We start from the raw sequence: 72,089 nt of genomic DNA on the forward strand, positions 1-72,089 counted from the left end.
TGCATGAAACGAGGACTAGCGGCCGCGTTGCACGGGAGTATGTGAAAAGTGTTCATATGTAGTAAAAACCTGAGAAATCCGTCCATTTTCGTCATTTGTTATCGAATCGACTTAAAGCCAGATCGTCACATTGGCCGCTCTTCTCTCTGAAACGGTTGTACTTATCGTCTGCAAAACTATGTCGCGTGCTGCGGTATGCGGACACACTAAAAGCACCATAGTAGAACCCAGATGAAGCTTCTAAGTTGATGTAATAGCCAGTAAGAAGTAGTACAATTGAAGTTTTAGGTATCAGTTAATGACTTTTTACCCTTTTTTGGTGCCTTGGATACGTTCTAGGAAATTAAGATTATGCATGAAGGAGGACTATCAGCCGAGTTGCACGGGAGAATGTGAAAAGTGTTCATATGTAGTAAAAACCTGAGACATCCGTCCGTTTTCGTCATTTGTTATCGAATCGACTTAAAGCCAGATCGTCAAATTGGCCGCTCTTCTCTCTGAAACGCTTGTACTTATCGTCTGCAATGCTATGTCGCGTGCTGCGGTATGCGGAGGCACTAAAAGCACCATAGTAGAACACAGATGAAGCTTCTAAGTTGATGTATTAGCCAGTAAGAAGTAGTACAATTCAAGTTTTAGGTATTGATTATTGACTTTTTAGCTGGCTTTGGTGCCTTGGACATGAGCTAGGACCTTAAGATTCTGCATGAAAGGAGGACTAGCAGCCGAGTTGCACGGGAGAATGTGAAAAGTGTTCATATGTAGTAAAAACCTAAGAAATTCGTCCGTTTTCGTCATTTGTTATCCAATCGACTTAAAGCCAGATCGTCACATTGGCCACTCTTCTCTCTGAAACGGTTGTACTTATCCTCTACAAAGCTATGTCGCGAGCTGCGATATGCGGAGACACTAAAAGCACCATAGTAGAACACAGATGAAGCTTCTAAGTTGATGTAATAGCCAGTAAGAAGCAGTACAATTAAAGTTTTAGGTATCAGTTAATGACTTTTTACCCTTCTTTGGTGCCTTGGACACGTTCTAGGATATTAAGATTTTGCATGAAGGAGGACTATCAGCCGAGTTGCACGGGAGAATGTGAAAAGTGTTCATATGTAGTAAAAACCCGAGAAATCCGTCCGTTTTCGTCATTTGTTATCGAATTGTCTTATAGCCAGATCGTCACATTAGCCGCTCTTCACTCTGAAACGGTTGTACTTATCGATTGCAAAGCTATGTCGCGTGCTGCGGTATGCGGAGACACTAAAAGCACCATAGTAGAACACAGATGAAGCTTCTAAGTTGATGTAATAGCCAGTAAGAAGTAGTAGAATTCAAGTTTTAGGTATCGATTATTGACATTTAGCTAGTTTTTGTGCCTTGGACATGAGCTAGGACCTTATGATTCTGCATGAAAGGAGGACTAGTAGCCGAGTTGCACGGGAGAATGTGAAAAGTGTTCATATGTAGTAAAAACCTGAGAAAACCGTCCGTTTTCGTCATTTGTTATCGAATCTACTTAAAGCAAGATCGTCACATTGGCCGCTCTTCTCTCTGAAACGGATGTACTTATCCTCTACAAAGCTGTGTCGCGAGCTGCGATATGCGGAGACACTAAAAACACCATAGTAGAACACAGATGAAGCTTCTAAGTTGATGTAATAGCCAGTAAGAAGTAGTACAATTAAAGTTTTAGGTATCGGTTATTGACTTTTTACCCTTCTTTGGTGCCTTGGACACGAGCTAGGAACTTAAGATTTTGCATGAGGGAGGACTAGCAGCCGAGTTGCACGGGAGAATGTGAAAAGTGTTCATATGTAGTAAAAACCTGAGAAATCGGTCCGTTTTCGTCATTTGTTATCGAATCGACTTAAAGCCAGATCGTCACAATGGCCGCTCTTCTCTCTGAAACGGTTGTACTTATCGTCTGCAAAACTATGTCGCGTGCTGCGGTATGCGGAGAAACTAAAAGCACCGTAGTAGAACACAGATGTAGCTTCTACGTTGACGTAATAGCCAGGGAGAAGTAGTACAATTCAAGTTTTAGGTATTGATTATTGACTTTTTAGCTGGCTTTGGTGCCTTGGACATGAGCTAGGACCTTAAGATTCTGCATGAAAGGAGGACTAGCAGGCGAGTTGCAAGGGAGAATGTGAAAAGTGTTCATATGTAGTAAAAACCTGAGAAATCGGTCCGTTTTCGTCATTTGTTATCGAATCGACTTAAAGCCAGATCGTCACATTGGCCGCTCTTCTCTCTGAAACACTTGTACTTATCGTCTGCAAAGCTATGTCGCGTGCTGCGGTATGCGGAAACACTAAAATCACCATAGTAGAACACAGATGAACCTTCTAAGTTGCTGTAATAGCCAGTAAGAAGTAGTACAATTAAAGTTTTAGGTATCGGTTATTGACTTTTTACCCTTCTTTGGTGCCTTGGACACGAGCTAGGAACTTAAGATTTTGCATGAGGGAGGACTATCAGCCGAGTTGCACGGGAGAATGTGAAAAGTGTTCATATGTAGTAAAAACCCGAGAAATCCGTCCGTTTTCGTCATTTGTTATCGAATTGTCTTATAGCCGGATCGTCACATTAACCGCTCTTCACTCTGAAACGGTTGTACTTATCGATTGCAAAGCTATGTCGCGTGCTGCGGTATGCGGAGACACTAAAAGCACCATAGTAGAACACAGATGAAGCTTCTAAGTTGATGTAATAGCCAGTAAGAAGTAGTAGAATTCAAGTTTTAGGTATCGATTATTGACATTTAGCTAGTTTTGGTGCCTTGGACATGAGCTAGGACCTTATGATTCTGCATGAAAGGAGGAGTAGTAGCCGAGTTGCACGGAGAATGTGAAAAGTGTTCATATGTAGTAAAAACCTGAGAAATCCGTCCGTTTTCGTCATTTGTTATCGAATCTACTTAAAGCAAGATCGTCACATTGGCCGCTCTTCTCTCTGAAACGGTTGTACTTATCCTCTACAAAGCTATGTCGCGAGCTGCGATATGCGGAGACACTAAAAGCACCATAGTAGAACACAGATGAAGCTTCTAAGTTGATGTAATAGCCAGTACGAAGTAGTACAATTAAAGTTTTAGGTATCGGTTATTGACTTTTTACCCTTCTTTGGTGCCTTGGACACGAGCTAGGAACTTAAGATTTTGCATGAGGGAGGACCTGCAGCCGAGTTGCACGGGAGAATGTGAAAAGTGTTCATATGTAGTAAAAACCTGAGAAATCCGTCCGTTTTCGTCATTTGTTATCGAATCGACTTAAAGCCAGATCGTCACAATGGCCGCTCTTCTCTCTGAAACGGTCGTACTTATCGTCTGCAAAACTATGTCGCGTGCTGCGGTATGCGGAGAAACTAAAAGCACCGTAGTAGAACACAGATGTAGCTTCTACGTTGACGTAATAGCCAGGAAGAAGTAGTACAATTCAAGTTTTAGGTATTGATTATTGACTTTTTAGCTGGCTTTGGTGCCTTGGACATGAGCTAGGACCTTAAGATTCTGCATAGTAGAACACAAATGATGCTTCTAAGTTGATGTAATAGCCAGTAAGAAGTAGTCCAATTCAAGATTTAGGTATCGATTATTGACTTTTTAGCTGGCTTTGGTGCCTTGGACATGAGCTAGGACCTTATGATTCTGCATGAAACGAGGACTAGCGGCCGCGTTGCACGGGAGTATGTGAAAAGTGTTCATATGTAGTAAAAACCTGAGAAATCCGTCCATTTTCGTCATTTGTTATCGAATCGACTTAAAGCCAGATCGTCACATTGGCCGCTCTTCTCTCTGAAACGGTTGTACTTATCGTCTGCAAAACTATGTCGCGTGCTGCGGTATGCGGAGACACTAAAAGCACCATAGTAGAACCCAGATGAAGCTTCTAAGTTGATGTAATAGCCAGTAAGAAGTAGTCCAATTCAAGATTTAGGTATCGATTATTGACTTTTTAGCTGGCTTTGGTGTCTTGGACATGAGCTTATGATTCTGCATGAAGCGAGGACTAGCGGCCGCGTTGCACGGGAGTATTTGAAAAGTGTTCATATGTAGTAAAAACCTGAGAAATCCGTCCATTTTCGTCATTTGTTATCGAATCGACTTAAAGCCAGATCGTCACATGGGCCGCTCTTCTCTCTGAAACGGTTGTACTTATCGTCTGCAAAACTATGTCGCGTGCCGCGGTATGCGGAGAAACTAAAAGCACCGTAGTAGAACACAGATGAAGCTTCTAAGTTGATGTAATAGCCAGTAAGAAGTAGTACAATTAAAGTTTTAGGTATCGGTTATTGACTTTTTACCCGTCTTTGGTGCCTTGGACACGAGCTAGGAACTTAAGATTTGTCATGAGGGAGGACTAGCAGCCGAGTTGCACGGGAGAATGTGAAAAGTGTTCATATGTAGTAAAAACCTGAGAAATCCGTCCGTTTTCGTCATTTGTTATCGAATCGACTTAAAGCCAGATCGTCACATTGGCCGCTCTTCTCTCTGAAACGGTTGTACTTATCGTCAACAAAGCTATGTCGCGTGCTGCGATATGCGGAGACATTAAAAGCACCATAGTAGAACACAAATGATGCTTCTAAGTTGATGTAATAGCCAGTAAGAAGTAGTCCAATTCAAGATTTAGGTATCGATTATTGACTTTTTAGCTGGCTTTGGTGCCTTGGACATGAGCTAGGACCTTATGATTCTGCATGAAACGAGGACTAGCGGCCGCGTTGCACGGGAGTATGTGAAAAGTGTTCATATGTAGTAAAAACCTGAGAAATCCGTCCATTTTCGTCATTTGTTATCGAATCGACTTAAAGCCAGATCGTCACATTGGCCGCTCTTCTCTCTGAAACGGTTGTACTTATCGTCTGCAAAACTATGTCGCGTGCTGCGGTATGCGGAGACACTAAAAGCACCATAGTAGAACCCAGATGAAGCTTCTAAGTTGATGTAATAGCCAGTAAGAAGTAGTACAATTAAAGTTTTAGGTATCAGTTAATGACTTTTTACCCTTCGTTGGTGCCTTGGACACGTTCTAGGAAATTAAGATTTTGCATGAAGGAAAACTATCAGCCGAGTTGCACGGGATAATGTGAAAAGTGTTCATATGTAGTAAAAACCTGAGACATCCGTCCGTTTTCGTCATTTGTTATCGAATCGACTTAGAGCCAGATCGCCAAATTGGCCGCTCTTCTCTCTGAAACGCTTGTACATATCGTCTGCAATGCTATGTCGCGTGCTGCGGTATGCGGAGGCACTAAAAGCAATATAGTAGAACACAGATGAAACTTCTAAGTTGATGAAATAGCCAGTAAGAAGTAGTACAATTCAAGTTTTAGGTATTGATTATTGACTTTTTAGCTGGCTTTGGTGCCTTGGACATGAGCTAGGACCTTAAGATTCTGCATGAAAGGAGGACTAGCAGCCGAGTTGCACGGGAGAATGTGAAAAGTGTTCATATGTAGTAAAAACCTAAGAAATTCGTCCGTTTTCGTCATTTGTTATCCAATCGACTTAAAGCCAGATTGTCACATTGGCCGCTCTTCTCTCTGAAACGGTTGTACATATCGATTGCAAAGCTATGTCGCGTGCTGCGGTATGCGGAGACACTAAAAGCACCATAGTAGAACACAGATGAAGCTTCTAAGTTGATGTAATAGCCAGTAAGAAGTAGTGCAATTCAAGTTTTAGGTATCGATTATTGACATTTAGCTAGTTTTGGTGCCTTGGACATGAGCTAGGACCTTATGATTCTGCATGAAAGGAGGACTAGCAGCCGAGTTGCACGGGAGAATGTGAAAAGTGTTCATATGTAGTAAAAACCTGAGAAATCCGTCCATTTTCGTCATTTGTTATCGAATCGACTTAAAGCCAGATCGTCACATTGGCCGCTCTTCTCTCTGAAACGGTTGTACTTATCGTCTGCAAAACTATGTCGCGTGCTGCGGTATGCGGAGACACTAAAAGCACCATAGTAGAACCCAGATGAAGCTTCTAAGTTGATGTAATAGCCAGTAAGAAGTAGTCCAATTCAAGATTTAGGTATCGATTATTGACTTTTTAGCTGGCTTTGGTGTCTTGGACATGAGCTTATGATTCTGCATGAAGCGAGGACTAGCGGCCGCGTTGCACGGGAGTATGTGAAAAGTGTTCATATGTAGTAAAAACCTGAGAAATCCGTCCATTTTCGTCATTTGTTATCGAATCGACTTAAAGCCAGATCGTCACATTGGCCGCTCTTCTCTCTGAAACGGTTGTACTTATCGTCTGCAAAACTATGTCGCGTGCCGCGGTATGCGGAGAAACTAAAAGCACCGTAGTAGAACACAGATGAAGCTTCTAAGTTGATGTAATAGCCAGTAAGAAGTAGTACAATTAAAGTTTTAGGTATCGGTTATTGACTTTTTACCCGTCTTTGGTGCCTTGGACACGAGCTAGGAACTTAAGATTTGTCATGAGGGAGGACTAGCAGCCGAGTTGCACGAGAGAATGTGAAAAGTGTTCATATGTAGTAAAAACCTGAGAAATCCGTCCGTTTTCGTCATTTGTTATCGAATCGACTTAAAGCCAGATCGTCACATTGGCCGCTCTTCTCTCTGAAACGGTTGTACTTATCGTCAACAAAGCTATGTCGCGTGCTGCGATATGCGGAGACATTAAAAGCACCATAGTAGAACACAAATGATGCTTCTAAGTTGATGTAATAGCCAGTAAGAAGTAGTCCAATTCAAGATTTAGGTATCGATTATTGACTTTTTAGCTGGCTTTGGTGCCTTGGACATGAGCTAGGACCTTATGATTCTGCATGAAACGAGGACTAGCGGCCGCGTTGCACGGGAGTATGTGAAAAGTGTTCATATGTAGTAAAAACCTGAGAAATCCGTCCATTTTCGTCATTTGTTATCGAATCGACTTAAAGCCAGATCGTCACATTGGCCGCTCTTCTCTCTGAAACGGTTGTACTTATCGTCTGCAAAACTATGTCGCGTGCTGCGGTATGCGGAGACACTAAAAGCACCATAGTAGAACCCAGATGAAGCTTCTAAGTTGATGTAATAGCCAGTAAGAAGTAGTACAATTAAAGTTTTAGGTATCAGTTAATGACTTTTTACCCTTCGTTGGTGCCTTGGACACGTTCTAGGAAATTAAGATTTTGCATGAAGGAAAACTATCAGCCGAGTTGCACGGGATAATGTGAAAAGTGTTCATATGTAGTAAAAACCTGAGACATCCGTCCGTTTTCGTCATTTGTTATCGAATCGACTTAGAGCCAGATCGCCAAATTGGCCGCTCTTCTCTCTGAAACGCTTGTACATATCGTCTGCAATGCTATGTCGCGTGCTGCGGTATGCGGAGGCACTAAAAGCACCATAGTAGAACACAGATGAAACTTCTAAGTTGATGAAATAGCCAGTAAGAAGTAGTACAATTCAAGTTTTAGGTATTGATTATTGACTTTTTAGCTGGCTTTGGTGCCTTGGACATGAGCTAGGACCTTAAGATTCTGCATGAAAGGAGGACTAGCAGCCGAGTTGCACGGGAGAATGTGAAAAGTGTTCATATGTAGTAAAAACCTAAGAAATTCGTCCGTTTTCGTCATTTGTTATCCAATCGACTTAAAGCCAGATTGTCACATTGGCCGCTCTTCTCTCTGAAACGGTTGTACATATCGATTGCAAAGCTATGTCGCGTGCTGCGGTATGCGGAGACACTAAAAGCACCATAGTAGAACACAGATGAAGCTTCTAAGTTGATGTAATAGCCAGTAAGAAGTAGTACAATTCAAGTTTTAGGTATCGATTATTGACATTTAGCTAGTTTTGGTGCCTTGGACATGAGCTAGGACCTTATGATTCTGCATGAAAGGAGGACTAGCAGCCGAGTTGCACGGGAGAATGTGAAAAGTGTTCATATGTAGTAAAAACCTGAGAAATCCGTCCGTTTTCGTCATTTGTTATCGAATCTCCTTAAAGCAAGATCGTCACATTGACCGCTCTTCTCTCTGAAACGGTTGTACTTATCCTCTACAAAGCTATGTCGCGAGGTGCGATATGCGGAGACACTAAAAGCACCATAGTAGAACACAGATGAAGCTTCTAAGTTGATGTAATAGCCAGTAAGAAGTAGTACAATTAAAGTTTTAGGTATCAGTTAATGACTTTTTACCCTTCTTTGGTGCCTTGGACACGTTCTAGGAAATTAAGATTTTGCATGAAGGAGGACTATCAGCCGAGTTGCACGGGAGAATGTGAAAAGTGTTCATATGTAGTAAAAACCTGAGAAATCCGTCCGTTTTCGTCATTTGTTATCGAATCGACTTAATGCCAGATCGTAACAATGGCCGCTTTTCTCTCTGAAACGATTGTACTTATCGTCTGCAAAACTATGTCGCGTGCTGCGGTATGCGGAGAAACTAAAAGCACCGCAGTAGAATACAGATGTAGCTTCTACGTTGACGTAATAGCCAGGAAGAAGTAGTACAATTCAAGTTTTAGGTATTGATTATTGACTTTTTAGCTGGCTTTGGTGCCTTGGACATGAGCTAGGACCTTAAGATTCTGCATGAAAGGAGGACTAGCAGCCTAGTTGCACGGGAGAATGTGAAAAGTGTTCATATGTATTAAATACCTGAGACATCCGTCCGTTTTCGTCATTTGTTATCGAATCGACTTAAAGCCAGATCGTCACATTGGCCGCTCTTCTCTCTGAAACGGTTGTACTTATCGTCTGCAAAGCTATGTCACGTGCTGCGGTATGCGGAGACACTAAAAGCACCATAGTAGAACACAGATGAAGCTTCTATGTTGATGTAATAGCCAGTAAGAGGTAGTAGAATTCAAGTTTTAGGTATCGATTATTGACATTTAGCTAGTTTTGGTGCCTTGGACATGAGCTAGGACCTTATGATTCTGCATGAAAGGAGGACTAGCAGCCGAGTTGCACGGGAGAATGTGAAAAGTGTTCATATGTAGTAAAAACCTGAGAAATCCGTTCGTTTTCGTCATTTGTTATCGAATTGTCTTATAGCCAGATCGTCACATTAGCCGCTCTTCACTCTGAAACGGTTGTACTTATCGATTGCAAAGCTATGTCGCGTGCTGCGGTATGCGGAGACACTAAAAGCACCATAGTAGAACACAGATGAAGCTTCTAAGTTGATGTAATAGCCAGTAAGAAGTAGTAGAATTCAAGTTTTAGGTATCGATTATTGACATCTAGCTAGTTTTGGTGCCTTGGACATGAGCTAGGACGTTATGATTCTGCATGAAAGGAGGACTAGCAGCCGAGTTGCACGGGAGAATGTGAAAAGTGTTCATATGTAGTAAAAACCTGAGACATCCGTCCGTTTTCGTCATTTGTTATCGAATCGTGCCGAGTTGCACGGGAGAATGTGAAAAGTGTTCATATGTAGTAAAAACCTGAGAAATCCGTTCGTATTCGTCATTTGTTATCGAATTGTCTTATAGCCAGATCGTCACATTAGCCGCTCTTCACTCTGAAACGGTTGTACTTATCGATTGCAAAGCTATGTCGCGTGCTGCGGTATGCGGAGACACTAAAAGCACCATAGTAGAACACAGATGAAGCTTCTAAGTTGATGTAATAGCCAGTAAGAAGTAGTAGAATTCAAGTTTTAGGTATCGATTATTGACATTTAGCTAGTTTTGGTGCCTTGGACATGAGCTAGGACCTTATGATTCTGCATGAAAGGAGGACTAGCAGCCGAGTTGCACGGGAGAATGTGAAAAGTGTTCATATGTAGTAAAAACCTGAGAAATCCGTTCGTTTTCGTCATTTGTTATCGAATCTACTTAAAGCAAGGTCGTCACATTGGCCGCTCTTCTCTCTGAAACGGTTGTACTTATCCTCTACAAAGCTATGTCGCGAGCTGCGATATGCGGAGACACTAAAAGCACCATAGTAGAACACAGATGAAGCTTCTAAGTTGATGTAATAGCCAGTAAGAAGTAGTACAATTAAAGTTTCAGGTATCGGTTATTGACTTTTTACCCTTCTTTGGTGCCTTGGACACGAGCTAGGAACTTAAGATTTTGCATGAGGGAGGACTAGCAGCTGAGTTGCACGGGAGAATGTGAAAAGTGTTCATATGTAGTAAAAACCTGAGAAATCCGTCCGTTTTCGTCATTTGTTATCGAATCGACTTAAAGCCAGATCGTCACAATGGCCGCTCTTCTCTCTGAAACGGTTGTACTTATCGTCTACAAAGCTATGTCGCGTGCTGCGATATGCGGAGACATTAAAAGCACCATAGTAGAACACAAATGATGCTTCTAAGTTGATGTAATAGCCAGTAAGAAGTAGTCCAATTCAAGATTTTGGTATCGATTATTGACTTTTTAGCTGGCTTTGGTGCCTTGGACATGAGCTAGGACCTTATGATTCTGCATGAAACGAGGACTAGCGGCCGCGTTGCACGGGAGTATGTGAAAAGTATTCATATGTAGTAAAAACCTGAGAAATCCGTCCATTTTCGTCATTTGTTATCGAATCGACTTAAAGCCAGATCGTCACATTGGCCGCTCTTCTCTCTGAAACGGTTGTACTTATCGTCTGCAAAACTATGTCGCGTGCTGCGGTATGCGGAGACACTAAAAGCACCATAGTAGAACCCAGATGAAGCTTCTAAGTTGATGTAATAGCCAGTAAGAAGTAGTACAATTAAAGTTTTAGGTATCAGTTAATGACTTTTTACCCTTCTTTGGTTCCTTGGACACGTTCTAGGAAATTAAGATTTTGCATGAAGGAGGACTATCAGCTGAGTTGCACGGGAGAATGTGAAAAGTGTTCATATGTAGTAAAAACCTGAGACATCCGTCCGTTTTCGTCATTTGTTATCGAATCGACTTAAAGCCAGATCGTCAAATTGGCCGCTCTTCTCTCTGAAACGCTTGTACTTATCGTCTGCAATGCTATGTCGCGTGCTGCGGTATGCGGAGGCACTAAAAGCACCATAGTAGAACACAGATGAAGCTTCTAAGTTGATGTAATAGCCAGTAAGAAGTAGTACAATTCAAGTTTTAGGTATTGATTATTGACTTTTTAGCTGGCTTTGGTGCCTTGGACATGAGCTAGGACCTTAAGATTCTGCATGAAAGGAGGACTAGCAGCCGAGTTGCACGGGAGAATGTGAAAAGTGTTCATATGTAGTAAAAACGTAAGAAATTCGTCCGTTTTCGTCATTTGTTATCCAATCGACTTAAAGCCAGATCGTCACATTGGCCGCTCTTCTCTCTGAAACGGTTGTACTTATCCTCTACAAAGCTATGTCGCGAGCTGCGATATGCGGAGACACTAAAAGCACCATAGTAGAACACAGATGAAGCTTCTAAGTTGATGTAATAGCCAGTAAGAAGTAGTACAATTAAAGTTTAAGTACCAGTTAATGACTTTTTACTCTTCTTTGGTGCCTTGGACACGTTCTAGGAAATTAAGATTTTGCATGAAGGAGGACTAACAGCCGAGTTGCACGGGAGAATGTGAAAAGTGTTCAGATGTAGTAAAAACCCGAGAAATCCGTCCGTTTTCGTCATTTGTTATCGAATTGTCTTATAGCCAGATCGTCACATTAGCCGCTCTTCACTCTGAAACGGTTGTACTTATCGATTGCAAAGCTATGTCGCGTGCTGCGGTATGCGGAGACACTAAAAGCACCATAGTAGAACACAGATGAAGCTTCTAAGTTGATGTAATAGCCAGTAAGAAGTAGTAGAATTCAAGTTTTAGGTATCGATTATTGACATTTAGCTAGTTTTGGTGCATTGGACATGAGCTAGGACCTTATGATTCTGCATGAAAGGAGGACTAGCAGCCGAGTTGCACGGGAGAATGTGAAAAGTGTTCATATGTAGTAAAAACCTGAGAAATCCGTTCGTTTTCGTCATTTGTTATCGAATCTACATAAAGCAAGATCGTCACATTGGCCGCTCTTCTCTCTGAAACGGTTGTACTTATCCTCTACAAAGCTATGTCGCGAGCTGCGATATGCGGAGACACTAAAAGCACCATAGTAGAACACAGATGAAGCTTCTAAGTTGATGTAATACCCAGTAAGAAGTAGTAGAATTCAAGTTTTAGGTATCGATTATTGACATTTAGCTAGTTTTGGTGCCTTGGACATGAGCTAGGACCTTATGATTCTGCATGAAAGGAGGACTAGCAGCCGAGTTGCACGGGAGAATGTGAAAAGTGTTCATATGTAGTAAAAACCTGAGAAATCCGTCCGTTTTCGTCATTTGTTATCGAATCTACTTATAGCAAGGTCGTCACATTGGCCGCTCTTCTCTCTGAAACGGTTGTACTTATCCTCTACAAAGCTATGTCGCGAGCTGCGATATGCGGAGACACTAAAAGCACCATAGTAGAACACAGATGAAGCTTCTAAGTTGATGTAATAGCCAGTAAGAAGTAGTACAATTAAAGTTTCAGGTATCGGTTATTGACTTTTTACCCTTCTTTGGTGCCTTGGACACGAGCTAGGAACTTAAGATTTTGCATGAGGGAGGACTAGCAGCCGAGTTGCACGGGAGAATGTGAAAAGTGTTCATATGTAGTAAAAACCTGAGAAATCCGTCCGTTTTCGTCATTTGTTATCGAATCGACTTAAAGCCAGATCGTCACAATGGCCGCTCTTCTCTCTGAAACGGTTGTACTTATCGTCTACAAAGCTATGTCGCGTGCTGCGATATGCGGAGACATTAAAAGCACCATAGTAGAACACAAATGATGCTTCTAAGTTGATGTAATAGCCAGTAAGAAGTAGTCCAATTCAAGATTTTGGTATCGATTATTGACTTTTTAGCTGGCTTTGGTGCCTTGGACATGAGCTAGGACCTTATGATTCTGCATGAAACGAGGACTAGCGGCCGCGTTGCACGGGAGTATGTGAAAAGTATTCATATGTAGTAAAAACCTGAGAAATCCGTCCATTTTCGTCATTTGTTATCGAATCGACTTAAAGCCAGATCGTCACATTGGCCGCTCTTCTCTCTGAAACGGTTGTACTTATCGTCTGCAAAACTATGTCGCGTGCTGCGGTATGCGGAGACACTAAAAGCACCATAGTAGAACCCAGATGAAGCTTCTAAGTTGATGTAATAGCCAGTAAGAAGTAGTACAATTAAAGTTTTAGGTATCAGTTAATGACTTTTTACCCTTCTTTGGTGCCTTGGACACGTTCTAGGAAATTAAGATTTTGCATGAAGGAGGACTATCAGCTGAGTTGCACGGGAGAATGTGAAAAGTGTTCATATGTAGTAAAAACCTGAGACATCCGTCCGTTTTCGTCATTTGTTATCGAATCGACTTAAAGCCAGATCGTCAAATTGGCCGCTCTTCTCTCTGAAACGCTTGTACTTATCGTCTGCAATGCTATGTCGCGTGCTGCGGTATGCGGAGGCACTAAAAGCACCATAGTAGAACACAGATGAAGCTTCTAAGTTGATGTAATAGCCAGTAAGAAGTAGTACAATTCAAGTTTTTGGTATTGATTATTGACTTTTTAGCTGGCTTTGGTGCCTTGGACATGAGCTAGGACCTTAAGATTCTGCATGAAAGGAGGACTAGCAGCCGAGTTGCACGGGAGAATGTGAAAAGTGTTCATATGTAGTAAAAACGTAAGAAATTCGTCTGTTTTCGTCATTTGTTATCCAATCGACTTAAAGCCAGATCGTCACATTGGCCGCTCTTCTCTCTGAAACGGTTGTACTTATCCTCTACAAAGCTATGTCGCGAGCTGCGATATGCGGAGACACTAAAAGCACCATAGTAGAACACAGATGAAGCTTCTAAGTTGATGTAATAGCCAGTAAGAAGTAGTACAATTAAAGTTTAAGTATCAGTTAATGACTTTTTACTCTTCTTTGGTGCCTTGGACACGTTCTAGGAAATTAAGATTTTGCATGAAGGAGGACTATCAGCCGAGTTGCACGGGAGAATGTGAAAAGTGTTCAGATGCAGTAAAAACCCGAGAAATCCGTCCGTTTTCGTCATTTGTTATCGAATTGTCTTATAGCCAGATCGTCACATTAGCCGCTCTTCACTCTGAAACGGTTGTACTTATCGATTGCAAAGCTATGTCGCGTGCTGCGGTATGCGGAGACACTAAAAGCACCATAGTAGAACACAGATGAAGCTTCTAAGTTGATGTAATAGCCAGTAAGAAGTAGTAGAATTCAAGTTTTAGGTATCGATTATTGACATTTAGCTAGTTTTGGTGCATTGGACATGAGCTAGGACCTTATGATTCTGCATGAAAGGAGGACTAGCAGCCGAGTTGCACGGGAGAATGTGAAAAGTCTTCATATGTAGTAAAAACCTGAGAAATCCGTTCGTTTTCGTCATTTGTTATCGAATCTACATAAAGCAAGATCGTCACATTGGCCGCTCTTCTCTCTGAAACGGTTGTACTTATCCTCTACAAAGCTATGTCGCGAGCTGCGATATGCGGAGACACTAAAAGCACCATAGTAGAACACAGATGAAGCTTCTAAGTTGATGTAATACCCAGTAAGAAGTAGTAGAATTCAAGTTTTAGGTATCGATTATTGACATTTAGCTAGTTTTGGTGCCTTGGACATGAGCTAGGACCTTATGATTCTGCATGAAAGGAGGACTAGCAGCCGAGTTGCACGGGAGAATGTGAAAAGTGTTCATATGTAGTAAAAACCTGAGAAATCCGTCCGTTTTCGTCATTTGTTATCGAATCTACTTATAGCAAGGTCGTCACATTGGCCGCTCTTCTCTCTGAAACGGTTGTACTTATCCTCTACAAAGCTATGTCGCGAGCTGCGATATGCGGAGACACTAAAAGCACCATAGTAGAACACAGATGAAGCTTCTAAGTTGATGTAATAGCCAGTAAGAAGTAGTACAATTAAAGTTTTAGGTATCGGTTATTGACTTTTTACCCTTCTTTGGTGCCTTGGACACGAGCTAGGAACTTAAGATTTTGCATGAGGGAGGACTAGCAGCCGAGTTGCATGGGAGAATGTGAAAAGTGTTCATATGTAGTAAAAACCTGAGAAATCGGTCCGTTTTCGTCATTTGTTATCGAATCGACTTAAAGCCAGATCGTCACATTGGCCGCTCTTCTCTCTGAAACGGTTGTACTTATCGTCTACAAAGCTATGTCGCGTGCTGCGATATGCGGAGACACTAAAAGCACCATAGTAGAACACAGATGAAGCTTCTAAGTTGATGAAATAGCCAGTAAGAAGTAGTACAGTTAAAGTTTATGTATCAGTTAATGACTTTTTACCCTTCTTTGGTGCCTTGGACACGTTCTAGGAAATTAAGATTTTGCATGAAGGAGGACTATCAGCCGAGTTGCACGGGAGAATGTGAAAAGTGTTCATATGTAGTAGAAACCTGAGACATCCGTATGTTTTCGTCATTTGTTATCGAATCGACTTAAAGCCAGATCGTCACATTGGCCGCTCTTCTCTCTGAAACGCTTGTATTTATCGTCTGCAAAGCTATGTCGCGAGCTGCGGTATGCGGAGACACTAAAATTACCATAGTAGGAAACAGATGAAGCATCTAAGTTGATGTAATAGCCAGTAAGAAGTAATCCAATTCAAGTTTTCGGTATCGATTATTGACTTTTTAGCTGGCTTTGGTGCCTTGGACATGAGCTAGGACCTTAAGATTCAGCATGAAAGGAGGACTAGCAGCCGAGTTGCACAGGAGAATGTGAAAAGTGTTCATATGTAATAAAAACCTGAGAAATCCGTCCGTTTTCGTCATTTGTTATCGAATCGACTTAAAGCCAGATCATCACATTGGCCGCTCTTCTCTCTGAAACGGTTGTACTTATCGTCTGCAAAGCTATGTCGCGTACTGCGGTATGTGGAGACACTAAAAGCACCATAGTAGAACACTGATGAACCTTCTAAGTTGATGTAACAGCCAGTAAGAAATAGTACAATTCAAGTTTTAGGTATCGATTATTGACTTTTTAGCTGGCTTTGGTGCCTTGGACATGAGCTAGGACCTTAAGATTCTGCATGAAAGGAGGACTAGCAGCCGAGTTGCACGGGAGAATGTGAAAAGTGTTCATATGTAGTAAAAACCTGAGAAATCCGTCCGTTTTCGTCATTTGTTATCGAATCGACTTAAAGCCAGATCGTCACATTCTCCGCTCTTCTCTCTGAAACGGGTGTACTTATCGTCCGCAAAGCTATGTCGCGTGCTGCGGTATGTGGAGACACTAAAATTACCATAGTAGAACACAGGTGAAGCATCTAAGTTGATGTAATAGCCAGTAAGAAGTAATCCAATTCAAGTTTTGGTTATCGATTATTGACGTTTTAGCTGGCTTTGGTGCCTTGGACATGAGCTAGGACCTTAAGATTCTGCATGAAAGGAGGACTAGCAGCCGAGTTGCACGGGAGAATGTGAAAAGTGTTCATATGTAATAAAAACCTGAGAAATCCGTCCGTTTTCGTCATTTGTTATCGAATCGACTTAAATCCAGATCGTCACATTGGCCACTCTTCTCTCTGAAACGGTTGTACTTATCGTCTGCAAAGCTATGTCGCGTACTGCGGTATTCAGAGACACTAAAATCACCATAGTAGAACACAGATGAAGCATCTAAGTTGATGTAATAGCCAGTAAGAAGTAATCCAATTCAAGTTTTAGGTATCGATTATAGACTTTTTAGCTAGCTTTGGTGCCTTGGACATGAGCTAGGACCTTAAGATTCTGCATGAAAGGAGGACTAGCAGCCGAGTAGCACGGGAGAATGTGAAAAGTTTTAATATGTAGTAAAAACCTGAGAAATTCGTCCGTTTTCGTCATTTGTTATCGAATCGACTTAAAGCCAGATCGTCATATTGGCCGCTCTTCTCTCTGAAACGCTTGTATTTATCGTCTGCAAGGCTATGTCGCGAGCTGCGGTATGCGGAGACACTAAAATCACCATAGTAGGAAACAGATGAAGCATCTAAGTTGATGTAATAGCCAGTAAGAAGTAATCCAATTCAAGTTTTGTTTATCGATTATTGACTTTTTAGCTGGCTTTGGTGCCTTGGACATGAGCTAGGACCTTACGATTCTGCATGAAAGGAGGACTAGCAGCCGAGTTGCAAGGGAGAATGTGAAAAGTGTTCATATGTAATAAAAACCTGAGAAATCCGTCCGTTTTCGTCATTTGTTATCGAATCGACTTAAAGCCAGATCGTCACATTGGCCGCTCTGCTCTCGGAAACGGTTGTACTTATCGTGTACAAAGCAATGTCGCGTGCTGCGGTATGCGGAGACACTAAAAGCACCATAGTAGAACACAGTTGAAGCTTCTAAGTTAATGTAATAGCCAGTAAGAAGTAGTACAATTCAAGTTTTAGGTATCGATTATTGACTTTTTAGCTGGCTTTGGTGCCTTGGACATTAGCTAGGACCTTACGATTCTGCATGAAAGGAGGATTAGCAGCCGAGTTGCACGGGAGAATGTGAAAAGTCTTCATATGTAGTAAAAACCTGAGAAATCCGTCCGTTTTCGTCATTTGTTATCGAATCGACTTAAAGCCAGATCATCACATTGGCCGCTCTTCTCTCTGAAACGGTTGTACTTATCGTCTGCAAAGCTATGTCACGTACTGCGGTATGTGGAGACACTAAAAGCACCATAGTAGAACACAGATGAACCTTCTAAGTTGATGTAATAGCCAGTAAGAAATAGTACAATTCAAGTTTTAGGTATAGATTATTGACTTTTTAGCTGGCTTTGGTGCCTTGGACATGAGATAGGACCTTAAGATTCTGCATGAAAGGAGGACTAGCAGCCGAGTTGCACGGGAGAATGTGAAAAGTGTTCATATGTAGTAAAAACCTGAGAAATCCGTTCGTTTTCGTCGTTTGTTATCGAATCTACTTAAAGCAAGGTCGTCACATTGGCCGCTCTTCTCTCTGAAACGGTTGTACTTATCCTCTACAAAGCTATGTCGCGAGCTGCGATATGCGGAGACACTAAAAGCACCATAGTAGAACACAGATGAAGCTTCTAAGTTGATGTAATAGCCAGTAAGAAGTAGTACAATTCAAGATTTTGGTATCGATTATTGACTTTTTAGCTGGCTTTGGTGCCTTGGACATGAGCTAGGACCTTATGATTCTGCATGACACGAGGACTAGCGGCCGCGTTGCACGGGAGTATGTGAAAAGTGTTCATATGTAGTAAAAACCTGAGAAATCCGTCCATTTTCGTCATTTGTTATCGAATTGTCTTATAGCCAGATCGTCACATTAGCCGCTCTTCACTCTGAAACGGTTGTACTTATCGATTGCAAAGCTATGTCGCGTGCTGCGGTATGCGGAGACACTAAAAGCACCATAGTAGAACACAGATGAAGCTTCTAAGTTGATGTAATAGCCAGTAAGAAGTAGTAGAATTCAAGTTTTAGGTATCGATTATTGACATTTAGCTAGTTTTGGTGCCTTGGACATGAGCTAGGACCTTATGATTCTGCATGAAAGGAGGACTAGCAGCCGAGTTGCACGGGAGAATGTGAAAAGTGTTCATATGTAGTAAAAACCTGAGAAATCCGTTCGTTTTCGTCATTTGTTATCGAATCTACTTAAAGCAAGATCGTCAGATTGGCCGCTCTTCTCTCTGAAACGGTTGTACTTATCCTCTACAAAGCTATGTCGCGAGCTGCGATATGCGGAGACACTAAAAGCACCATAGTAGAACACAGATGAAGCTTCTAAGTTGATGTAATACCCAGTAAGAAGTAGTAGAATTCAAGTTTTAGGTATCGATTATTGACATTTAGCTAGTTTTGGTGCCTTGGACATGAGCTAGGACCTTATGATTCTGCATGAAAGGAGGACTAGCAGCCGAGTTGCACGGGAGAATGTGAAAAGTGTTCATATGTAGTAAAAACCTGAGAAATCCGTTCGTTTTCGTCATTTGTTATCGAATTGTCTTATAGCCAGATCGTCACATTAGCCGCTCTTCACTCTGAAACGGTTGTACTTATCGATTGCAAAGCTATGTCGCGTGCTGCGGTATGCGGAGACACTAAAAGCACCATAGTAGAACACAGATGAAGCTTCTAAGTTGATGTAATAGCCAGTAAGAAGTAGTAGAATTCAAGTTTTAGGTATCGATTATTGGCATTTAGCTAGTTTTGGTGCCTTGGACATGAGCTAGGACTTTATGATTCTGCATGAAAGGAGGACTAGCAGCCGAGTTGCACGGGAGAATGTGAAAAGTGTTCATATGTAGTAAAAACCTGAGAAATCCGTTCGTTTTCGTCGTTTGTTATCGAATCTACTTAAAGCAAGGTCGTCACATTGGCCGCTCTTCTCTCTGAAACGGTTGTACTTATCCTCTACAAAGCTATGTCGCGAGCTGCGATATGCGGAGACACTAAAAGCACCATAGTAGAACACAGATGAAGCTTCTAAGTTGATGTAATAGCCAGTAAGAAGTAGTACAATTAAAGTTTCAGGTATCGGTTATTGACTTTTTACCCTTCTTTGGTGCCTTGGACACGAGCTTGGAACTTAAGATTTTGCATGAGGGAGGACTAGCAGCCGAGTTGCACGGGAGAATGTGAAAAGTGTTCATATGTAGTAAAAACCTGAGAAATCCGTCCGTTTTCGTCATTTGTTATCGAATCGACTTAAAGCCAGATCGTCACAATGGCCGCTCTTCTCTCTGAAACGGTTGTACTTATCGTCTACAAAGCTATGTCGCGTGCTGCGATATGCGGAGACATTAAAAGCACCATAGTAGAACACAAATGATGCTTCTAAGTTGATGTAATAGCCAGTAAGAAGTAGTCCAATTCAAGATTTTGGTATCGATTATTGACTTTTTAGCTGGCTTTGGTGCCTTGGACATGAGCTAGGACCTTATGATTCTGCATGACACGAGGACTAGCGGCCGCGTTGCACGGGAGTATGTGAAAAGTGTTCATATGTAGTAAAAACCTGAGAAATCCGTCCATTTTCGTCATTTGTTATCGAATCGACTTAAAGCCAGATCGTCATATTGGCCGCTCTTCTCTCTGAAACGGTTGTACTTATCGTCTGCAAAACTATGTCGCGTGCTGCGGTATGCGGAGACACTAAAAGCACCATAGTAGAACCCAGATGAAGCTTCTAAGTTGATGTAATAGCCAGTAAGAAGTAGTACAATTAAAGTTTTAGGTATCAGTTAATGACTTTTTACCCTTCTTTGGTGCCTTGGACACGTTCTAGGATATTAAGATTTTGCATGAAGGAGGACTATCAGCTGAGTTGCACGGGAGAATGTGAAAAGTGTTCATATGTAGTAAAAACCTGAGACATCCGTCCGTTTTCGTCATTTGTTATCGAATCGACTTAAAGCCAGATCGTCACATTGGCCGCTCTTCTCTCTGAAACGGTTGTACTTATCCTCTACAAAGCTATGTCGCGAGCTGCGATATGCGGAGACACTAAAAGCACCATAGTAGAACACAGATGAAGCTTCTAAGTTGATGTAATAGCCAGTAAGAAGTAGTACAATTAAAGTTTAAGTATCAGTTAATGACTTTTTACCCTTCTTTGGTGCCTTGGACACGTTCTAGGAAATTAAGATTTTGCATGAAGGAGGACTATCAGCCGAGTTGCACGGGAGAATGTGAAAAGTGTTCATATGTAGTAAAAACCCGAGAAATCCGTCCGTTTTCGTCATTTGTTATCGAATTGTCTTATAGCCAGATCGTCACATTAGCCGCTCTTCACTCTGAAACGGTTGTACTTATCGTTTGCAAAGCTATGTCGCGTGCTGCGGTATGCGGAGACACTAAAAGCACCATAGTAGAACACAGATGAACCTTCTAAGTTGATGTAATAGCCAGTAAGAAGTAGTAGAATTCAAGTTTTAGGTATCGATTATTGACATTTAGCTAGTTTTGGTGCATTGGACATGAGCTAGGACCTTATGATTCTGCATGAAAGGAGGACTAGCAGCCGAGTTGCACGGGAGAATGTGAAAAGTGTTCATATGTAGTAAAAACCTGAGAAATCCGTTCGCTTTCGTCATTTGTTATCGAATCTACATAAAGCAAGATCGTCACATTGGCCGCTCTTCTCTCTGAAACGGTTGTACTTATCCTCTACAAAGCTATGTCGCGAGCTGCGATATGCGGAGACACTAAAAGCACCATAGTAGAACACAGATGAAGCTTCTAAGTTGATGTAATACCCAGTAAGAAGTAGTAGAATTCAAGTTTTAGGTATCGATTATTGACATTTAGCTAGTTTTGGTGCCTTGGACATGAGCTAGGACCTTATGATTCTGCATGAAAGGAGGACTAGCAGCCGAGTTGCAAGGGAGAATGTGAAAAGTGTTCATATGTAGTAAAAACCTGAGAAATCCGTCCGTTTTCGTCATTTGTTATCGAATCTACTTAAAGCAAGGTCGTCACATTGGCCGCTCTTCTCTCTGAAACGGTTGTACTTATCCTCTACAAAGCTATGTCGCGAGCTGCGATATGCGGAGACACTAAAAGCACCATAGTAGAACACAGATGAAGCTTCTAAGTTATTGTAATAGCCAGTAAGAAGTAGTACAATTAAATTTTAGGTATCGGTTATTGACTTTTTACCCTTCTTTGGTGCCTTGGACACGAGCTAGGAACTTAAGATTTTGCATGAGGGAGGACTAGCAGCCGAGTTGCATGGGAGAATTTGAAAAGTGTTCATATGTAGTAAAAACCTGAGAAATCCGTCCGTTTTCGTCATTTGTTATCGAATCGACTTAAAGCCAGATCGTCACAATGGCCGCACTTCTCTCTGAAACGGTTGTACTTATCGTCTGCAAAACTATGTTGCGTGCTGCGGTATGCGGAGAAACTAAAAGCACCGTAGTAGAACACAGATGTAGCTTCTACGTTGACGTAATAGCCAGGAAGAAGTAGTACAATTCAAGTTTTGGGTATTGATTATTGACTTTTTAGCTGGCTTTGGTGCCTTGGACATGAGCTAGGACCTTAAGATTCCGCATGAAAGGAGGACTAGCAGCCTAGTTGCAAGGGAGAATGTGAAAAGTGTTCATATGTAGTAAAAACCTGAGAAATCCGTCCGTTTTCGTCATTTGTTATCGAATCTACTTAAAGCAAGGTCGTCACATTGGCCGCTATTCTCTCTGAAACGGTTGTACTTATCCTCTACAAAGCTATGTCGCGAGCTGCGATATGCGGAGACACTAAAAGCACCATAGTAGAACACAGATGAAGCTTCTAAGTTGATGAAATAGAACGTAAGAAGTAGTACAATTAAAGTTTATGTATCAGTTAATGACTTTTTACCCTTCTTTGGTGCCTTGGACACGTTCTAGGAAATTAAGATTTTGCATGAAGGAGGACTATCAGCCGAGTTGCACGGGAGAATGTGAAAAGTGTTCATATGTAGTAAAAACCTGAGACATCCGTCCGTTTTCGTCATTTGTTATCGAATCGACTTAAAGCCAGATCGTCACATTGCCGCTCTTCTCTCTGAAACGGTTGTACTTATCGTCTGCAAAGCTATGTCGCATGCTGCGGTATGTGGACACACTAAAAGCAACATAGTAGAACACAGATGAAGCCTTTAAGTTGATGTAATAGCCAGTAAGAAGTAGTAGAATTCAAGTTTTAGATATCGATTATTGACTTTTTAGCTGGCTTTGGTGCCTTGGACATGAGCTAGGACCTTAAGATTCTGCATGAAAGGATGACTAGCAGCCGAGTTGCACGGGAGAATGTGAAAAGTGTTCATATGTAGTAAAAACCTGAGAAATCCGTCCGTTTTCGTCATTTGTTATCGAATCGACTTAAAGCCAGATCGTCACATTGGCCGCTCTTCTCTCTGAAACGGTTGTACTTATCGTCTACAAAGCAATGTCGCGTGCTGCGGTATGCGGAGACACTAAAATCACCATAGTAGAACACAGATGAAGCTTCTAAGTTGATGTAATAGCCAGTAAGAAGTAGTACAATTCAAGTTTTAGGTATCGATTATTGACTTTTTAGCTAGCTTTGATGCCTTGGACATGAGCTAGGACCTTAAGATTCTGCATGAAAGGAGGACTAGCAGCCGAGTTGCACGGGAGAATGTGAAAAGTGTTCATATGTAGTAAAATCCTAAGAAATTCGTCCGTTTTCGTCATTTGTTATCCAATCGACTTAAAGCCAGATCGTCACATTGGCCGCTCTTCTCTCTGAAACGGTTGTACTTATCCTCTACAAAGCTATGTCGCGAGCTGCGATATGCGGAGACACTAAAAGCACCATAGTATAACACAGATGAAGTTTCTAAGTTGATGTAATAGCCAGTAAGAAGTAGTACAATTAAAGTTTAAGTATCAGTTAATGACTTTTTACCCTTCTTTGGTGCCTTGGACACGTTCTAGGAAATTAAGATTTTGCATGAAGGAGGACTATCAGCCGAGTTGCACGGGAGAATGTGAAAAGTGTTCATATGTAGTAAAAACCCGAGAAATCCGTCCGTTTTCGTCATTTGTTATCGAATTGTCTTACAGCCAGATCGTCACATTAGCCGCTCTTCACTCTGAAACGGTTGTACTTATCGATTGCAAAGCTATGTCGCGTGCTGCGGTATGCGGAGACACTAAAAGCACCATAGTAGAACACAGATGAAGCTTCTAAGTTGATGTAATAGCCAGTAAGAAGTAGTACAATTAAAGTTTTAGGTATCAGTTAATGACTTTTTACCCTTCTTTGGTGCCTTGGACACGCTCTAGGAAATTAAGATTTTGCATGAAGGAGGACTATCAGCCGAGTTGCACGGGAGAATGTGAAAAGTGTTCATATGTAGTAAAAACCTGAGACATCCGTCCGTTTTCGTCATTTGTTATCGAATCGACTTAAAGCCAGATCGTCACATTGGCCGCTCTTCTCTCTGAAACGGTTGTACTTATTGTCTACTAAGCTATGTCGCGTGCTGCGGTATGCGGAGACACTAAAAGCACCATAGTAGAACACAGATGAAGCTTCTAAGTTAATGTAATAGCCAGTAAGAAGTAGTACAATTCAAGTTTTAGGTATCGATTATTGACTTCTTAGCTGGCTTTGGTGCCTTGGACATGAGCTAGGACCTTACGATTCTGCATGAAAGGAGGACTAGCAGCCGAGTTGCACGGGAGAATGTGAAAGTCTTCATATGTAGTAAAAACCTGAGAAATCCGTCCGTTTTCGTCATTTGTTATCGAATCGTCTTAAAGCCAGATCATCACATTGGCCGCTCTTCTCTCTGAAACGGTTGTACTTATCGTGTGCAAAGCTATGTCGCGTACTGCGGTATGTGGAGACACTAAAAGCACCATAGTAGAACACAGATGAACCTTCTAAGTTGATGTAATAGCCAGTAAGAAATAGTACAATTCAAATTTTAGATATCGATTATTGACTTTTTAGCTGGCTTTGGTGCCTTGGACATGACCTAGGACCTTAAGATTCTGCATGAAAGGAGGACTAGCAGCCGAGTTGCACGTGAGAATGTGAAAAGTGTTCATATGTAGTAAAAACCTGAGAAATCCGTCGGTTTTCGTCATTTGTTATCGAATCGACTTAAAGCCAGATCGTCACATTGGCCGCTCTTCTCTCTGAAACGCTTGTACTTATCGTCTGCAAAGCTATGTCGCATGATGCGGTATTCTGAGACACTACAAGCAGCATAGTAGAACACAGATGAGGCTTCTAAGTTGATGTAATAGCCAGTAAGAAGTAGTACAATTCAAGTTTTAGTTATCGATTATTGACTTTTTAGCTAGCTTTGGTGTCGTGGACATGTGCTAGGACCTTAAGATTCTGCATGAAAGGAGGACTAGCAGCCGAGTAGCACGGGAGAATGTGAAAAGTGTTAATATGTAGTAAAAACCTGAGAAATTCGTCCGTTTTCGTCATTTGTTATCGAATCGACTTAAAGCCAGATCGTCACATTGGCCGCTCTTCTCTCTGAAACGCTTGTATTTATCGTCTGCAAGGCTATGTCGCGAGCTGTGGTATGCGGAGACACTAAAATCACCATAGTAGGAAACAGATGAAGCATCTAAGTTGATGTAATAGCCAGTAAGAAGTAATCCAATTCAAGTTTTGTTTATCGATTATTGACTTTTTAGCTGGCTTTGGTGCCTTGGACATGAGCTAGGACCTTAAGATTCAGCATGAAAGGAGGACTAGCAGCCGAGTTGCAAGGGAGAATGTGAAAAGTGTTCATATGTAATAAAAACCTGAGAAATCCGTCCGTTTTCGTCATTTGTTATCGAATTGAATTAAAGCCAGATCGTCACATTGGCCGCTCTGCTCTCGGAAACGGTTGTACTTATCGTCTACAAAGCAATGTCGCGTGCTGCGGTATGCGGAGACACTAAAAGCACCATAGTAGAACACAGTTGAAGCTTCTAAGTTAATGTAATAGCCAGTAAGAAGTAGTACAATTCAAGTTTTAGGTATCGATTATTGACTTTTTAGCTGGCTTTGGTGCCTTGGACATTAGCTAGGACCTTACGATTCTGCATGAAAGGAGGATTAGCAGCCGAGTTGCACGGGACAATGTGAAAAGTCTTCATATGTAGTAAAAACCTGAGAAATCCGTCCGTTTTCGTCATTTGTTATCGAATCGACTTAAAGCCAGATCATCACATTGGCCGCTCTTCTCTCTGAAACGGTTGTACTTATCGTCTGCAAAGCTATGTCGCGTACTGCGGTATGTGGAGACACTAAAAGCACCATAGTAGAACACAGATGAACCTTCTAAGTTGATGTAATAGCCAGTAAGAAATAGTACAATTCAAGTTTTAGGTATCGATTATTGACTTTTTAGCTGGCTTTGGTGCCTTGGACATGAGCTAGGACCTTAAGATTCTGCATGAAAAGAGGACTAGCAGCCGAGTTGCACGGGAGAATGTGAAAAGTGTTCATATGTAGTAAAAACCTGAGAAATCCGTCCGTTTTCGTCATTTGTTATCGAATCGACTTAAAGCCAGATCGTCACATTGGCCGCTCTTCTCTCTGAAACGGGTGTACCTATCGTCTGCAAAGCTATGTCGCGTGCTGCGGTATGTGGAGACACTAAAATTACCATAGTAGAACACAGATGAAGCATCTAAGTTGATGTAATAGCCAGTAAGAAGTAATCCAATTCAAGTTTTGGGTATCGATTAATGACATTTTAGCTGGCTTTGGTGCCTTGGACATGAGCTAGGACCTTAAGATTCTGCATGAAAGGAGGACTAGCAGCCGAGTTGCAAGGGAGAATGTGAAAAGTGTTCATATGTAATAAAAACCTGAGAAATCCGTCCGTTTTCGTCATTTGTTATCGAATTGACTTAAAGCCAGATCGTCACATTGGCCGCTCTGCTCTCGGAAACGGTTGTACTTATCGTCTACAAAGCAATGTCGCGTGCTGCGGTATGCGGAGACACTAAAAGCACCATAGTAGAACACAGTTGAAGCTTCTAAGTTAATGTAATAGCCAGTAAGAAGTAGTACAATTCAAGTTTTAGGTATCGATTATTGACTTTTTAGCTGGCTTTGGTGCCTTGGACATTAGCTAGGACCTTACGATTCTGCATGAAAGGAGGATTAGCAGCCGAGTTGCACGGGACAATGTGAAAAGTCTTCATATGTAGTAAAAACCTGAGAAATCCGTCCGTTTTCGTCATTTGTTATCGAATCGACTTAAAGCCAGATCATCACATTGGCCGCTCTTCTCTCTGAAACGGTTGTACTTATCGTCTGCAAAGCTATGTCGCGTACTGCGGTATGTGGAGACACTAAAAGCACCATAGTAGAACACAGATGAACCTTCTAAGTTGATGTAATAGCCAGTAAGAAGTAGTCCAATTCAAGTTTTAGGTATCGGTTATTGACTTTTTAGCTGGCTTTGGTGCCTTGGACATGAGCTAGGACCTTAAGATTCTGCATGAAAGGAGGACTAGCAGCCGAGTTGCACGGGAGAATGTGAAAAGTGTTCATATGTAATAAAAACCTGAGAAATCCATCCGTTTTCGTCATTTGTTATCGAATCGACTTAAAGCCAGATAGTCACATTGGCCGCTCTTCTCTCCGAAACGCTTGTACTTATCGTCCGCAAAGCTATGTCGCGTGCTGCGGTATGCGGAGACACTAAAATAACCATAGTAGAACACAGACCAAGCTTCTAAGTTGATGTAATAGCCAGTAAGAAGTAGTACAATTCAAGTTTTAGGTATCTATTATTGACTTTTTAGCTGGCTTTGGTGCCTTGGACATGAGCTAGGACCTTAAGATTCTGCATGAAAGGAGGACTAGCAGCCGAGTTGCAGGGGAGAATGTGAAAAGTGTTCATATGTAGTAAAAACCTGAGAAATCCGTCCGTTTTCGTAATTTGTTATCGAATCGACTTAAAGCCAGATCGTCACATTGGCCGCTCTTCTCTCTGAAACGCTTGTATTTATCGTCTGCAAGGCTATGTCGCGAGCTGCGGTATGCGGAGACACTAAAATCACCATAGTCGGAAACAGATGAAGCATCTAAGTTGATGTAATAGCCAGTAAGAAGTAATCCAATTCAAGTTTTGTTTATCGATTATTGACTTTTTAGCTGGCTTTGGTGCCTTGGACATGAGCTAGGACCTTAAGATTCAGCATGAAAGGAGGACTAGCAGCCGAGTTGCACGGGAGAATGTGAAAAGTGTTCATATGTAATAAAAACCTGAGAAATCCGTCCGTTTTCGTCATTTGTTATCGAATCGACTTAAAGCCAGATCGTCACATTGGCCGCTCTGCTCTCGGAAACGGTTGTACTTATCGTCTACAAAGCAATGTCGCGTGCTGCGGTATGCGGAGACACTAAAAGCACCATAGTAGAACACAGATGAAGCTTCTAAGTTAATGTAATAGCCAGTAAGAAGTAGTACACTTCAAGTTTTAGGTATCGATTATTGACTTTTTAGCTGGCTTTGGTGCCTTGGACATTAGCTAGGACCTTACGATTCTGCATGAAAGGAGGATTAGCAGCCGAGTTGCACGGGAGAATGTGAAAAGTCTTCATAAGTAGTAAAAACCTGAGAAATCCGTCCGTTTTCGTCATTTGTTATCGAATCGACTTAAAGCCAGATCATCACATTGGCCGCTCTTCTCTCTGAAACGGTTGTACTTATCGTCTGCAAAGCTATGTCGCGTACTGCGGTATGTGGAGACACTAAAAGCACCATAGTAGAACACAGATGAACCTTCTAAGTTGATGTAATAGCCAGTAAGAAATAGTACAATTCAAGTTTTAGGTATCGATTATTGACTTTTTAGCTGGCTTTGGTGCCTTGGACATGAGCTAGGACCTTAAGATTCTGCATGAAAGGAGGACTAGCAGCCGAGTTGCACGGGAGAATGTGAAAAGTGTTCATATGTAGTAAAAACCTGAGAAATCCGTCCGTTTTCGTCATTTGTTATCGAATCGACTTAAAGTCAGATCGTCACATTGGCCGCTGTTCTCTCTGAAACGGGTGTACCTATCGTCTGCAAAGCTATGTCGCGTGCTGCGGTATGTGGAGACACTAATATTACCATAGTAGAACACAGATGAAGCATCTAAGTTGATGTAATAGCCAGTAAGAAGTAATCCAATTCAAGTTTTGGGTATCGATTAATGACTTTTTAGCTGGCTTTGGTGCCTTGGACATGAGCTAGGACCTTAAGATTCTGCATGAAAGGAGGACTAGCAGCCGAGTTGCACGGGAGAATGTGAAAAGTGTTCATATGTAATAAAAACCTGAGAAATCCGTCCGTTTTCGTCATTTGTTATCGAATCGACTTAAAGCCAGATCGTCACATTGGCCGCTCTTCTCTCTGAAACGGTTGTACTTATCGTCTACTAAGCTATGTCGCGTGCTGCGGTATGCGGAGACACTAAAAGCACCATAGTAGAAAACAGATGAAGCTTCTAAGTTGATGTAATAGCCAGTAAGAAGTAGTACAATTAAAGTTTTAGGTATAGATTATTGACTTTTTAGCTGGCTTTGGTGCCTTGGACATGAGCTAGGACCTTAAGATTATGCATGAAAGGAGGACTAGCAGCCGAGTTGCACGGGAGAATGTGAAAAGTGTTCATATGTAGTAAAAACCTGAGAAATCCGTCCGTTTTCGTCATTTGTTATCGAATCCACTTAAAGCCAGATCGTCACATTGGCCGCTCTGCTCTCGGAAATGGTTGTACTTATCGTCTGCAAAGCTATGTCGCGTGTTGCCGTAGGCGGAAACAGGAAAAGCACCATAGTAGAACACAGATGAATCTTCTAAGTTGATGTAATAGCCAGTAAGAAGTAGTCCAATTCAAGTTTTAGGTATTGATTATTGACTTTTTAGCTGGCTTTGGTGCCTTGGACATGAGCTAGGACCTTAAGATTCTGCATGAAAGGAGGACTAACAGCCGAGTTGCACGAGAGAATGTGAAAAGTGTTCATATGTAGTAAAAACCTGAGAAATCCGTCCGTTTTCGTCATTTGTTATCGAATCGACTTAAAGCCAGATCGTCACATTCTCCGCTCTTCTCTCTGAAACGCTTGTACTTATCGTCTGCAAAGCTATGTCACGTGCTGCGGTATGCGGAGACACTAAAATCACCACAGTAGAACACAGATGAAGCTTCTAAGTTGATGCAATATCCAGTAAGAAGTAGTACAATTCGCGTTTCAGGTATCGATTATTGACTTTTTAGCTGGCTTTGGTGTTTTGGACATGAGCTAGGACCTTAAGATTCAGCATGAAAGGAGGACTAGCAGCGGAGTTGCACGGGAGAATGTGAAAAGTGTTCATATGTAAATAAATACCTGAGAAATCCGTCCGTTTACGTCATTTGTTATCGAATCGACTTAAAGCCAGATCGTCACATTGGTCGCTCTTCTCTCTGAAACGGTTGTACTTATCGTCTGCAAAGCTATGTCGCATGCTGCGGTATGCTGAGACACTACAAGCAGCATAGTAGAACACAGATGAAGCTTCTAAGTTGATGTAATAGCCAGTAAGAAGTAGTACAATTCAAGTTTTAGGTATCGATTATTGACTTTTTAGCTAGCTTTGGTGCCTTGGACATGATCTAGGACCTTAAGATTCAGCATGAAAGGAGGACTAGCAGCCGAGTAGCACGGGAGAATGTGAAAAGTGTTCATATGTAGTAAAAACCTGAGAAATTCGTCCGTTTTCGTCATTTGTTATCGAATCGACTTAAAGCCAGATCGTCACATTGGCCGCTCTTCTCTCTGAAACGGTTGTACTTATCGTCTGCAAAGCTATGTCGCGTGCTGCGGTATGCGGAAACACTAAAAGCACCATAGTAGAACACAGATGAAGCTTCTAAGTTGACGTAATAGCCAGGAAGAAGTAGTACAATTCAAGTTTTAGGTGTCGGTTATTGACTTTTAGCTGGCTTTGGTGCCTTGGACAAAAGCTAGGACCTTAACATTCTGTATGAAAGGAGGACTAGCAGCCGATTTGCATGGGAGAATGTGAAAAGTGTTCATATGTAGTAAAAACCCGAGAAATCCGTCCGTTTGTCATTTGTTATCGAATCGACTTAAAGCCAGATCGTCACATTGGTCGCTCTTCTCTCTGAAACGGTTGTACTTATCGTCTACTAAGCTATGTCGCGTGCTGCGGTATGCGGAGACACTAAAAGCACCATAGTAGAAAACAGATGAAGCTTCTAAGTTGATGTAATAGCCAGTAAGAAGTAGTACAATTAAAGTTTTAGGTATAGATTATTGACTTTTTAGCTGGCTTTGGTGCCTTGGACATGAGCTAGGACCTTAAGATTATGCATGAAAGGAGGACTAGCAGCCGAGTTGCACGGGAGAATGTGAAAAGTGTTCATATGTAGTAAAAACCTGAGAAATCCGTCCGTTTTCGTCATTTGTTATCGAATCCACTTAAAGCCAGATCGTCACATTGGCCGCTCTGCTCTCGGAAATGGTTGTACTTATCGTCTGCAAAGCTATGTCGCGTGTTGCCGTAGGCGGAAACAGGAAAAGCACCATAGTAGAACACAGATGAAGCTTCTAAGTTGATGTAATAGCCAGTAAGAAGTAGTCCAATTCAAGTTTTAGGTATTGATTATTGACTTTTTAGCTGGCTTTGGTGCCTTGGACATGAGCTAGGACCTTAAGATTCTGCATGAAAGGAGGACTAACAGCCGAGTTGCACGGGAGAATGTGAAAAGTGTTCATATGTAGTAAAAACCTGAGAAATCCGTCCGTTTTCGTCATTTGTTATCGAATCGACTTAAAGCCAGATCGTCACATTCCCCGCTCTTCTCTCTGAAACGCTTGTACTTATCGTCTGCAAAGCTATGTCACGTGCTGCGGTATGCGGAGACACTAAAATCACCACAGTAGAACACAGGTGAAGCTTCTAAGTTGATGCAATATCCAGTAGGAAGTAGTACAATTCGCGTTTCAGGTATCGATTATTGACTTTTTAGCTGGCTTTGATGTTTTGGACATGAGCTAGGACCTTAAGATTCAGCATGAAAGGAGGACTAGCAGCGGAGTTGCACGGGAGAATGTGAAAAGTGTTCATATGTAAATAAATACCTGAGAAATCCGTCCGTTTACGTCATTTGTTATCGAATCGACTTAAAGCCAGATCGTCACATTGGTCGCTCTTCTCTCTGAAACGGTTGTACTTATCGTCTGCAAAGCTATATCGCATGCTGCGGTATGCTGAGACACTACAAGCAGCATAGTAGAACACAGATGAAGCTTCTAAGTTGATGTAATAGCCAGTAAGAAGTAGTACAATTCAAGTTTTAGGTATCGATTATTGACTTTTTAGCTAGCTTTGGTGCCTTGGACATGATCTAGGACCTTAAGATTCAGCATGAAAGGAGGACTAGCAGCCGAGTAGCACGGGAGAATGTGAAAAGTGTTCATATGTAGTAAAAACCTGAGAAATTCGTCCGTTTTCGTCATTTGTTATCGAATCGACTTAAAGCCAGATCGTCACATTGGCCGCTCTTCTCTCTGAAACGGTTGTACTTATCGTCTGCAAAGCTATGTCGCGTGCTGCGGTATGCGGAAACACTAAAAGCACCATAGTAGAACACAGATGAAGCTTCTAAGTTGACGTAATAGCCAGGAAGAAGTAGTACAATTCAAGTTTTAGGTGTCGGTTATTGACTTTTAGCTGGCTTTGGTGCCTTGGACAAAAGCTAGGACCTTAACATTCTGTATGAAAGGAGGACTAGCAGCCGATTTGCATGGGAGAATGTGAAAAGTGTTCATATGTAGTAAAAACCCGAGATCCGTCCGTTTGTCATTTGTTATCGAATCGACTTAAAGCCAGATCGTCAAATTAGCTGCTCTTCTCTCTGAAACGCTTGTACTTATCGATTGCAAAGCTATGTCGCGTGCTGCGGTATGCGGACTCACTAAAAGCACCATAGTAGAACACAGATGAAGCTTCTAAGTTGATGTAATAGCCAGTAAGAAGTAGTACAATTAAAGTTTTAGGTATCGGTTAATGACTTTTACCCTTCTTTGGTGCCTTGGACACGAGTTAGGAAATTAAGATTTTGCATGAAGGAGGACTACATCCATCCATCCACATCCATACTCCGCAAGCCACCTGACGGTGTGTGGCGGAGGGTACCCTGAGTACCTCCATCGGTTCTCCCTTCTATTCCAGTCTCGTATTGTACGTGGAAAGAAGGATTGTCGTTATGCTTCTGTGGGGGCTCTAATCTCTCTGATTTTATCCTCATGGTCTCTTCGCGAGATATACGTAGGAGGGAGCAATATACTGCTTGACTCTTCGTTGAAGGTATGTTCTCGAAACTTTAACAAAAGCCCGTACCGAGCTACTGAGCGTCTCTCCTGCAGAGTCTTCCACTGGAGTTTATCTATCATCTCCGTAACGCTTTCGCAATTACTAAATGATCCTGTAACGAAGTGCGCTGTTCTCCGTTGGATCTTCTCTATCTCTTCTATCAACCCTACCTGGTGCGGATCCCACACTGCTGAGCAGTATTCAAGCATTGGGCGAACAAGCGTACTGTAACCTACTTCCTTTGTTGTCGGATTGCATTTCCTTAAGATTCTTCCAATGAATCTCAGTCTGGCATCTGCTTTACCGACGATCAACTTCATATGATCATTCAATTTTAAATCACTCCTAATGAGTACTCCCAGATAATTTATGGAATTAACTACTTCCAGTTGCTGACCTGCTATTTTGTAGCTAAATGATAAGGGACCTATCTTTCTATGTATTCGCATCACATTACACTTGTCTACATTGAGATTCAACTGCCATTCCGTGCACCATGCGTCAATTCGCTGCAGATCCTCCTGCATTTCAGTACAATTTTCCATTGTTGCAACCTCTCAATACACCACAGCATCATCTGCAAAAAGCCTCAGTGAACTTCCGATGTCATCCACCAGGTCATTTATGTATATTGTGAATAGCAACGGTCCTATGACACTCCCCTGCGGCACACCTGAAATCACTCTTACTTCGGAAGACTTCTCTCCATTGAGAATGACATGCTGCGTTCTGTTATCTAGGAACTCCTCAATCCAATCACACAATTTATCTGATAGTCCGTATGCTCTTACTTTGTTCATTAAACGACTGTGGGGAACTGTGTCAAACGCCTTGCGGAAGTCAAGAAACACGGCATCTACCTGTGAACCCGTGTCTAAGGCCCTCTGAGTCTCGTGGACGAATAGCGAGAGCTGGGTTTCACACGACCGTCTTTTTCGAAACCCATGCTGATTCCTACAGAGTAGATTTCTAGTCTCCAGAAAAGACATTATACTCGAACATAATACGTGTTCCGAAATTCTACAACTGATCGACGTTAGAGATATAGGTCTATAGTTCTGCACATCTGTTTGACGTCCCTTCTTGAAAACGGGGATGACCGGTGCCCTTTTCCAATCCTTTGGAACGCTTCGCTCTTCTAGAGACCTACGGTACACCGCTGCAAGAAGGGGGGCAAGTTCCTTCGCGTACTCTGTGTAAAATCGAACTGGTATTCCATCAGGACCAGCGGCCTTTCCTCTTTTGAGCGATTTTAATTGTTTCTCTATCCCTCTGTCGTCTATTTCGATATCTACCATTTTGTCAACTGTGCGACAATCTAGAGAAGGAACTACAGTGCAGTCTTCCTCTGTGAAGCAGCTTTGGAAGAAGACATTTAGTAATTCGGCCTTTAGTCTGTCATCCTCTGTTTCAGTACCATTTTGGTCACAGAGTGTCTGGACATTTCGTTTTGATCCACCTACCGCTTTGACATAGGACCAAAATTTCTTAGGATTTTCTGCCAAGTCAGTACATAGAACTTTACTTTCGAATTCATTGAAAACCTCTCGCATAGCCCTCCTCACACTGCATTTCGCTTCGCGTAATTTTTGTTTGTCTGCAAGGCTTTGGCTATGTTTATGTTTGCTGTGAAGTTCCCTTTGCTTCCGCAGCAGTTTTCTAACTCGGTTGTTGTACCACGGTGGCTCTTTCCCATCTCTTACGATCCTGCTTGGCACATACTCATCTAACGCATATTGTACCATGGTTTTGAAATTTGTCCACTGATCCTCAACACTGTCTGTACTTGAGACAAAACTTTTGTGTTGAGCCACCAAGTACTCTGAAATCTGCTTTTTGTCACTTTTGCTAAACAGAAAAATCTTCCTACCTTTTTTAATATTTCTATTTACGGCTGAAATCATCGATGCAGTAACCGCTTTATGATCGCTGATTCCCTGTTCTGCATTAACTGATTCAAATAGTTCGGGTCTGTTTGTCACCAGAAGGTCTAATATGTTATCGCCACGAGTCGGTTTTCTGTTTAACTGCTCAAGGTAGTTTTCAGATAAAGCACTTAAAAATATTTCACTAGATTCTTTAACCCTGCCACCCGTTATGAACGTCTGAGTCTCCCAGTCTATATCCGGCAAATTAAAATCTCCACCCAGAACTATAACATGGTGGGGAAATCTACTCGAAATATTTTCCAAATTATTCTTCAGGTGCTGAGCCACAACAGCTGCTGAGCCCGGGGGCCTATAGAGACATCCAATTACCATGTCTGAGCCTGCTTTAACCGTGACCTTCACCCAAATCATTTCACAAATCGAATCTCCGTCAATTTCCTTCGATACTATTGCACTTCTTATCGCTATAAACACGCCTCCCCCTTCACTGTCCAGCCTATCTCTGCGGTATACATTCCAATCCGAGTTTAGCATTTCATTACTGTTTACGTCTGGTTTCAGCCAACTTTCTGTTCCTAGTACTATATGGGCGTTGTGACCGTTTATTAATGAGAGCAGTTCTGGGACCTTTCTATAGACGTTCCTGCAGTTTACTATAAGCACATTAATATTGTTATTCCTTGTTGCATTTTGCCTACTGCCTTGCCGCGTCTCAGGAGGCGTCTTGTCGGGCCTAGGGAGGGAATTCTCTAACCTAAAAAAACCCCATGTGCACTTCACACGTACTCCGCTACCCTCGTAGCCGCTTCCGGCGTGTAGTGCACGCCTGACCTATTCAGGGGGACCCTACATTTCTCCACCCGATAGCGGAGGTCGAGAAATTTCCACCCCAGCTCTCCGCAGAATCGTCTGAGCCTCTGGTTTAAGCCTTCCACTCGGCTCCAAACCAGAGGACCGCGATCGGTTCTGGGAACGATACTACAAATAATTAGCTCTGATTCCACCCCGCGAGCGAGGCTTTCCGCCTTCACCAACTCCGCCAGCCGCCTGTACGAACTGAGGATGACCTCTGAACCCAGACGGCAGGAGTCATTGGTGCCGACATGAGCAACAATTTGCAGTCGGGTGCACCCAGTGCTCTCTATCGCCGCCGGCAGGGCCTCCTCCACATCTCGGATGAGACCCCCCGGCAAGCAGACAGAGTGAACACTGGCCTTCTTCCCCGACCTTTCCGCTATTTCCCTAAGGGGCTCCATCACCCGCCTTACGTTGGAGCTCCCAATAACTAATAAACCCCTCCCCCCATGTGCCTGCTCGGACCTTGCTGAAGGAGCAGCCACATGTCCACTCACAGGCAGAGCGGGCGATGCCACACGGCCAGCCTCCACATTGACCCTCCGCCTCGTGCGCCGCGAGTTGCACGGGAGAATGTGAAAAGTGTTCATATGTAGTAAAAACCTTAGAAATCCGTCCGTTTTCGTCATTTGTTATCGAATCGACTTAAAGCCAGATCGTCACATTGGCCGCTCTTCTCTCTGAAACGGTTGTACTTATCGTCTGTAAAACTATGTCGCGTGCTGCGGTATGCGGAGAAACTAAAATCACCGTAGTAGAACACAGATGAAGCTTCTAAGTTGATGTAATAGCCAGGGAGAAGTAGTACAGTTCAAGTTTTAGGTATCGATTATTGACTTTTTAGCTGGCTTTGGTGCCTTGGACATGAGCTAGGACCTTATGATTCTGCATGAAAGGAGGACTAGCAGCCGAGTTGCACGGGAGAATGTGAAAAGTGTTCATATGTAGTAAAAACCTGAGAAATCCGTCCGTTTTCGTCATTTGTTATCGAATCGACTAAAAAGCCAGATCGTCACATTGGCCGCTCTTCTCTCTGAAACGGTTGTACTAATCGTCTGCAAAGCTATGTCGCTTGCTGCGGTATGCGGAGACACTAAAATCACCATAGTAGAACACAGATGAAGCATCTAAGTTGATGTAATAGCCAGTAAGAAGTAGTCCAATTCAAGTTTTAGGTATCGATTATTGACTTTTTAGCTGGCTTTGGTGCCTTGGACATGAGCTACGGCCTTAAGATTCTGCATGAAAGGAGGACTAGCAGCCGAGTTGCACGGGAGAATGTGAAAAGTGTTCATATGTAAAAAAATACTTGAGAAATCCGTCCGTTTTCGTCATTTGTTATCGAATCGACTTAAAGCCAGATCGTCACATTGGTCGCTCTTCTCTCTGAAAAGGTTGTACTTATCGTCTACAAAGCTACGTCGCGTGCTGCGGTATGCGGAGACACTAAAATCACCATAGTAGAACACAGATGAGGCTTCTAAGCTGATGTAATAGCCAGTAAGAAGTAGTACAATTCAAGTTTTAGGTATTGAATATTGAATATTTAGCTGGCTTTGGTGCCTTGGACATGAGCTAGGACTTTAAGATTCTGCATGAAAGGAGGACTAGCAGCCCAGTTGCACGGGAGAATGTGAAAAGTGTTCATATGTATTAAAAACCTGAGAAATCCGTCCGTTTTCGTCATTTGTTATCGAATCGACTTAAAGCCATATCGTCACATTGGCCGCTCTTCTCTCTGAAACGCTTGTACTTATCGTCTGCAAAGCTATGTCGCGTGCTGCGGTATGCGGAGACACTAAAAGCACCATAGTAGAACACAGATGAAGCTTCTAAGTTGATGTAATAGCCAGTAAGAAGTAGTACAATTAAAGTTTTAGGTATCGGTTAATGACTTTTTGCCCTTCTTTGGTGCCTTGGACACGAGCTAGGAAATTAAGATTTTGCATGAAGGAGGACTAGCGGCCGAGTTGCACGGGAGAATGTGAAAAGTGTTCATATGTAGTAAAAACCCGAGAAATCCGTCCGTTTTCGTCATTTGTTATCGAATCGACTTAAAGCCAGATCGTCACATTGGCCGCTCTTCTCTCTGAAACGCTTGTACTTATCGTCTGCAAAGCTATGTCGCGTGCTGCGGTATGCGGAGACACTAAAAGCACCATAGTAGAACACAGATGAAACTTCTAAGTTGATGTAATACCCAGTAAGAATTAGTACAATTCAAGTTTTAGGTATTGATTATTGACTTTTTAGCTGGCTTTGGTGCCTTGGACATGAGCTACGGCCTTAAGATTCTGCATGAAAGGAGGACTAGCAGCCGAGTTGCACGGGAGAATGTGAAAAGTGTTCATATGTAAAAAAATACTTGACAAATCCGTCCGTTTTCGTCATTTGTTATCGAATCGACTTAAAGCCAGATCGTCACATTGGTCGCTCTTCTCTCTGAAAAGGTTGTACTTATCGTCTGCAATGCTATGTCGCGTGCTGCGGTAAGCGGAGACACTAAAATCACCATAGTAGAACACAGATGAAGCATCTAAGTTGATGTAATAGCCAGTAAGAAGTAATCCAATTCAAGTTTTAGGTATCGATTATTGACTTTTTAGCTGGCTTTGGTGCCTTGGACATGAGCTAGGACCTTAAGATTCTGCATGAAAGGAGGACTAGCAGCCGAGTTGCACGGGAGAATGTGAAAAGTGTTCATATGTAGTAAAATCCTGAGAAATCAGTCCGTTTTCGTCATTTGTTATCGAATCGACTTAAAGCCAGATCGTCACATTGGCCGCTCTTTTGTCTGAAACGGTTGTACTTATCGTCTGCAAAGCTATGTCGCGTGCTGCGGTATGTGGAGACACTCAAAGCACCATAGTAGAACACAGATGAAGCTTCTAAGTTGATGTAATTGCCAGTATGAAGTAGTACAATTCAAGTTTTAGGTATCGATTATTGACTTTTTAGCTGGCTTTGGTGCCTTGGACATGAGCTAGGAACTTAAATTTCTGCATGAAAGGAGGACTAGCAGCCGCGTTGCACGGGAGAATGTGAAAAGTGTTCATATGTAGTAAAAACCTTAGAAATCCTTCCGTTTTCGTCATTTGTTATCGAATCGACTTAAAGCCAGATCGTCACATTGGCCGCTCTTCTCTCTGAAACGCTTGTACTTATCGTCTGCAAAGCTATGTCGCGTGCTGCGGTATGCGGAGACACTTAAATCACCATAGTAGAACACAGATGAAGCTTTTAAGTTGATGTAATAGCCAGTTAGAAGTAGTACAATTCATGTTTTAGGTATCGATTATTGACTTTTTAGCTGGCTTTGGTGCCTTGGACATGAGCTAAGACCTTAAGATTCTGCATGAAAGGAGGACTAGCAGCCGAGTTGCACGGGAGAATGTGAAAAGTGTTCATATGTTGTAAAAACCTTAGAAATCATTCCGTTTTCGTCATTTGTTATCGAATCGACTTAAAGCCAGATCGTCACATTGGCCGCTCTTCTCTCTGAAACGCTTGTACTTATCTTCTGCAAAGCTATGTCGCGTGCTGCGGTATGCGGAGACACTAAAAGCACCATAGTAGAACACAGATGAAGCTTTTAAGTTGATGTAATAGCCAGTAAGAAGTAGTACAATTCATGTTTTAGGTATCGATTATTGACTTTTTAGCTGGCTTTGGTGCCTTGGACATGAGCTAGGACCTTAAGATTCTGCATGAAAGGAGGACTAGCAGCCGAGTTGCACGGGAGAATGTGAAAAGTGTTCATATGTAGTAAAAACCTGAGAAATCTGTCCGTTTTCGTCATTTGTTATCGAATCGACTTAAGGCCAGATCGTCACATTGGCCGCTCATCTCTCCGAAACGCTTGTACTTATCGTCTGCAAAGCTATGTCGCGTTCTGCGGTATGCGGAGACACTGCACTCACCATAGTAGAACACAGTTCAAGCTTCTAAGTTGATGTAATAGCCAGTAAGAAGTAGTACAATTCAAGTTTTAGGTATCGATTATTGACTTTTTAGCTGGCTTTGGTGCCTTGGACATGAGCTAGGACCTTAAGATTCTGCATGAAAGTAGGACTAGCAGCCGAGTTGCAGGGAAGAATGTGAAAAATGTTCATATGTAAAAAAAACCAGAGAAATCCGTCCATTTTCGTCATTTGTTATCGAATCGACTTAAAGCCAGATCGTCACATTGGCCGCTCTTCTCTCTGAAACGGTTGTACTTATCGTCTGCAATGCTATGTCGCGTGCTGCGGTAAGCGGAGACACTAAAATCACCATAGTAGAACACAGATGAAGCATCTAAGTTGATGTAATAGCCAGTAAGAAATAATCCAATTCAAGTTTTAGGTATCGATTATTGACTTTTTAGCTGGCTTTGGTGCCTTGGACATGAGCTAGGACCTTAAGATTCTGCATGAAAGGAGGACTAGCAGCCGAGTTGCACGGGAGAATGTGAAAAGTGTTCATATGTAGTAAAATCCTGAGAAATCAGTCCGTTTTCGTCATTTGTTATCGAATCGACTTAAGGCCAGATCGTCACATTGGCCGCTCTTCTCTCTGAAACGCTTGTACTTATAGTCTGCAAAGCTATGTCGCGTGCTGCGGTATGCAGTGACACTAAAAGCACCATAGTAGAACACAGATGAAGCTTCTAAGTGGATGTAATAGCCAGTAAGAAGTAGTACAATTCAAGTTTTAGGTATCGATTATTGACTTTTTAGCTGCCTTTGTTGCCTTGGACATGAGCTAGGACCTTAACATTCTGCATGAAAGGAGGACTAGCAGCCGAGTTGCACGGGAGAATGTAAAAAGTGTTCATATGTAGTAAAAACCTTAGAAATCCGTCCATTTTCGTCATTTGTTATCGAATCGACTTAAAGGCAGATCGTCACATTGGCCGCTCTTCTCTCCGAAACGCTTGTACTTATCGTCTGCAAAGCTATGTCGCGTGCTGCGGTATGCGGAGACACTGCACTCACCATAGTAGAACACAGTTCAAGCTTCTAAGTTGATGTAATAGCCAGTAAGAAATAGTACAATTCAAGTTTTAGGTATCGATTATTGACTTTTTAGCTGGCTTTGGTGCCTTGGACATGAGCTAGGACCTTAAGATTCTGCATGAAAGGAGGACTAGCAGCCGAGTTGCAGGGAAGAATGTGAAAAATGTTCATATGTAGTAAAAACCAGAGAAATCCGTCCATTTTCGTCATTTGTTATCGAATCGACTTAAAGCCAGATCGTCACATTGGCCGCTCTTCTCTCTGAAACGGTTGTACTTATCGTCTGCAAAGCTATGTCGCGTGCTGCGGTATGCAGTGACACTAAAAGCACCATAGTAGAACACAGATGAAGCTTCTAAGTGGATGTAATAGCCAGTAAGAAGTAGTACAATTCAAGTTTTAGGTATCGATTATTGACTTTTTAGCTGCCTTTGTTACCTTGGACATGAGCTAGGACCTTAACATTCTGCATGAAAGGAGGACTAGCAGCCGAGTTGCACGGGAGAATGTAAAAAGTGTTCATATGTAGTAAAAACCTTAGAAATCCGTCCATTTTCGTCATTTGTTATCGAATCGACTTAAAGCCAGATCGTCACATTGGCCGCTCTTCTCTCCGAAACGCTTGTACTTATCGTCTGCAAAGCTATGTCGCGTGCTGCGGTATGAGGAGACACTGCACTCACCATAGTAGAACACAGTTCAAGCTTCTAAGTTGAAGTAATAGCCAGTAAGAAATAGTACAATTCAAGTTTTAGGTATCGATTATTGACTTTTTAGCTGGCTTTGGTGCCTTGGACATGAGCTAGGACCTTAAGATTCTGCATGAAAGGAGGACTAGCAGCCGAGTTGCAGGGAAGAATGTGAAAAATGTTCATATGTAGTAAAAACCAGAGAAATCCGTCCATTTTCGTCATTTGTTATCGAATCGACTTAAAGCCAGATCGTCACATTGGCCGCTCTTCTCTCTGAAACGGTTGTACTTATCGTCTGCAATGCTATGTCGCGTGCTGCGGTAAGCGGAGACACTAAAATCACCATAGTAGAACACAGATGAAGCATCTAAGTTGATGTAATAGCCAGTAAGAAGTAATCCAATTCAAGTTTTATGTATCGATTATTGACTTTTTAGCTGGCTTTGGTGCCTTGGACATGAGCTAGGACCTTAACATTCTGCATGAAAGGAGGACTAGCAGCCGAGTTGCAGGGGAGAATGTGAAAAGCGTTCATATGTAGTAAAAACCTTAGAAATCCGTCCGTTTTCGTTATTTCTTATCGAATCGACTTAAAGCCAGATCGTCACATTGGCCGCTCTTCTCTCCGAAACGCTTGTACTTATCGTCTGCAAAGCTATGTCGCGTGCTGCGGTATCCGGAGACACTGCACTCACCATAGTAGAACACAGTTCAAGCTTCTAAGTTGATGTAATAGCCAGTAAGAAGTAGTACAATTCAAGTTTTAGGTATCGATTATTGACTTTTTAGCTGGTTTTGGTGCCTTGGACATGAGCTAGGACCTTAAGATTCTGCATGAAAGGAGGACTAGCAGCCGAGTTGCAGGGGAGAATGTGAAAAGTGTTCATATGTAGTAAAAACCTGAGAAATCCGTCCGTTTTCGTCATTTGTTATCGAATCGACTTAAAGCCAGATCGTCACATTGGCCGCTCTGCTCTCGGAAACGGTTGTACTTATCGTCTGCAAAGCTATGTCGCGTGTTGCCGTAGGCGGAAACAGGAAAAGCACCATAGTAGAACACAGATGAAGCTTCTAAGTTGATGTAATAGCCAGTAAGAAGTAGTCCAATTCAAGTTTTAGGTATCGATTATTGACTTTTTAGCTGGCTTTGGTACCTTGGACATGGGCTAGGACCTTAAGATTCTGCATGAAAGGAGGACTAGCAGCCGAGTTGCAGGGGAGAATGTGAAAAGTGTTCATATGTAGTAAAAACCCGAGAAATCCGTCCGTTTTCGTCATTTGTTATCGAATCGACTTAAAGCCAGATCGTCACATTGGTCGCTCTTCTCTCTGAAAAGGTTGTACTTATCGTCTGCAATGCTATGTCGCGTGCTGCGGTAAGCGGAGACACTAAAATCACCATAGTAGAACACAGATGAAGCATCTAAGTTGATGTAATAGCCAGTAAGAAGTAATCCAATTCAAGTTTTAGGTATCGATTATTGACTTTTTAGCTGGCTTTGGTGCCTTGGACATGAGCTAGGACCTTAAGATTCTGCATGAAAGGAGGACTAGCAGCCGAGTTGCACGGGAGAATGTGAAAAGTGTTCATATGTAGTAAAATCCTGAGAAATCAGTCCGTTTTCGTCATTTGTTATCGAATCGACTTAAAGCCAGATCGTCACATTGGCCGCTCTTTTGTCTGAAACGGTTGTACTTATCGTCTGCAAAGCTATGTCGCGTGCTGCGGTATGTGGAGACACTAAAAGCACCATAGTAGAACACAGATGAAGCTTCTAAGTTGATGTAATTGCCAGTATGAAGTAGTACAATTCAAGTTTTAGGTATCGATTATTGACTTTTTAGCTGGCTTTGGTGCCTTGGACATGAGCTAGGAACTTAAATTTCTGCATGAAAGGAGGACTAGCAGCCGCGTTGCACGGGAGAATGTGAAAAGTGTTCATATGTAGTAAAAACCTTAGAAATCCTTCCGTTTTCGTCATTTGTTATCGAATCGACTTAAAGCCAGATCGTCACATTGGCCGCTCTTCTCTCTGAAACGCTTGTACTTATCGTCTGCAAAGCTATGTCGCGTGCTGCGGTATGCGGAGACACTTAAATCACCATAGTAGAACACAGATGAAGCTTTTAAGTTGATGTAATAGCCAGTTAGAAGTAGTACAATTCATGTTTTAGGTATCGATTATTGACTTTTTAGCTGGCTTTGGTGCCTTGGACATGAGCTAAGACCTTAAGATTCTGCATGAAAGGAGGACTAGCAGCCGAGTTGCACGGGAGAATGTGAAAAGTGTTCATATGTTGTAAAAACCTTAGAAATCATTCCGTTTTCGTCATTTGTTATCGAATCGACTTAAAGCCAGATCGTCACATTGGCCGCTCTTCTCTCTGAAACGCTTGTACTTATCTTCTGCAAAGCTATGTCGCGTGCTGCGGTATGCGGAGACACTAAAAGCACCATAGTAGAACACAGATGAAGCTTTTAAGTTGATGTAATAGCCAGTAAGAAGTAGTACAATTCATGTTTTAGGTATCGATTATTGACTTTTTAGCTGGCTTTGGTGCCTTGGACATGAGCTAGGACCTTAAGATTCTGCATGAAAGGAGGACTAGCAGCCGAGTTGCACGGGAGAATGTGAAAAGTGTTCATATGTAGTAAAAACCTGAGAAATCTGTCCGTTTTCGTCATTTGTTATCGAATCGACTTAAGGCCAGATCGTCACATTGGCCGCTCATCTCTCCGAAACGCTTGTACTTATCGTCTGCAAAGCTATGTCGCGTTCTGCGGTATGCGGAGACACTGCACTCACCATAGTAGAACACAGTTCAAGCTTCTAAGTTGATGTAATAGCCAGTAAGAAGTAGTACAATTCAAGTTTTAGGTATCGATTATTGACTTTTTAGCTGGCTTTGGTGCCTTGGACATGAGCTAGGACCTTAAGATTCTGCATGAAAGTAGGACTAGCAGCCGAGTTGCAGGGAAGAATGTGAAAAATGTTCATATGTAAAAAAAACCAGAGAAATCCGTCCATTTTCGTCATTTGTTATCGAATCGACTTAAAGCCAGATCGTCACATTGGCCGCTCTTCTCTCTGAAACGGTTGTACTTATCGTCTGCAATGCTATGTCGCGTGCTGCGGTAAGCGGAGACACTAAAATCACCATAGTAGAACACAGATGAAGCATCTAAGTTGATGTAATAGCCAGTAAGAAATAATCCAATTCAAGTTTTAGGTATCGATTATTGACTTTTTAGCTGGCTTTGGTGCCTTGGACATGAGCTAGGACCTTAAGATTCTGCATGAAAGGAGGACTAGCAGCCGAGTTGCACGGGAGAATGTGAAAAGTGTTCATATGTAGTAAAATCCTGAGAAATCAGTCCGTTTTCGTCATTTGTTATCGAATCGACTTAAGGCCAGATCGTCACATTGGCCGCTCTTCTCTCTGAAACGCTTGTACTTATAGTCTGCAAAGCTATGTCGCGTGCTGCGGTATGCAGTGACACTAAAAGCACCATAGTAGAACACAGATGAAGCTTCTAAGTGGATGTAATAGCCAGTAAGAAGTAGTACAATTCAAGTTTTAGGTATCGATTATTGACTTTTTAGCTGCCTTTGTTGCCTTGGACATGAGCTAGGACCTTAACATTCTGCATGAAAGGAGGACTAGCAGCCGAGTTGCACGGGAGAATGTAAAAAGTGTTCATATGTAGTAAAAACCTTAGAAATCCGTCCATTTTCGTCATTTGTTATCGAATCGACTTAAAGGCAGATCGTCACATTGGCCGCTCTTCTCTCCGAAACGCTTGTACTTATCGTCTGCAAAGCTATGTCGCGTGCTGCGGTATGCGGAGACACTGCACTCACCATAGTAGAACACAGTTCAAGCTTCTAAGTTGATGTAATAGCCAGTAAGAAATAGTACAATTCAAGTTTTAGGTATCGATTATTGACTTTTTAGCTGGCTTTGGTGCCTTGGACATGAGCTAGGACCTTAAGATTCTGCATGAAAGGAGGACTAGCAGCCGAGTTGCAGGGAAGAATGTGAAAAATGTTCATATGTAGTAAAAACCAGAGAAATCCGTCCATTTTCGTCATTTGTTATCGAATCGACTTAAAGCCAGATCGTCACATTGGCCGCTCTTCTCTCTGAAACGGTTGTACTTATCGTCTGCAAAGCTATGTCGCGTGCTGCGGTATGCAGTGACACTAAAAGCACCATAGTAGAACACAGATGAAGCTTCTAAGTGGATGTAATAGCCAGTAAGAAGTAGTACAATTCAAGTTTTAGGTATCGATTATTGACTTTTTAGCTGCCTTTGTTACCTTGGACATGAGCTAGGACCTTAACATTCTGCATGAAAGGAGGACTAGCAGCCGAGTTGCACGGGAGAATGTAAAAAGTGTTCATATGTAGTAAAAACCTTAGAAATCCGTCCATTTTCGTCATTTGTTATCGAATCGACTTAAAGCCAGATCGTCACATTGGCCGCTCTTCTCTCCGAAACGCTTGTACTTATCGTCTGCAAAGCTATGTCGCGTGCTGCGGTATGAGGAGACACTGCACTCACCATAGTAGAACACAGTTCAAGCTTCTACGTTGAAGTAATAGCCAGTAAGAAATAGTACAATTCAAGTTTTAGGTATCGATTATTGACTTTTTAGCTGGCTTTGGTGCCTTGGACATGAGCTAGGACCTTAAGATTCTGCATGAAAGGAGGACTAGCAGCCGAGTTGCAGGGAAGAATGTGAAAAATGTTCATATGTAGTAAAAACCAGAGAAATCCGTCCATTTTCGTCATTTGTTATCGAATCGACTTAAAGCCAGATCGTCACATTGGCCGCTCTTCTCTCTGAAACGGTTGTACTTATCGTCTGCAATGCTATGTCGCGTGCTGCGGTAAGCGGAGACACTAAAATCACCATAGTAGAACACAGATGAAGCATCTAAGTTGATGTAATAGCCAGTAAGAAGTAATCCAATTCAAGTTTTATGTATCGATTATTGACTTTTTAGCTGGCTTTGGTGCCTTGGACATGAGCTAGGACCTTAACATTCTGCATGAAAGGAGGACTAGCAGCCGAGTTGCAGGGGAGAATGTGAAAAGCGTTCATATGTAGTAAAAACCTTAGAAATCCGTCCGTTTTCGTTATTTCTTATCGAATCGACTTAAAGCCAGATCGTCACATTGGCCGCTCTTCTCTCCGAAACGCTTGTACTTATCGTCTGCAAAGCTATGTCGCGTGCTGCGGTATCCGGAGACACTGCACTCACCATAGTAGAACACAGTTCAAGCTTCTAAGTTGATGTAATAGCCAGTAAGAAGTAGTACAATTCAAGTTTTAGGTATCGATTATTGACTTTTTAGCTGGTTTTGGTGCCTTGGACATGAGCTAGGACCTTAAGATTCTGCATGAAAGGAGGACTAGCAGCCGAGTTGCAGGGGAGAATGTGAAAAGTGTTCATATGTAGTAAAAACCTGAGAAATCCGTCCGTTTTCGTCATTTGTTATCGAATCGACTTAAAGCCAGATCGTCACATTGGCCGCTCTGCTCTCGGAAACGGTTGTACTTATCGTCTGCAAAGCTATGTCGCGTGTTGCCGTAGGCGGAAACAGGAAAAGCACCATAGTAGAACACAGATGAAGCTTCTAAGTTGATGTAATAGCCAGTAAGAAGTAGTCCAATTCAAGTTTTAGGTATCGATTATTGACTTTTTAGCTGGCTTTGGTACCTTGGACATGGGCTAGGACCTTAAGATTCTGCATGAAAGGAGGACTAGCAGCCGAGTTGCAGGGGAGAATGTGAAAAGTGTTCATATGTAGTAAAAACCTGAGAAATCCGTCCGTTTTCGTCATTTGTTATCGAATCGACTTAAAGCCAGATCGTCACATTGGCCGCCCTTCTCTCTGAAACGGTTGTACTTATCGTCTGCAAAGCTATGTCGCGTGCTGCGGTATGCGGAGACACTAAAATCACCATAGTAGAACATAGATCAAGCTTCTAAGTTGATGTAATAGCCAGTAAGAAGTAGTACAATTCTAGTTTTAGGTATCGATTATTGACTTTTTAGCTGGCTTTGGTGCCTTGGACATGAGCTAGGACCTTAAGATTCTGCATGAAAGGAGGACTAGCAGCCGAGTTGCACGGGAGAATGTGAAAAGTGTTCATATGCAGTAAAAACCTGAGACATCCGTCCTTTTTCGTCATTTGTTATCGAATCGACTTAAAGCCAGATAGTCACATTGGCCGCTCTTCTCTCTGAAACGCTTGTACTTATCGTCTGCAAAGCTGTGTCGCGTGCTGCGGTATTCGGAGACACTAAATTCACCATAGTAGAACACAGATCAAGCTTCTAAGTTGATGTAATAGCAAGTAAGAAGTAGTACAATTCAAGTTTTAGGTATCGATTATTGACTTTTTAGCTGGCTTTGGTGCCTTGGACATGAGCTAGGACCTTAACATTCTGCATGAAAGGAGGACTAGCAGCCGAGTTGCACGGGAGAATGTTAAAAGTGTTCATATGTAGTAAAAACCTTAGAAATCCGTCAGTTTTCGTCATTTGTTATCGAATCGACTTAAAGCCAGATCGTCACATTGACCGCTCTTCTCTCTGCAACGCTTGTACTTATCGTCTGCAAAGGTATGTCGCGTACTGCGGTATGTGGAGACACTAAAAGCACCATAGTAGAACACAGATGAAGCTTCTAAGTTGATGTAATAGCAAGTAAGAAGTAGTCCAATTCAAGTTTTAGGTATCGATTATTGACTTTTTAGCTGGCTTTGGTGCTTTGGACATGAGCTAGGACCTTAATATTCTGCATGAAAGGAGGACTAGCAATCGAGTTGCACGGGAGAATGTGAAAAGTGTTCATATGTAGTAAAAACCTGAGACATCCGTCCGTTTTCGTCATTTGTTATCGAATCGACTTAAAGCCAAATCGTCACATTGGCCGCTCTTCTCTCTGAAACGGTTGTACTTATCGTCTGCAAAGCTATGTCGCGTGCTGCGGTATGCTGAGACACTAAAAGCACCATAGTAGAACACAGATGAAGCTTCTAAGTTGATGTAATAGCCAGTCAGAAATAGTACAATTCAAGTTTTAGGTATCGATTATTGACTTTTTAGCTGGCTTTCGTACCTTGGACATGAGCTAGGACCTTAAGATTCTGCATGAAAGGAGGACTAGCAGCCGAGTTGCATGGGAGAATGTGAAAAATGTTCATATGTAGTAAAAACCTGAGAAATCCGTCCGTTTTCGTCATTTGTTATCGAATCGACTTAAAGCCAGATCGTCACATTGGCCGCTCTTCTCTCTGAAACGGTTGTACTTATCGTCTGCAAAGCTATGTCGCGTGCTGCGGTATGCTGAGACGCTACAAGCACCATAGTAGAACACAGATGAAGCTTCTAAGTTGATGTACTAGCCAGTAAGAGGTAGTACAATTCAAGTTTTAGGTACTGAAAATTGACCTTTTAGCTGGCTTTGGTGCCTTGGACATAAGCTAGGACCTTAAGATTCTGCATGAAAGGAGGACTAGCAGCCGAGTTGCAAGGGAGAATGTGAAAAGTGTTCATGTATAGTAAAAACCTGAGACATCCGTCCGTTTTCGTCATTTGTTATCGAATCGACTTAAAGCCAGATCGTCACATTGGCCGCTCTTCTCTCTGAAACGGTTGTACTTATCGTCTGCAAAACTATGTCGCGTGCTGCGGTATGCGGAGAAACTAAAACCACCGTAGTAGAACACACATGAAGCTTCTAAGTTGATGTAATAGCCAGTAAGAAGTAGTACAATTCTAGTTTTAGGTATCGATTATTGACTTTTTAGCTGGCTTTGTTGCCTTGGACATGAGCTAGGACCTTAAGATTCTGCATGAAAGGAGGACTAGCAGCCGAGTTGCAGGGGAGAATGTGAAAAGTGTTCATATGTAGTAAAAACCTGAGAAATCCGTCCGTTTTCGTCATTTGTTATCGAATCGACTTAAAGCCAGATCGTCACATTGGCCGCTCTTCTCTCTGAAACGGTTGTACTTATCGTCTGCAAAGCTATGTCGCGTGCTGCGGTATGCGGAGACACTAAAATCACCATAGTAGAACATAGATCAAGCTTCTAAGTTGATGTAATAGCCAGTAAGAAGTAGTCCATTTCAAGTTTTAGGTATCGATTATTGACTTTTTAGCTGGCTTTGGTGCCTTGGACATGAGCTAGGACCTTACGATTCCTCATGAAAGGAGGACTGGCAGCCGAGTTGCAGGGGAGAATGTGAAAAGTGTTCATATGTAGTAAAAACCTGAGAAATCCGTCCGTTTTCGTCATTTGTTATCGAATCGACTTAAAACCAGATCGTCACATTGCCCGCTCTGCTCTCGGAAACGGTTGTACTTATCGTCTGCAAAGCTATGTCGCGTGCTGCGGTATGCGGAGACACTAAAAGCACCACAGTAGAACACAGATGAAGCTTCTAAGTTGATGTAATAGCCAGTAAGAAGTAGTACAATTCAAGTTTTAGGTATCGATTATTGACTTTTTAGCTGGCTTTGGTGCCTTGGACATGAGCTAGGACCTTAATATTCTGCATGAAAGGAGGACTAGCAATTGAGTTGCACGGGAGAATGTGAAAAGTGTTCATATGTAGTAAAAACCTGAGAAATCCGTCCGTTTTCGTCATTTGTTATCGAATCGACATAAAGCCAGATCGTCATATTGGCCGCTCTTCTCTCTGAAACGGTTGTACTTATCGTCTGCAAAGCTATGACGCGTGCTGCTGTATGCGGAGACACTAAAATCACCATAGTAGAACACAGATGAAGCTTCTAAGTTCATGTAATAGCAGGTAAGAAGTAGTACAATTCAAGTTTTAGGTATCGATTATTGACTTTTTAGCTGGCTTTGGTGCCTTGGACATGAGCTAGGACCTAAACATTCTGCATGAAAGGAGGAGTAGCAACCGAGTTGCACGGGAGAATGTGAAAAGTGTTCATATGTAGTAAAAACCTTAGAAATCCGTCCGTTTTCGTCATTTGTTATCGAATCGACTTAAAGCCAGATCGTCACATTGGCCGCTCTTCTCTCTGAAACGGTTGTACTTATCGTCTGCAAAGCTATGTCGCGTGCTGCGGTATGTGGAGACACTCAAAGCACCATAGTAGAACACAGATGAAGCTTCTAAGTTGATGTAATTGCCAGTAAGAAGTAGTACAATTCAAGTTTTAGGTATCGATTATTGACTTTTTAGCTGGCTTTGGTGCCTTGGACATGAGCTAGGACCTTAAATTTCTGCATGAAAGGAGGACTAGCAGCCGCGTTGCACGGGAGAATGTGAAAAGTGTTCATATGTAGTAAAAACCTTAGAAATCCTTCCGTTTTCGTCATTTGTTATCGAATCGACTTAAAGCCAGATCGACACATTGGCCGCTCTTCTCTCTGAAACGGTTGTACTTATCGTCTGCAAAGCTATGTCGCGTGCTGCGGTATGCGGAGACACTAAAATCACCATAGTAGAACACAGATGAAGCTTTTAAGTTGATGTAATAGCCAGTAAGAAGTAGTACAATTCATGTTTTAGGTATCGATTATTGACTTTTTAGCTGGCTTTGGTGCCTTGGACATGAGCTAGGACCTTATCATTCTGCATGAAAGGAGGACTAGCAGCCGAGTTCCACGGGAGAATGTTAAAAGTGTTCATATGTAGTAAAAACCTTAGAAATCCGTCAGTTTTCGTCATTTGTTATCGAATCGACTTAAAGCCAGATCGTCACATTGGCCGCTCTTCTCTCTGAAACGCTTGTACTTATCGTCTGCAAAGCTATGTCGCGTACTGCGGTATGTGGAGACACTAAAAGCACCATAGTAGAACACAGATGAAGCTTCTAAGTTGATGTAATAGCCAGTAAGAAGTAGTACAATTCAAGTTTTAGGTATCGATTATTGACATTTTAGCTGGCTTTGTTGCCTTGGACATGAGCTAGGACCTTAACATTCTGCATGAAAGGAGGACTAGCAGCCGAGTTGCGGGGGAGAATGTGAAAAGTGTTCATATGTAGTAAAAACCTTAGAAATCCGTCCATTTTCGTCATTTGTTATCGAATCGACTTAAAGCCAGATCGTCACATTGGCCGCTCTTCACTCCGAAACGCTTGTAATTATCGTCTGCAAAGCTATGTCGCGTGCTGCGGTATCCGGAGACACTGCACTCACCATAGTAGAACACAGTTCAAGCTTCTAAGTTGATGTAATAGCCAGTAAGAAGTAGTACAATTCAAGTTTTAGGTATCGATTATTGACTTTTTAGCTGGCTTTGGTGCCTTGGACATGAGCTAGGACCTTAAGATTCTGCATGAAAGGAGGACTAGCAGCCGAGTTGCAGGGGAGAATGTGAAAAGTGTTCATATGTAGTAAAAACCTGAGAAATCCGTCCGTTTTCGTCATTTGTTATCGAATCGACTTAAAGCCAGATCGTCACATTGGCCGCTCTGCTCTCGGAAACGGTTGTACTTATCGTCTGCAAAGCTATGTCGCGTGTTGCCGTAGGCGGAAACAGGAAAAGCACTATAGTAGAACAGAGATGAAGCTTCTAAGTTGATGTAATAGCCAGTAAGAAGTAGTCCAATTCAAGTTTTAGGTATCGATTATTGACTTTTTAGCTGGCTTTGGTGCCTTGGACATGGGCTAGGACCTTAAGATTCTGCATGAAAGGAGGACTAGCAGCCGAGTTGCAGGGGAGAATGTGAAAAGTGTTCATATGTAGTAAAAACCTGAGAAATCCGTCCGTTTTCGTCATTTGTTATCGAATCGACTTAAAGCCAGATCGTCACATTGGCCGCTCTTCTCTCTGAAACGGTTGTACTTATCGTCTGCAAAGCTATGTCGCGTGCTGCGGTATGCGGAGACACTAAAATCACCATAGTAGAACATAGATCAAGCTTCTAAGTTGATGTAATAGCCAGTAAGAAGTAGTACAATTCTAGTTTTAGGTATCGATTATTGACTTTTTAGCTGGCTTTGGTGCCTTGGACATGAGCTAGGACCTTAAGATTCTGCATGAAAGGAGGACTAGCAGCCGAGTTGCACGGGAGAATGTGAAAAGTGTTCATATGCAGTAAAAACCTGAGAAATCCGTCCGTTTTCGTCATTTGTTATCGAATCGACTTAAAGCCAGATAGTCACATTGGCCGCTCTTCTCTCTGAAACGCTTGTATTTATCGTCTGCAAAGCTGTGTCGCGTGCTGCGGTATTCGGAGACACTAAAATCACCATAGTAGAACACAGATCAAGCTTCTAAGTTGATGTAATAGCAAGTAAGAAGTAGTACAATTCAAGTTTTAGGTATCGATTATTGACTTTTTAGCTGGCTTTGATGCCTTGGACATGAGCTAGGACCTTACGATTCTGCATGAAAGGAGGACTAACAGCCGAGTTGCAGGGGAGAATGTGAAAAGTGTTCATATGTAGTAAAAACCTGAGAAATCCGTTCGTTTTTGTCATTTGTTATCGAATTGACTTAAAGCCAGATCGTCACTTTGGCCGCTCTGCTCTGGGAAACGGTTGTACTTATCGTCTGCAAAGCTATGTCGAGTGTTGCCGTAGGCGGAAACAGGAAAAGCACCATAGTAGAACACAGATGAAGCTTCTAAGTTGATGTAATAGCAAGTAAGAAGTAGTCCAATTCAAGTTTTAGGTATCGATTATTGACTTTTTAGCTGGCTTTGGTGCTTTGGACATGAGCTAGGACCTTAATATTCTGCATGAAAGGAGGACTAGCAATCGCGTTGCACGGGAGAATGTGAAAAGTGTTCTTAGGTAGTAAAAACCTGAGACATCCGTCCGTTTTTGTCATTTGTTATCGAATCGACTTAAAGCCAGATCGTCACATTGGCCGCTCTTCTCTCTGAAACGGTTGTACTTATCGTCTGCAAAGCTATGTCGCGTGCTGCGGTATGCTGAGACACTAAAAGCACCATAGTAGAACACAGATGAAGCTTCTAAGTTGATGTAATAGCCAGTCAGAAGTAGTACAATTCAAGTTTTAGGTATCGATTATTGACTTTTTATCTGGCTTTGGTACCTTGGACATGAGCTAGGACCTTAAGATTCTGCATGAAAGGAGGACTAGCATCCGAGTTGCATGGGAGAATGTGAAAAGTGTTCATATGTAGTAAAAACCTGAGAAATCCGTCCGTTTTCGTCATTTGTTATCGAATCGACTTAAAGCCAGATCGTCACATTGGCCGCTCTTCTCTCTGAAACGCTTGTACTTATCGTCTGCAAAGCTATGTCGCGTGCTGCGGTATGTGGAGACACTAAAAGCACCATAGTAGAACACAGATGAAGCTTCTAAGTTGATGTAATAGCCAGTAACAAGTAGTAGCATTCAAGTTTTAGGTATCGATTATTGACTTTTTAGCTGGCTTTGGTGCCGTGGACATGAGCTAGGACCTTAATATTCTGCATGAAAGGAGGACTAGCAATCGAGTGGCACGGGAGAATGTGAAAAGTGTTCATATGTAGTAAAAACCTGAGAAATCCGTCCGTTTTCGTCATTTGTTATCGAATCGACTTAAAGCCAGATCGTCACATTGGCCGCTCTTCTCTCTGAAACGGTTGTACTTATCGTCTGCAAAGCTATGTTGCGTGCTGCGGTATGTGGAGACACTAAAAGCACCATAGTAGGAAACAGATGAAGCATCTAAGTTGATGTAATAGCCAGTAAGAAGTAATCCAATTCAAGTTTTGGGTATCGATTATTGACTTTTTAGCTGGCTTTGGTGCCTTGGACATGAGCTTGGACCTTAAGATTCTGCATGAAAGGAGGACTAGCAGCCGAGTTGCACGGGAGAATGTGAAAAGTTTTCATATGTAGTAAAAACCTGAGAAATCCGACCGTTTTCGTCATTTGTTATCGAATCGACTTAAAGCCAGATCGACACATTGGCCGCTCTTCTCTCTGAAACGGTTGTACTTATCGTCTGCAAAGCTATGTCGCGTGCTGCGGTATGCGGAGACACTAAAATCACCATAGTAGAACACAGATGAAGCTTTTAAGTTGATATAATAGCCAGTAAGAAGTAGTACAATTCATGTTTAGGTATCGATTATTGACTTTTTAGCTGGCTTTGGTGCCTTGGACATGAGCTAGGACCTTATCATTCTGCATGAAAGGAGGACTAGCAGCCGAGTTGCACGGGAGAATGTGAAAAGTGTTCATATGTAGTAAAATCCTGAGAAATCAGACCGTTTTCGTCATTTGTTATCGAATCGACTTAAAGCCAGATCGTCACATTGGCCGCTCTTCTCTCTGAAACGGTTGTACTTATCGTCTGCAAAGCTATGTCGCGTGCTGCGGTATGTGGAGACACTCAAAGCACCATAGTAGAACACAGATGAAACTTCTAAGTTGATGTAATTGCCAGTAAGAAGTAGTACAATTCAAGTTTTAGGTATCGATTATTGACTTTTTAGCTGGCTTTGGTGCCTTGGACATGAGCTAGGACCTTAAATTTCTGCATGAAAGGAGGACTAGCAGCCGCGTTGCACGGGAGAATGTGAAAAGTGTTCATATGTAGTAAAAACCTTAGAAATCCTTCCGTTTTCGTCATTTGTTATCGAATCGACTTAAAGCCAGATCGTCACATTGGCCGCTCTTCTCTCTGAAACGCTTGTACTTATCGTCTGCAAAGCTATGTCGCGTGCTGCGGTATGCGGAGACACTAAAATCACCATAGTAGAACACAGATGAAGCTTCTAAGTTGATGTAATAGCCAGTAAGAAGTAATACAATTCATGTTTTAGGTATCGATTATTGACTTTTTAGCTGGCTTTGGTACCTTGGACATGAGCTAGGACCTTATCATTCTGCATGAAAGGAGGACTAGCAGCCCAGTTGCACGGGAGAATGTTAAAAGTGTTCATATGTAGTAAAAACCTGAGAAATCCGTCAGTTTTCGTCATTTGTTATCGAATCGACTTAAAGCCAGATCGTCACATTGGCCGCTCTTCTCTCTGAAACGCTTGTACTTATCGTCTGCAAAGCTATGTCGCGTACTGCGGTATGTGGAGACACTAAGAGCACCATAGTAGAACACAGATGAAGCTTCTAAGTTGATGTAATAGCCAGTAAGAAGTAGTACAATTCAAGTTTTAGGTATCGATTATTGACATTTTAGCTGGCTTTGTTGCCTTGGACATGAGCTAGGACCTTAACATTCTGCATGAAAGGAGGACTAGCAGCCGAGTTGCGGGGGAGAATGTGAAAAGTGTTCATATGTAGTAAAAACCTTAGAAATCCGTCCATTTTCGTCATTTGTTATCGAATCGACTTAAAGCCAGATCGTCACATTGGCCGCTCTTCACTCTGAAACGCTTGTAATTATCGTCTGCAAAGCTATGTCGCGTGCTGCGGTATCCGGAGACACTGCACTCACCATAGTAGAACACAGTTCAAGCTTCTAAGTTGATGTAATAGCCAGTAAGAAGTAGTACAATTCAAGTTTTAGGTATCGATTATTGACTTTTTAGCTGGCTTTGGTGCCTTGGACATGAGCTAGGACCTTAAGATTCTGCATGAAAGGAGGACTAGCAGCCGAGTTGCAGGGGAGAATGTGAAAAGTGTTCATATGTAGTAAAAACCTGAGAAATCCGTCCGTTTTCGTCATTTGTTAATTAATCGACTTAAAGCCAGATCGTCACATTGGCCGCTCTGCTCTCGGAAACGGTTGTACTTATCGTCTGCAAAGCTATGTCGCGTGTTGCCGTAGGCGGAAACAGGAAAAGCACCATAGTAGAACACAGATGAAGCTTCTATGTTGATGTAATAGCCAGTAAGAAGTAGTCCAATTCAAGTTTTAGGTATCGATTATTGACTTTTTAGCTGGCTTTGGTGCCTTGGACATGGGCTAGGACCTTAAGATTCTGCATGAAAGGAGGACTAGCAGCCGAGTTGCAGGGGAGAATGTGAAAAGTGTTCATATGTAGTAAAAACCTGAGAAATCCGTCCGTTTTCGTCATTTGTTATCGAATCGACTTAAAGCCAGATCGTCACATTGGCCGCTCTGCTCTCGGAAACGGTTGTACTTATCGTCTGCAAAGCTATGTCGAGTGTTGCCGTAGGCGGAAACAGGAAAAGCACCATAGTAGAACACAGATGAAGCTTCTAAGTTCATGTAATAGCAGGTAAGAAGTAGTCCAATTCAAGTTTTAGGTATCGATTATTGACTTTTTAGCTGGCTTTGGTGCTTTGGACATGAGCTAGGACCTTAATATTCTGCATGAAAGGAGGACTAGCAATCGCGTTGCACGGGAGAATGTGAAAAGTGTTCTTATGTAGTAAAAACCTGAGACATCCGTCCGTTTTCGTCATTTGTTATCGAATCGACTTAAAGCCAGATCGTCACATTGGCCGCTCTTCTCTCTGAAACGGTTGTACTTATCGTCTGCAAAGCTATGTCGCGTGCTGCGGTATGCTGAGACACTAAAAGCACCATAGTAGAACACAGATGAAGCTTCTAAGTTGATGTAATAGCCAGTCAGAAGTAGTACAATTCAAGTTTTAGGTATCGATTATTGACTTTTTAGCTGGCTTTGGTACCTTGGACATGAGCTAGGACCTTAAGATTCTGCATGAAAGGAGGACTAGCAGCCGAGTTGCATGGGAGAATGTGAAAAGTGTTCATATGTAGTAAAAACCTGAGAAATCCGTCCGTTTTCGTCATTTGTTATCGAATCGACTTAAAGCCAGATCGTCACATTGGCCGCTCTTCTCTCTGAAACGCTTGTACTTATCGTCTGCAAAGCTATGTCGCGTGCTGCGGTATGTGGAGACACTAAAAGCACCATAGTAGCACACAGATGAAGCTTCTAAGTTGATGTAATAGCCAGTAACAAGTAGAAGCATTCAAGTTTTAGGTATCGATTATTGACTTTTTAGCTGGCTTTGGTGCCGTGGACATGAGCTAGGACCTTAATATTCTGCATGAAAGGAGGACTAGCAATCGAGTGGCACGGGAGAATGTGAAAAGTGTTCATATGTAGTAAAAACCTGAGAAATCCGTCCGTTTTCGTCATTTGTTATCGAATCGACTTAAAGCCAGATCGTCACATTGGCCGCTCTTCTCTCTGAAACGGTTGTACTTATCGTCTGCAAAGCTATGTCGCGTATTGCGGTATGCGGAGACACTAAAATCACCATAGTAGAACACAGATGAAGCTTCTAAGTTCATGTAATAGCAGGTAAGAAGTATTACAATTCAAGTTTTAGGTATCGATTATTGACTTTTTAGCTGGCTTTGGTGCCTTGGACATGAGCTAGGACCTTAACATTCTGCATGAAAGGAGGACTAGCAGCCGAGTTGCACGGGAGAATGTGAAAAGTGTTCATATGTAGTAAAAACCTGAGAAATCCGACCGTTTTCGTCATTTGTTATCGAATCGACTTAAAGCCAGATCGACACATTGGCCGCTCTTCTCTCTGAAACGGTTGTACTTATCGTCTGCAAAGCTATGTCGCGTGCTGCGGTATGCTGAGACACTACAAGCACCATAGTAGAACACAGATGAAGCTTCTAAGTTGATGTACTAGCCAGTAAGAGGTAGTACAATTCAAGTTTTAGGTACTGAATATTGACCTTTTAGCTGGCTTTGGTGCCTTGGACATGAGCTAGGACCTTAAGATTCTGCATGAAAGTAGGACTAGCAGCCGAGTTGCACGGGAGAATGTGAAAAGTGTTCATATGTAGTAAAAACCTGAGACATCCGTCCGTTTTCGTCATTTGTTATCGAATCGACTTAAAGCCAGATCGTCACATTGGCCGCTCTTCTCTCTGAAACGGTTGTACTTATCGTCTGCAAAACTATGTCGCGTGCTGCGGTATGCGGAGAAACTAAAACCACCGTAGTAGAACACACATGAAGCTTCTAAGTTGATGTAATAGCCAGTAAGAAGTAGTACAATTCTAGTTTTAGGTATCGATTATTGACTTTTTAGCTGGCTTTGGTGCCTTGGACAAGAGCTAGGACCTTAAGATTCGGCATGAAAGGAGGACTAGCAGCCGAGTAGCAGGGGAGAATGTGAAAAGTGTTCATATGTAGTAAAAACCAGAGAAATCCGTCCGTTTTCGTCATTTGTTATCGAATCGACTTAAAGCCAGATCGTCACATTGGCCGTTCTGCTCTCGGAAACGCTAGTACTTATCGTCTGCAAAGCTATGTCGCGTGTTGCCGTGGGCGGAAACAGGAAAAGCATCATAGTAGAACACAGATGAAGCTTCTAAGTTGATGTAATAGCCAGTAAGAAGTAGTCCATTTCAAGTTTTAGGTATCGATTATTGACTTTTTAGCTGGCTTTGGAGCCTTGGACATGAGCTAGGACCTTACGATTCTGCATGAAAGGAGGACTGGCAGCCGAGTTGCAGGGTAGAATGTGAAAAGTGTTCATATGTAGTAAAAACCTGAGAAATCCGTCCGTTTTCGTCATTTGTTATCGAATCGACTTAATACCAGATCGTCACATTGCCCGCTCTTCTCTCTGAAACGGTTGTACTTATCGTCTGCAGAGCTATGTTGCGTGCTGCGGTATGTGGAGACACTAAAAGCACCATAGTAGGAAACAGATGAAGCATCTAAGTTGATGTAATAGCCAGTAAGAAGTAATCCAATTCAAGTTTTGGGTATCGATTATTGACTTTTTAGCTGGCTTTGGTGCCTTGGACATGAGCTAGGACCTTAAGATTCTGCATGAAAGGAGGACTAGCAGCCGAGTTGCACGGGAGAATGTGAAAAGTTTTCATATGTAGTAAAAACCTGAGAAATCCGTCCGTTTTCGTCATTTGTTATCGAATCGACTTAAAGCCAGATCGACACATTGGCCGCTATTCTCTCTGAAACGGTTGTACTTATCGTCTGCAAAGCTATGTCGCGTGCTGCGGTATGCAGAGACACTACAAGCACCATAGTAGAACACAGATGAAGCTTCTAAGTTGATGTACTAGCCAGTAAGAGGTAGTACAATTCAAGTTTTAGGTACTGAATATTGACCTTTTAGCTGGCTTTGGTGCCTTGGACATGAGCTAGGACCTTAAGATTTTGCATGAAAGGAGGACTAGCAGCCGAGTTGCACGGGAGAATGTGAAAAGTGTTCATATGTAGTAAAAACCTGAGAAATCCATCCGTTTTCGTCATTTGTTATCGAATCGACTTAAAGCCAGATCGTCACATTGGCCGCTCTTCTCTCTGAAACGGTTGTACTTATCGTCTGCAGAGCTATGTCGCGTGCTGCGGTATGCGGAGAAACTAAAACCACCGTAGTAGAACACACATGAAGCTTCTAAGTTGATGTACTAGCCAGTAAGAGGTAGTACAATTCAAGTTTTAGGTACTGAATATTGACCTTTTAGCTGGCTTTGGTGCCTTGGACATGAGCTAGGACCTTAAGATTTTGCATGAAAGGAGGACTAGCAGCCGAGTTGCACGGGAGAATGTGAAAAGTGTTCATATGTAGTAAAAACCTGAGAAATCCGTCCGTTTTCGTCATTTGTTATCGAATCGACTTAAAGCCAGATCGTCACATTGGCCGCTCTGCTCTCTGAAACGGTTGTACTGATCGTCTGCAAAGCTATGTCGCGTACTGCGGTATTCGGAGACACTAAAAGCACCACCGTAGAACACAGATGAAGCTTCTAAGTGGATGTAATATCCAGTAAGAAGTAGTACAATTGAAGTTTTAGGAATCGATTATTGACTTTTTAGCTGGCTTTGGTGCCTTGGACATGAGCTAGGACCTTAAGTTTCTGCATAAAAGGAGGACTAGCAGCCGAGTTGCACGGGAGAATGTGAAAAGTGTTCATATGTAGTAAAAACCTGAGAAATCCGTCCGTTTTCGTCATTTGTTATCGAATCGACTTAAAGCCAGATCGTCACTTTGGCCGCTCTTCTCTCTGAAACGGTTGTACTTATCGTCTGCAAAGCTATGTTGCGTGCTGCGGTATGTGGAGACACTAAAAGCACCATAGTAGGAAACAGATGAAGCATCTAAGTTGATGTAATAGCCAGTAAGAAGTAATCCAATTCAAGTTTTGGGTATCGATTATTGACTTCTTAGCTGGCTTTGGTGCCTTGGACATGAGCTAGGACCTTAAGATTCTGCATGAAAGGAGGACTAGCAGCCGAGTTGCACGGGAGAATGTGAAAAGTTTTCATATGTAGTAAAAACCTGAGAAATCCGTCCGTTTTCGTCATTTGTTATCGAATCGACTTAAAGCCAGATCGACACATTGGCCGCTATTCTCTCTGAAACGGTTGTACTTATCGTCTGCAAAGCTATGTCGCGTGCTGCGGTATGCAGAGACACTACAAGCACCATAGTAGAACACAGATGAAGCTTCTAAGTTGATGTACTAGCCAGTAAGAGGTAGTACAATTCAAGTTTTAGGTACTGAATATTGACCTTTTAGCTGGCTTTGGTGCCTTGGACATGAGCTAGGACCTTAAGATTTTGCATGAAAGGAGGACTAGCAGCCGAGTTGCACGGGAGAATGTGAAAAGTGTTCATATGTAGTAAAAACCTGAGACATCCATCCGTTTTCGTCATTTGTTATCGAATCGACTTAAAGCCAGATCGTCACATTGGCCGCTCTTCTCTCTGAAACGGTTGTACTTATCGTCTGCAGAGCTATGTCGCGTGCTGCGGTATGCGGAGAAACTAAAACCACCGTAGTAGAACACACATGAAGCTTCTAAGTTGATGTATTAGCCAGTAAGAGGTAGTACAATTCAAGTTTTAGGTACTGAATATTGACCTTTTAGCTGGCTTTGGTGCCTTGGACATGAGCTAGGACCTTAAGATTTTGCATGAAAGGAGGACTAGCAGCCGAGTTGCACGGGAGAATGTGAAAAGTGTTCATATGTAGTAAAAACCTGAGAAATCCGTCCGTTTTCGTCATTTGTTATCGAATCGACTTAAAGCCAGATCGTCACATTGGCCGCTCTGCTCTCTGAAACGGTTGTACTGATCGTCTGCAAAGCTATGTCGCGTACTGCGGTATTCGGAGACACTAAAAGCACCACCGTAGAACACAGATGAAGCTTCTAAGTGGATGTAATATCCAGTAAGAAGTAGTACAATTGAAGTTTTAGGAATCGATTATTGACTTTTTAGCTGGCTTTGGTGCCTTGGACATGAGCTAGGACCTTAAGTTTCTGCATGAAAGGAGGACTAGCAGCCGAGTTGCACGGGAGAATGTGAAAAGTGTTCATATGTAGTAAAAACCTGAGAAATCCGTCCGTTTTCGTCATTTGTTATCGAATCGACTTAAAGCCAGATCGTCACATTGGCCGCTCTTCTCTCTGAAACGGTTGTACTTATCGTCTGCAAAGCTATGTTGCGTGCTGCGGTATGTGGAGACACTAAAAGCACCATAGTAGGAAACAGATGAAGCATCTAAGTTGATGTAATAGCCAGTAAGAAGTAATCCAATTCAAGTTTTGGGTATCGATTATTGACTTTTTAGCTGGCTTTGGTGCCTTGGACATGAGCTAGGACCTTAAGATTCTGCATGAAAGGAGGACTAGCAGCCGAGTTGCACGGGAGAATGTGAAAAGTTTTCATATGTAGTAAAAACCTGAGAAATCCGTCCGTTTTCGTCATTTGTTATCGAATCGACTTAAAGCCAGATCGACACATTGGCCGCTATTCTCTCTGAAACGGTTGTACTTATCGTCTGCAAAGCTATGTCGCGTGCTGCGGTATGCAGAGACACTACAAGCACCATAGTAGAACACAGATGAAGCTTCTAAGTTGATGTACTAGCCAGTAAGAGGTAGTACAATTCAAGTTTTAGGTACTGAATATTGACCTTTTAGCTGGCTTTGGTGCCTTGGACATGAGCTAGGACCTTAAGATTTTGCATGAAAGGAGGACTAGCAGCCGAGTTGCACGGGACAATGTGAAAAGTGTTCATATGTAGTAAAAACCTGAGACATCCATCCGTTTTCGTCATTTGTTATCGAATCGACTTAAAGCCAGATCGTCACATTGGCCGCTCTTCTCTCTGAAACGGTTGTACTTATCGTCTGCAGAGCTATGTCGCGTGCTGCGGTATGGGGAGAAACTAAAACCACCGTAGTAGAACACACATGAAGCTTCTAAGTTGATGTACTAGCCAGTAAGAGGTAGTACAATTCAAGTTTTAGGTACTGAATATTGACCTTTTAGCTGGCTTTGGTGCCTTGGACATGAGCTAGGACCTTAAGATTTTGCATGAAAGGAGGACTAGCAGCCGAGTTGCACGAGAGAATGTGAAAAGTGTTCATATGTAGTAAAAACCTGAGAAATCAGTCCGTTTTCGTCATTTGTTATCGAATCGACTTAAAGCCAGATCGTCACATTGGCCGCTCTGCTCTCTGAAACGGTTGTACTGATCGTCTGCAAAGCTATGTCGCGTACTGCGGTATTCGGAGACACTAAAAGCACCACCGTAGAACACAGATGAAGCTTCTAAGTGGATGTAATATCCAGTAAGAAGTAGTACAATTGAAGTTTTAGGAATCGATTATTGACTTTTTAGCTGGCTTTGGTGCCTTGGACATGAGCTAGGACCTTAAGTTTCTGCATGAAAGGAGGACTAGCAGCCGAGTTGCACGGGAGAATGTGAAAAGTGTTCATATGTAGTAAAAACCTGAGAAATCCGTCCGTTTTCGTCATTTGTTATCGAATCGACTTAAAGCCAGATCGTCAAATTGGCCGCTCTTCTCTCTGAAACTGTTGTACTTATCGTCTGCAAAGCTATGTCGCGTGCTGCGGTATGCGGAGACACTAAAATCACCATAGTAGAACACAGATCAAGCTTCTAAGTTGATGTAATAGCCAGTAAGAAGTAGTACAATTCAAGTTTTAGGTATTGAATATTGACCTTTTAGCGTGCTTTGGTGCCTTGGACATGAGCTAGGACCTTAAGATTCTGCATGAAAGGAGGACTAGCAGCCGAGTTGCACGGGAGAATGTGAAAAGTGTTCATATGTAGTAAAAACCTGAGACATCCGTCCGTTTTCGTCATTTGTTATCGAATCGACTTAAAGCCACATCGTCACATTGGCCGCTCTTCTCTCTGAAACGGTTGTACTTATCGTCTGCAAAACCGTGTCGCGTGCTGCGGTATGCGGAGAAACTAAAAGCACCGTAGTAGAACACAGATGAAGCTTCTAAGTTGATGTAATAGCCAGTAAGAAGTAGTACAATTCAAGTTTTAGGTATCGATTATTGACTTTTTAGCTGGCTTTGGTGCCGTGGACATGAGCAAGGGCGTTAAGATTCTGCATGAAAGGAGGACTAGCAGCCAAGTTGCACGGGAGGATGTGAAAAGTGTTCATATGTAGTAAAAACCTGAGAAATCCGTCCGTTTTCCTCATTTGTTATCGAATCGACTTAAAGCCAGATCGTCACATTAGCCGCTCTTCTCTCTGAAACGGTTGTACTTATCGTCTGCAAAGCTATGTCGCGAGCTGTGGTATGTGGAGACACTAAAATCACCATAGTAGGAACAGATGAAGCATCTAAGTTCATGTAATAGCCAGTAAGAAGTAATCCAATTCAAGTTTTGGGTATCGATTATTGACTTTTTAGCTGGCTTTGGTGCCTTGGACATGAGCTAAGAGCTTAAGATTCTGCATGAAAGGAGGACTAGCAGCCGAGTTGCACGGGAGAATGTGAAAAGTGTTCATATGTAATAAAAACCTGAGAAATCCGTCCGTTTTCGTCATTTGTTATGGAATCGACTTAAAACCAGATCGTCACATTGGCCGCTCTTCTCTCTGAAACGGTTGTACTTATCGTCTACAAAGCTATGTCGCGTGCTGCGGTATGCGGAGACACTAAAAGCACCATAGTAGAACACAGATGAAGCTTCTAAGTTAATGTAATAGCCATAAAGAAGTAGTACAATTCAAGTTTTAGGTATCGATTATTGACTTTTTAGCTGGCTTTGGTGCCTTGGACATGAGCTAGGACCTTAAGATTCTGCATGAAAGGAGGACTAGCAGCCGAGTTGCACGGGAGAATGTGAAAAGTGTTCATATGCAGTAAAAACCTGAGACATCCGTCCGTTTTCGTCATTTGTTATCGAATCGACTTAAAGCCAGATCGTCACATTGGCCGCTCTTCTCTCTGAAACGGTTGTACTTATCATCTGCAAAGCTATGTCGCGAGCTGTGGTATGCGGAGACACTAAAATCACCATAGTAGGAACAGATGAAGCATCTAAGTTCATGTAATAGCCAGTAAGAAGTAATCCAATTCAAGTTTTGGGTATCGATTATTGACTTTTTAGCTGGCTTTGGTGCCTTGGACATGAGCTAGGTCCTTAAGATTCTGCATGAAAGGAGGACTAGCAACCGAGTTGCACGGGAGAATGTGAAAAGTGTTCATATGTAGTAAAAACCTGAGAAATCCGTCCGTTTTCTTCATTTGTTATCGAATCGACTTAAAGCCAGATCGTCACATTGGCCGCTCTTCTCTCTGAAACGGTTGTACTTATCGTCTGCAAAGCTATGTCGCGAGCTGTGGTATGCGGAGACACTAAAATCACCATAGTAGGAACAGATGAGGCATCTAAGTTCATGTAATAGCCAGTAAGAAGTAATCCAATTCAAGTTTTGGGTTTCGATTATTGACTTTTTAACTGGCTTTGGTGCCTTGGACATGAGCTAAGAGCTTAAAATTCTGCATGAAAGAGGACTAGCAGCCGAGTTGCAGGGGAGAATGTGAAAAGTGTTCATATGTAATAAAAACCTGAGAAATCCGTCCGTTTTCGTCTTTTGTTATGGAATCGACTTAAAACCAGATCGTCACATTGGCCGCTCTTCTCTCTGAAACGGTTGTACTTATCGTCTACAAAGCTATGTCGCGTGCTGCGTTATGCGGAGACACTAAAAGCACCATAGTAGAACACAGATGAAGCTTCTAAGTTGATGTAATAGCCAGTAAGAGGTAGTACAATTCAAGTTTTAGGTATCGATTATTGACTTTTTAGCTGGCTTTGGTGCCTTGGACATGAGCTAGGACCTTAAGATCTTGCATGAAAGGAGGACTAGCAGCCGAGTTGCATGGGAGAATGTGAAAAGTGTTCATATGTAGTAAAAACCTGAGACATCCATCCGTTTTCGTCATTTGTTATCGAATCGACTTAAAGCCAGATCGTCACATTGGCCGCTCTTCTCTCTGAAACGGTTGTACTTATCGTCTGCAAAACTATGTCGCGTGCTGCGGTATGCGGAGAAACTAAAACCACCGTAGTAGAACACACATGAAGCTTCTAAGTTGATGTAATAGCCAGTAAGAAGTAGTACAATTCAAGTTTTAGGTATTGATTATTGACTTTTTAGCTGGCTTTGGTGCCTTGGACATGAGCTAGGACCTTAAGATTCTGCATGAAAGGAGGACTAGCAGCCGAGTTGCACGGGAGAATGTGAAAAGTGTTCATATGCAGTAAAAACCTGGGACATCCGTCCGTTTTCGTCATTTGTTATCGAATCGACTTAAAGCCAGATCGTCACATTGGCCGCTCTTCTCTCTGAAACGGTTGTACTTATCGTCTGCAAAGCTATGTCGCGAGCTGTGGTATGCGGAGACACTAAAATCACCATAGTAGGAACAGATGAAGCATCTAAGTTCATGTAATAGCCAGTAAGAAGTAATCCAATTCAAGTTTTGGGTATCGATTATTGACTTTTTAGCTGGCTTTGGTGCCTTGGACATGAGCTAGGACCTTAAGATTCTGCATGAAAGGAGGACTAGCAGCCGAGTTGCACGGGAGAATGTGAAAAGTGTTCATATGTAGTAAAAACCTGAGAAATCCGTCCGTTTTCTTCATTTGTTATCGAATCGACTTAAAGCCAGATCGTCACATTGGCCGCTCTTCTCTCTGAAACGGTTGTACTTATCGTCTGCAAAGCTATGTCGCGAGCTGTGGTATGCGGAGACACTAAAATCACCATAGTAGGAACAGATGAAGCATCTAAGTTCATGTAATAGCCAGTAAGAAGTAATCCAATTCAAGTTTTGGGTATCGATTATTGACTTTTTAGCTGGCTTTGGTGCCATGGACATGAGCTAAGAGCTTAAGATTCTGCATGAAAGGAGGACTAGCAGCCGAGTTGCAGGGGAGAATGTGAAAAGTGTTCATATGTAATAAAAACCTGAGAAATCCGTCCGTTTTCGTCTTTTGTTATGGAATCGACTTAAAACCAGATCGTCACATTGGCCGCTCTTCTCTCTGAAACGGTTGTACTTATCGTCTACAAAGCTATGTCGCGTGCTGCGTTATGCGGAGACACTAAAAGCACCATAGTAGAACACAGATGAAGCTTCTAAGTTGATGTAATAGCCAGTAAGAGGTAGTACAATTCAAGTTTTAGGTATTGAATATTGACCTTTTAGCGTGCTTTGGTGCCTTGGACATGAGGTAGGACCTTAAGATTCTGCATGAAAGGAGGACTAGCAGCCGAGTTGCACGGGAGAATGTGAAAAGTGTTCATATGTAGTAAAAACCTGAGAAATCCAACCGTTTTCGTCATTTGTTATCGAATCGACTTAAAGCCAGATCGTCACATTGGCCGCTCTTCTCTCTGAAACTGTTGTACTTATCGTCTGCAAAGCTATGTCGCGTGCTGCGGTATGCGGAGACACTAAAATCACCATAGTAGAACACAGATCAAGCTTCTAAGTTGATGTAATAGCCAGTAAGAAGTAGTACAATTCAAGTTTTAGGTATTGAATATTGACCTTTTAGCGTGCTTTGGTGCCTTGGACATGAGCTAGGACCTTAAGATTCTGCATGAAAGGAGGACTAGCAGCCGAGTTGCACGGGAGAATGTGAAAAGTGTTCATATGTAGTAAAAACCTGAGACATCCGTCCGTTTTCGTCATTTGTTATCGAATCGACTTAAAGCCACATCGTCACATTGGCCGCTCTTCTCTCTGAAACGGTTGTACTTATCGTCTGCAAAACCGTGTCGCGTGCTGCGGTATGCGGAGAAACTAAAAGCACCGTAGTAGAACACAGATGAAGCTTCTAAGTTGATGTAATAGCCAGTAAGAAGTAGTACAATTCAAGTTTTAGGTATCGATTATTGACTTTTTAGCTGGCTTTGGTGCCGTGGACATGAGCTAGGGCCTTAAGATTCTGCATGAAAGGAGGACTAGCAGCCGAGTTGCACGGGAGGATGTGAAAAGTGTTCATATGTAGTAAAAACCTGAGAAATCCGTCCGTTTTCCTCATTTGTTATCGAATCGACTTAAAGCCAGATCGTCACATTAGCCGCTCTTCTCTCTGAAACGGTTGTACTTATCGTCTGCAAAGCTATGTCGCAAGCTGTGGTATGCGGAGATACTAAAATCACCATAGTAGGAACAGATGAAGCATCTAAGTTCATGTAATAGCCAGTAAGAAGTAATCCAATTCAAGTTTTGGGTATCGATTATTGACTTTTTAGCTGGCTTTGGTGCCTTGGACATGAGCTAAGAGCTTAAGATTCTGCATGAAAGGAGGACTAGCAGCCGAGTTGCACGGGAGAATGTGAAAAGTGTTCATATGTAATAAAAACCTGAGAAATCCGTCCGTTTTCGTCATTTGTTATGGAATCGACTTAAAACCAGATCGTCACATTGGCCGCTTTTCTCTCTGAAACGGTTGTACTTATCGTCTACAAAGCTATGTCGCGTGCTGCGGTATGCGGAGACACTAAAAGCACCATAGTAGAACACAGATGAAGCTTCTAAGTTAATGTAATAGCCAGAAAGAAGTAGTACAATTCAAGTTTTAGGTATCGATTATTGACTTTTTAGCTGGCTTTGGTGCCTTGGACATGAGCTAGGACCTTAAGATTCTGCATGAAAGGAGGACTAGCAGCCGAGTTGCACGGGAGAATGTGAAAAGTGTTCATATGTAGTAAAAACCTGAGACATCCGTCCGTTTTCGTCATTTGTTATCGAATCGACTTAAAGCCACATCGTCACATTGGCCGCTCTTCTCTCTGAAACGGTTGTACTTATCGTCTGCAAAACCGTGTCGCGTGCTGCGGTATGCGGAGAAACTAAAATCACCGTAGTAGAACACAGATGAAGCTTCTAAGTTGATGTAATAGCCAGTAAGAAGTAGTACAATTCAAGTTTTAGGTATCGATTATTGACTTTTTAGCTGGCTTTGGTGCCGTGGACATGAGCTAGGGCCTTAAGATTCTGCATGAAAGGAGGACTAGCAGCCGAGTTGCACGGGAGGATGTGAAAAGTGTTCATATGTAGTAAAAACCTGAGAAATCCGTCCGTTTTCCTCATTTGTTATCGAATCGACTTAAAGCCAGATCGTCACATTAGCCGCTCTTCTCTCTGAAACGGTTGTACTTATCGTCTGCAAAGCTATGTCGCGAGCTGTGGTATGCGGAGACACTAAAATCACCATAGTAGGAACAGATGAAGCATCTAAGTTCATGTAATAGCCAGTAAGAAGTAATCCAATTCAAGTTTTGGGTATCGATTATTGACTTTTTAGCTGGCTTTGGTGCCTTGGACATGAGCTAAGAGCTTAAGATTCTGCATGAAAGGAGGACTAGCAGCCGAGTTGCACGGGAGAATGTGAAAAGTGTTCATATGTAATAAAAACCTGAGAAATCCGTCCGTTTTCGTCATTTGTTATGGAATCGACTTAAAACCAGATCGTCACATTGGCCGCTCTTCTCTCTGAAACGGTTGTACTTATCGTCTACAAAGCTATGTCGCGTGCTGCGGTATGCGGAGACACTAAAAGCACCATAGTAGAACACAGATGAAGCTTCTAAGTTAATGTAATAGCCAGAAAGAAGTAGTACAATTCAAGTTTTAGGTATCGATTATTGACTTTTTAGCTGGCTTTGGTGCCTTGGACATGAGCTAGGACCTTAAGATTCTGCATGAAAGGAGGACTAGCAGCCGAGTTGCACGGGAGAATGTGAAAAGTGTTCATATGCAGTAAAAACCTGAGACATCCGTCCGTTTTCGTCATTTGTTATCGAATCGACTTAAAGCCAGATCGTCACATTGGCCGCTCTTCTCTCTGAAACGGTTGTACTTATCATCTGCAAAGCTATGTCGCGAGCTGTGGTATGCGGAGACACTAAAATCACCATAGTAGGAACAGATGAAGCATCTAAGTTCATGTAATAGCCAGTAAGAAGTAATCCAATTCAAGTTTTGGGTATCGATTATTGACTTTTTAGCTGGCTTTGGTGCCTTGGACATGAGCTAGGACCTTAAGATTCTGCATGAAAGGAGGACTAGCAACCGAGTTGCACGGGAGAATGTGAAAAGTGTTCATATGTAGTAAAAACCTGAGAAATCCGTCCGTTTTCTTCATTTGTTATCGAATCGACTTAAAGCCAGATCGTCACATTGGCCGCTCTTCTCTCTGAAACGGTTGTACTTATCGTCTGCAAAGCTATGTCGCGAGCTGTGGTATGCGGAGACACTAAAATCACCATAGTAGGAACAGATGAAGCATCTAAGTTCATGTAATAGCCAGTAAGAAGTAATCCAATTCAAGTTTTGGGTATCGATTATTGACTTTTTAGCTGGCTTTGGTGCCTTGGACATGAGCTAAGAGCTTAAGATTCTGCATGAAAGGAGGACTAGCAGCCGAGTTGCAGGGGAGAATGTGAAAAGTGTTCATATGTAATAAAAACCTGAGAAATCCGTCCGTTTTCGTCTTTTGTTATGGAATCGACTTAAAACCAGATCGTCACATTGGCCGCTCTTCTCTCTGAAACGGTTGTACTTATCGTCTACAAAGCTATGTCGCGTGCTGCGATATGCAAAGACACTAAAAGCACCATAGTAGAACACAGATGAAGCTTCTAAGTTGATGTAATAGCCAGTAAGAGGTAGTACAATTCAAGTTTTAGGTATCGATTATTGACTTTTTAGCTGGCTTTGGTGCCTTGGACATGAGCTAAGACCTTAAGATCTTGCATGAAAGGAGGACTTGCAGCCGAGTTGCATGGGAGAATGTGAAAAGTGTTCATATGTAGTAAAAACCTGAGACATCCATCCGTTTTCGTCATTTGTTATCGAATCGACTTAAAGCCAGATCGTCACATTGGCCGCTCTTCTCTCTGAAACGGTTGTACTTATCGTCTGCAAAACTATGTCGCGTGCTGCGGTATGCGGAGAAACTAAAACCACCGTAGTAGAACACACATGAAGCTTCTAAGTTGATGTAATAGCCAGTAAGAAGTAGTACAATTCAAGTTTTAGGTATTGATTATTGACTTTTTAGCTGGCTTTGGTGCCTTGGACATGAGCTAGGACCTTAAGATTCTGCATGAAAGGAGGACTAGCAGCCGAGTTGCACGGGAGAATGTGAAAAGTGTTCATATGCAGTAAAAGCCTGAGACATCCGTCCGTTTTCGTCATTTGTTATCGAATCGACTTAAAGCCAGATCGTCACATTGGCCGCTCTTCTCTCTGAAACGGTTGTACTTATCGTCTGCAAAGCTATGTCGTGAGCTGTGGTATGCGGAGACACTAAAATCACCATAGTAGGAACAGATGAAGCATCTAAGTTCATGTAATAGCCAGTAAGAAGTAATCCAATTCAAGTTTTGGGTATCGATTATTGACTTTTTAGCTGGCTTTGGTGCCATGGACATGAGCTAAGAGCTTAAGATTCTGCATGAAAGGAGGACTAGCAGCCGAGTTGCAGGGGAGAATGTGAAAAGTGTTCATATGTAATAAAAACCTGAGAAATCCGTCCGTTTTCGTCTTTTGTTATGGAATCGACTTAAAACCAGATCGTCACATTGGCCGCTCTTCTCTCTGAAACGGTTGTACTTATCGTCTACAAAGCTATGTCGCGTGCTGCGTTATGCGGAGACACTAAAAGCACCATAGTAGAACACAGATGAAGCTTCTAAGTTGATGTAATAGCCAGTAAGAGGTAGTACAATTCAAGTTTTAGGTATCGATTATTGACTTTTTAGCTGGCTTTGGTGCCTTGGACATGAGCTAGGACCTTAAGATCTTGCATGAAAGGAGGACTAGCAGCCGAGTTGCATGGGAGAATGTGAAAAGTGTTCATATGTAGTAAAAACCTGAGACATCCATCCGTTTTCGTCATTTGTTATCGAATCGACTTAAAGCCAGATCGTCACATTGGCCGCTCTTCTCTCTGAAACGGTTGTACTTATTGTCTGCAAAACTATGTCGCGTGCTGCGGTATGCGGAGAAACTAAAACCACCGTAGTAGAACACACATGAAGCTTCTAAGTTGATGTAATAGCCAGTAAGAAGTAGTACAATTCAAGTTTTAGGTATTGATTATTGACTTTTTAGCTGGCTTTGGTGCCTTGGACATGAGCTAGGACCTTAAGATTCTGCATGAAAGGAGGACTAGCAGCCGAGTTGCACGGGAGAATGTGAAAAGTGTTCATATGCAGTAAAAGCCTGAGACATCCGTCCGTTTTCGTCATTTGTTATCGAATCGACTTAAAGCCAGATCGTCACATTGGCCGCTCTTCTCTCTGAAACGGATGTACTTATCGTCTGCAAAGCTATGTCGCGAGCTGTGGTATGCGGAGACACTAAAAGCACCATAGTAGAACACAGATGAAGCTTCTAAGTTGATGTAATAGCCAGTAAGAGGTAGTACAATTCAAGTTTTAGGTATCGATTATTGACTTTTTAGCTGGCTTTGGTGCCTTGGACATGAGCTAGGACCTTAAGATCTTGCATGAAAGGAGGACTAGCAGCCGAGTTGCATGGGAGAATGTGAAAAGTGTTCATATGTAGTAAAAACCTGAGACATCCATCCGTTTTCGTCATTTGTTATCGAATCGACTTAAAGCCAGATCG

This window comes from Schistocerca gregaria, unplaced genomic scaffold (assembly GCF_023897955.1).
Source record: "Schistocerca gregaria isolate iqSchGreg1 unplaced genomic scaffold, iqSchGreg1.2 ptg000335l, whole genome shotgun sequence".
In the NCBI taxonomy this organism is placed as follows: Eukaryota; Metazoa; Arthropoda; class Insecta; order Orthoptera; family Acrididae; genus Schistocerca; species Schistocerca gregaria.